Below are 72089 nucleotides of genomic sequence, written 5' to 3' on the forward strand. Positions count from 1 at the left end.
CAAACAACTTATTGATAAAAAACAGGAAAGGGAAGGGAATGAAGAAAGGAAAGGAGAAGGGATATTTAATAAAACTTGATGGTCATATAAGTCGTATTTTGTGCAATTCATCTGATACTTAAGCAGTAAATAATTTTTCAACGATCAAATTTCAGGTTTTTTTCCAAGGAGACTTCAAACAATTTTTTTTCTGGGGAGGGAAAAATCTAGTTTTAATGATTCAGTCTCTTGTGCTTCAGAGTATGCTAGCTTCTGGGTTTCATACTTAATGGTTATTGCCTGCATAGCCTCATTTGAGAGCATCAATAAAATCTTCAGTGGCAAACTTTTGCAACTAATTACCTTAATCATTAGAAATTTTTAGCTTTCCCAGCAATAACAATTTGGATGCATAGCCTTACTTAGCATCATCTAATTAGATTTCTATTAAGGCTTTATTAATATTGGACATAAAGCAAAATAAGTTCTAATATATATTCAGTTTGGTTTTGTTTTTTGGTTTTTTTTTTCCCTAAACAATGACATCCTGGTCTTGTTCCATATCTATTTATTCACTAATTCATGTTTGTTTATTTATTCAACCTGTAACAAGATTTTGAGGCTGTTGCTTCAGAGAAGGAACTTTACTGTCTGTCCTGCATGACATCCTTGTCTCTAAATTGGAGAGACATAAATTTGATGGATGGACCACTCGGTGGATAAAGAACTGGCTGAATGGCTGCATGCAAAGAGTTGTGGTCAATGGGTCAATGTCCAGCTGGAGACCAGTAATGAGTGGTGTCCCTCAGGGATCGGTGTTGGGACCGGTCTTGTTCAACATCTTTCTCGCTGACATGGACAGTGGGATTGAGTGCGCCCTCAGCAAGTTTACCAATGACACAAAGCTGTGTGGTTTGGTTGATACACTGGAGGGAAGGAATGCCATCCAGAGGGACCTTGACATGCTTGTGAGGTGGGCTGATGCCAACCTCATAAAGTTTCACCAAGCCAAGTGCAAGGTCCTACACCTGGGCCGAAGCAATCCCAGGCACAGCTACAGGTTGGGCAGAGAAGAGATTCAGAGTCACACTGCAGAGAAGGACTTGGGGGTGTTGGTTGATGAGAAAATGAACATGAGCTGGCATTTTGTACTCGCAGGCCAGAAACCAGCCGTATCCTGGGCTGCAACAAAAGGAGCGTGGCCAATAGGTCGAAGGAGGTGATCCTGCCCCTCTACTCTGTTCTTGTGAGACCTCACTTGGAGTATTGTGTGCAGTTCTGGTGTCCTCAACATAAAAAGAACATGGAACTGTTGGAACAGGCCCAGAGGAGGGCCACAAGGATGATCAAGGGGCTGAAGCACCTCCCATATGAAGAGAGGCTGAGAAAGTTGGGGCTGTTCAGCCTGGAGAAGAGAAGGCTGCGTGGAGACCTCATAGCAGCCTTCCAGTATCTGAAGGGGGCCTATAGGGATGCTGGGGAGCGACTCTTCATTAGGGACTGTAGTGGCAGGACAAGGGGTAATGGGTTAAAACTTAAGCAGGGGAAGTTTAGATTGGATGTAAGGTAGAAGTTCTTTCCTGTTAGGTTGGTGAGGGACTGGAATGGGTTGCCTAGGGAAGTTGTGAATGCTTCATTCCTGGCAGTGTTCAAGGCCAGATTGGACAAAGTCTTGGGTGACATGGTTTAGTGTGATGTGTCCCTGCCCATGGTAGGTGGGTTGGAATTAGATGGCCTTAAGGTCCTTTCCAACCCTAACTATTCTATAATTCTATGATTCTATGATTATGACACCCTGATGAGAAAATTTACTGGTTTTATTAAATATTCTTGTAAAAGAAAAAAAAACAAAACATGAAAGTTGGAGGGAAAAAGAGGTAGAAAATATTGACAAAAGCAGAAGGGAAAAAAGTGCAAAATATTGAGGAAAGGTATCTGAATGGCTGTTCAGTTCACAAATTTGGTCACGTAGTTAAATCCTTGGCAATGACTTACATAGAAGGTGGAAAGCAATTTGTCCATGCACAATGCTATGCCATGGCTTGGTTTTTATAGTTTATTCAAAGAAAAATACTATCAGTACAATATTTTTACTTGTCAGATACAAATTTTGATGTTAAATTTTAGGTGCATATGCCTGTATTTCTTCCCTGTTGTAGAATAAACAAGTAAAATTTTTTTTTTTTCCCTCTGGTTTTCAGTTCTTCCACATACAAACACACAGAAGAAGAAACCGAAGCCTCCTTAATCTCAATAACAAAATATGTTACTGAACAAAGATGAGATTCATCATCTTTTTTTTTTTTTTTCTTGTTGTTGTTTAAGCCATTTTAGTGGCCAGGCTTGTAGCAATTCTCCAAAGCAAAAGTACAGCTATGCTATTCATAGGCAGGTGAGTGATGACATATGTAAGAGCAGATGCAGGAAAATAAAGTAAATCAGTTTCACCAACAGAAAAAAGTACTTATGGAATCATAGGCTGGCTTTGTGGAAATATGTCATCACATTGTGTGTTCAGTTATGCCTTGGAGTAATCCAAACATAATACTTCCAGAATAATTCCTACTCAGCATAAGCAAGACTGAAGGCAACAAGCAACAGCTGTTCTATATTGTAGCTTTTTTCTAAAGTTACTGTATTTTTTAGGCATCATAAGTGAACAGTTTTTATCAGAGTTGTATAACATACATTAGCAGTACTACTACCCTAAGCAAAGCTTAGCAAATTGATGAAGCTTGAAGGAAATAATATTCACATAATTGACCACTAATAATATTCTGACCTGGCTGTTCTCCACATGTGTACAGAATGCACTGAGCAACTGACTTAAACATTTAGAAAATTTAATTTTCAATTATCACTGAAGAGAAAACTCTTAAACCATTTAGGCATAAAGTGTGACTCTGGTCATAGTCAATGTAGAAAGAACTTAATACTTTATGTGGTTAAAAGTCAGATTTCATTTAAACTGCCTGGAATACAGGGAATGTTTTCATTTTAATATTTATGCAAAATTCACAGTGCAATGAATTCTTTTTTTTCATTTAAACAGTTCAGTAATAATTAACAGGACATTTTAGTATCTCCTGTAACTGAAATGTCATAGCAAATTTAGTAAGAGAGAGATTATATTGTATTGGGAAGCTGAGGAGGACTCCAAAAGTGAAAAAAAGTGTTAAAAAGCTGGGAAGAAATATGTAAGACTGCTCAACTGCAAAATCATATTTTCTTTACTGTACATTTGTAAAGGTTGATTCTGACTTGGGGTCTAACCAGGTATTCTTTGACATTTCCAGATGTTTGCCAGTTGTCTCTCAGGCGGTTTATGACTGATTACCTGTTTATCACGCAAGCTGAACTAATCTCTAGACTATGCTGTGAACAGTAGCTGGAATATTTCTTACATGACATTATTGTATCAAGAAGAGAACAAAATTTGTAAAGACTTGTTGTAATCACGTGTTTGAGTGGATCAATACAACAGCAAATGAATTGCTTTGGACAACAGGATATTGAAATATTTGCAATATATTGTTTGAAGATTGCTGGTCTTTATGACATAAAATATATCTGGTTTATATTAGCATATTTTAAGAGGGGAGGACAGCTCTTGAACATAAAACTCTGAAGATTCCTCAGCACCTGTAATAGAATATTACTTGCACACTCAGCATATTCTATACCAAACAAAACATGGGTAAGGGGAGAATCTTATTTTGGCCTAAACAAATTTGAAACAGCTGAAATTCAAATTGCACATTCACAAGCAGTTTGGATTCACACACTGAGGGAGGTTACACATCATTAACCGTAGACTTCTATAGTACAGAATATGCAAATGAGAAAGTCATTTCACATCACAGAATTGATGGTGGAAATAGGCATTTAAAAAAAAAATCGATGTGTGTTACATATTTTACGCATTTACCTTACAAAAAAATCGAGTCCTTAATCCTGTTCATTAGCTACATGAAAAGCCTATATCTATGTAAGTACTTATATAGGAAGATGTGCCAGATAAGCCTGACTCAGAGATGTGTTTAAGATGAATTCTGTGTGTTAGGTTGTTCTCCAAGAACTCAGAAACACTCCCTGCTTCTCCAGTAGCCTATACAAAACTTAGGTCTTCTTCAGTTCTCAGCTCCAATCCCCATATAATAAATAGATGTCAGCAGGAATAAAATGAGTGAAGCATTTATCCTGAATGGAAAAACAAAATAGTGTAAAGACCATGAGAAAGATATTAAAAAAAAAACTTTGGACTGAAATAAAATCTAAATATCAGTTACATCATAGGGTGTCATAAGCATCACCATAAAATGAAAGAACAGCTAGAGCCAGCTGCTGTCTGCCACAGTTTACTGCAGTTCATTGCAGTAACATCCGGTTTACTGCAGAGAGAGCTAACCTCAGCAGTGTTGGCATGAGCAAGACCTTGATATTTCATCTATGAAAAAATTAATTACTTCAGGAGTTTTTTTTACTGAGTAGCAGAGACTCCCACACAGGTATTTTCTAGGATGGAGCTGATATTATGCTTATGGATTTTATCCTGTCCATGAAAACTAAAATTAAAAAAAAAAAAATAAAAAATCCATCAGTAAATCAACCTGAAGTAGGAAAGTGTCCAGTATGCAGAATGCAAAGCTTGATTTCACATGAGAAAAAGAAATAAAAAGGGAGGAGGGGAAGGGAAGGGCAGAAGGGAGGAAGAGAAGGAAATGACACTACACATACATTTTTACACATTGGATGAAAAAATAAGATAGAATATTTGGCATATGTAAAGAACATTTCGGGTTGCATAATAGTTCAACAGCACTGAAACTGTAACAGTACAAAAGATGCAGACACAGGAAGATAGCTAGCTACTTAGAGGGTTTCTTAAGTGACAGTGGACACAACTTCGGAATAAAATGTATAGTTACACAACAAAGCTCCTGGGGGTTGTCATCTCCAGACATCTTCAGGACCCAGGTGAATCCTCCTGTCCCAGTCTGGTGGAAAGGAGGCTGCTGCCAGTTCCCCACCCCTTCATGCAGGCATTAAGACAGCTTATTCCCATGGGCTGGTCGTTATCCTTGGATGCCCCAGGGAGCTGCCAACTCAGTGTCCTAAGTTCACTGGACAAGTCTCATCCTGGCCAGGTCTTCGTTTTATGCAATTAGCCTTTACCAGATAAATTGACAAAGACTATGGAACATTTATTCACCATAAATTGAGTCATTGTTAGGAGCAATTGTGCAAACCAAGGTTGGTTATTAACCCCAGCAGGGTCGATCATAAACTATTAACAAGACATACACAAATAGATTGCAGAGCTGATAGCCTTGAGTTTTCCTGCTGCAGGCAAGAAGAGGGGAAACGAGATGGCAGGTAGGAAGAAAAGGATGAGGAGATAGAAAATACCGATACAAACAGAAAATACACTGAAAATTGAACATCAGTAATCATGTATGGTGGAGCTATATTGAGTTACGGAACATAACAAGCTATGATTTATATTCAAAAAGACGCTAAGGATCAAAACAAACATGTAGAATTTAAAGATTTTGGGTACATTATAGGGCTGAAATATTCTAATGACTACAAGGTTTATACTTTTAGGAGAGTTTATGTCTCCCTGTAGCAGAAGGTAAAGAGGTGCTAAGTAATTTAATATTCCAGTGAATCATTTAATGAGCAGGTATATTTTCTGATTAATGAGGAGGAAGGGAGAGAGAAGCACAATTTTTTCTTACATAAATTTTCAGAAGAACTAAACAAATAGATAAATATTTCATAACGTTTACATATGACAAATCTGACAGAAATTCTTTAAAATTTGTTATACTGTACTGTCTTTGTTTCCTCTATTTCCTCCCCTTGCATGATGGACTTCTTCCCTCACAGGCACTTAGGTTATTTTGCTGATGATAACAGTAAAAAACAAAATGAAATTGATGTTCTCAGACTCTCAGAATACGCTGAAAAAGAAGTGGTGCCTGTGGATATAAACAACTTATATTATTATCTTTGATTTTTTATTTAGTGTCTTCCTTTATTTTTGTTTTATCATGCAAACAACATACTTTTAAGTGAAGCAAAGAGAACTGGGAATAAAGAATATGACTAAGAATCTATGTAACCATGTTAGGGTTTATGACTTTTACAGAGGAAATTCCAGCAAACTTAATTTACAGTCTCCGTAGGAGACGAATGGAGTATATATGAAATGTCAAAAATATTTTAATACAGAAAGAAGTTGTAGTTAAGGGTGTGTTAATGTTAATTCAAAAACATCATTCCTGTATTTTCCAGATTTTGATGTGTAGGACAGGCAAGCAATAAATCAATCTGCTTAGAAAAAAGATTTTTGTAATGAGCCATGCAAAATTATTTAAAATAAGAAGTATGTCTGCATCATCAAATTTCTAGTAAACATTATATTACATGAAATAAAAGAAAAGGAAAAAGCATTTTCTTGTAGGAGTTCTACCACTTAGAATTAAATGTCAAAGATCACCTATTTCAAAACTCTGGCACAATAAAGAGCGTAGGCAAGATTAGTTGTGTTTATTTGCTGAATCTCTTGGTTACTAATAAAAGTTAATGCTCAACAACATGTTAAGCAAAAAACTGAAATTATGCACAGGCATTATTTTCTATTGTAGGTACAGGAAATTACTCTAATGACTGGTAATTGAAGTGTTTTCAGAGTAATGCCTTATATATCCTATTGTAACTTTCTGTAGGGAAGTTACTAAAATCACAAGTATTAAATTGTATATAATTTTGTAAATAAAAAAATTAAAATAATGCAACACATCAAATACCTTGTTTTAATGTGGCAAGTCAAATACTGAGACAAATGACGTATTTTCTTACTCATAATTGCACTGTGGGTGCCTTAATTTTCAGGTGTTGGCAGGTAAAAACATTGCTATGTCAGGAAACTCATAAATCTGATGCATCACTCAAAGCCACGATAATTTGACCCTAAATCCTTGATTTTTGTTTGGCCAGCTAGAGAAGTTAGAAGGCTAATGATAGACTGAATCATAAAATAACATTGGAAAGATACATTAAAATCACACTGTAGAAAAAACAGGTTCCCTTTTTTTTACATTATCATAACAAATGCATTGTGGTATTTTTACAGTGACATTCCTATTCATCAGATTTCAACATCACAGATGTTTTGAAAACTCACAAAAAGCTGAACATGATTGTTGTTCTGAAGTACTGAAAACACAGTCAAATAAACATGGATCACTTGGACCACTGCATCATACCTACAGCCTAGTAGTACTGAATGTACTGGGACATAATGGTGGATCATCTAGTCTAGGTCATGCTTGCCTAGAAAGGTTGTACTAGATGATCCTTGAGGTTCCAACATGGCATTTTATGAGTCTGTGATTCTATGATTCCATGATTCTGTGATTCTGTGAATGAGCAACTTCACAGAAGTCAAAGTATCACCCCAATGGTTCTCCATGAATAGTTAGTGAAGTCAGGTAAAGATACTCAGTGGCAGCCCAGACCTAGAAACAGTAAAACTATATCACAAGAATGAGACAGGAGGTAAACTTTTTTCTGCCTTAATCATAGCCTAAACATGGATAGCCAACAAATAGATGTTTATAGATTTGATATTATCTAGTCAAATTCAGGTATAATAGTTATTCGGGGGGGGGGGGGGGGGGGGGAATAACAAAAAAAGCTTTCATCTTCTCATACCCACCTTCTTTCATTAATAGTATCAGCCTTGATTCCATATATCAGGGTGAAATCATGCGTCTGTCTTGAAAATCAAACAGAAGTCATACATCTGCAAATTCCATCCCAGCATGTATTCTTGAGTAACATTGCTGTCCTTCATTTTCTCATCTTATTTTTGCTTTTTTCTCTGTTTGCTCAGGAAATCCACAGAGGAACTCTTATATCTTCATTATTTTGAGTAATTTCACATTTGCTGTCATCTTTCTCCATTCAGTTGAAAAATCTATCAATTTGTGCAAAATGAAGAATGTACTATGGATTATTTTACTACCTCTATCTTGAGTCCTTTCAATTTCAGTTTGATATTCTCAATTTTGCTTTTTAATTTCCCATGCTTCTTTTCTTTCTATCTTGTTAATTTTTCTGTAATATCAATCTCCATTCGCATAACCTTTTCCTGGTTTTGACAGCACTCTTAAATCCAGTGGGGTTTTTTTTCCTTTCTTTCTCTTTTTTTCTCTTTTGCATTTTTCAATGTGAAAATGTTTAAAATTATTATTATGTATTTCTGCAATCAACTGTATTCTTATTCTTTTTATCTCATATTTGTAGCTGTGTTTCTGGACATTGTCTTCATTATTTAGAAATCTATTTTGCTCTTAAGCTAAAAGAACATTCAAATATTGACTTCACTGTGAAAATCATGTATTTTTTTCTGCATAATATCTTTATATTCCTGTCTTATCCTTAAGGTTATTTTCTATATGCTGTGGACAGGTAAAGATTATTTCAATATTCCTCAAAGAACATGGTTCCATAGGACTCAACAAAGATATTTCTGAGACAAAGAGGCTTCAGTAACTGTACAGATCTGGAGAGACTTGTCAGCTGTGGGAACCATGAGATCTTCACAGGAGAAAAACTTGTGTGAGCCCTCCCCACTTTAAAAACATGATTTAAACTAGTGGTTTTTGTTTTCATACTTTCAGAGTGAAATACTGCATGGTCCCAGTAAGAATCTGGTTTTATAGCTGTAAAGAAAAAAATACTGGTTTAGATTCAGAGACAGTAGGATACACTTAAAATGTGCTAAAGAAAGAAAAAGGGAAAATGAAGGAAAAATGTAAAATAGAGAATGAACGAAAGGGAAGGGAAAGGTAAGGAAGAGAAGGGGAAAAGAGAAAACCGTAAGCTGATGAGTTTCTTGGCTCTCGTGTCTTACCCTCTTCATAGTTGTCACTAATCAAGTTCACCACATCATCATCTCTCCTTTTCTTTCTCTCCTGGCACACTAATTATCATCTGTTACAAATGTAAATTAAGATTATAACACTGAAGTATACTTAACACATTCCATATACATGAATTGCCATATTTTATCAAGGACACTCCTAAAAATAATCTCTATGTAGCATTTTAAACCTGCTTTTGGCATTTTAAGGACTATTCTTCCATACGTTCTGCAGAACCCAGTGAGGAAATGGAACTATGAGGGAAAAAAGTAAACCCCTCCCCTCACTTTTTTTCATGAGCCTGTACAGTATACTTCTTAGCAAGGTGCCATGCTGACAGCTGGAAGAGAGAGCTGCTTATAACAACGTTACAGTTCTTCCCAGGAAGCCTAAAAAACCCTGTTTGCTTTCTCAGGCCCTTAACAAAAGAGCAGTTAGCTAGATTCTTCAGTCACAAGCACAAAGCTTTCCGTATCATGGATTCAACAGAATTCTCTCAGATCAGTATATTTCAGGGGCTGTAAAATACATCCCTTGACATTACTACAGCAGTTCTGCCACCTTGCTCAAAGTTAGCAGGATCAAATTTTTAAAACAGTCAGGTGTGTTTAGTTAGGATCCAGTTGCTATTTTACTGTTCAGAATGTTATGTAATTGTTTCTTGAAAAATGTCAAGTGTCCTTGAGAATACTAATTAATGAAAACCTTTGAGAAGTGTGAAACTATGTTATACTACTCTGTAACACATTCTTTATGTTCTTGTATTAGTGACATATTAGTGGCTTGGTTTTTAACAGTGGTTTCCTATGATTTACTGAGACATCCTTCTTTTACAGTCCAACATCTTTGAAATGTGTGTGTTCAAATGATGACAAGATCTCACCATTTTTACATACAGAGAGTATAATGCACTTATGGGGATTCGTTTCTGCCTAAAAAAAAAAAGAAAAATGTTCTTAAGATCTGGTATTTTTAGCATGATCTGTCCCAGATTTCCCTTCTGGTCTTGAACAAATATTTGTGACCTCTATGGTACTGCCAGTTAGGGTGATAAATCCACTCAACTCAGTACAGCTCACATTCACTGCCTCAGCCACTGAAGAAAAGTCTTGTCTTTGCTAAACCCAAGTTAATAACTGTTATTTCAAAGAAAGTTTTCATTTCCCAGGAGAGTCCTCTCACGATTAAACAGGCCAAACTGTGGTTTTTTTTTTTTCACTTTATCTAGCCACTCACACTGTTGTAGGTGAAGTCTGCATTAGGTATACATACCCACAGTGCAGACATGACTATAGTGTCTATGATCAAAATTCAGAGGAATATAAAACTTTTTATAGTTCTGAATGAAAGGTTATCTAATCCGTTAGTGGATCCACTGCTTGGCTAGGAATTTTTGAAACAGGGTCTTCGCATGGCCTTTTGTCTGAGTTCCTGACTACCTGGAACTTCATTATGCCATGCGCTTCTCACTCTTGTGAACTGCTGCCATGAAGTGAAAGCTCACTTACAAATCAGGGAACCTGGGAAATCAACCTTTATTAGCAGGGTGGTTTCAAAGCCACAGGACTGACTTTTGACAGAGCACCATAATCAAATGTCTAAAGGGGCATTCAGACCAGTTCCCCCATTGAGGTGCCCATGTACAAGACTCAGTTGGCCAAACATAGGTTTTTTTCTGCATAAACTGGAAAGGGAAACGTGATGGAGGTTTTAGGTGCCTCCTCCCAGGACTAATTATGCATTTTGCCCATGTGCTTTATAAGGTGAAATGTGCTAGCAGCATATAAAGCAGAAAAGAAGAATAAGAGAAACTTTGTGCTCTTTGAAGAGATATTTAGCATTGAAAGGGGAAATAAAGAAAAAAAAAAACAACAAAACTTCTTTACATAATTCATTACTGGCAAACTTTCATTTCATTAAGACTCGGGTTTTGGTTTTTTTTTTGAGGATAGGGTCATGGTTGCTGGCAAGCTGTTCCTCAAGTACTCACTACATATAATGTGGGTGTGAGTCTTGAAGAGAATAGTCAAATCTATTAATTAAAATTCAGTACTGCCGATATGCTTAATTTAAAATCCCTTAGAAAATTATGCACAGTTGGTTCATGTCCGCAGATTTCTAAGAACATCTTTGTTACACAGCTGCTACAATTTTTATTTCAATTCATTGATTTTGTTCATAATAAACTCCAGCTTTTAAGGCAGTTTGGTAAAACTGTAAAATGTAAAAGGACTGTAGCTCTCATAAAAATGCAGCAATAATAAAGAAAATTACTGTGAGTGATGTTCTGTCATGTAGGTGGTAAAAGGGAATTAAAACCAAGTGCTTCATTGGTTGCTTGGTTGCTAATATTATCCCAGAATCACCACTATGCACTCTGGAAAGTAAGCAGCTGACACTCTAATTAAATCAGTACCATTATACAATTAGTATTTTTCATGTCTTTAAATGTGAAGTAAATTACTAGACACAACTCTAATTTAAGGCACTGAGAAGTAAAAGCCAAAGGGTGTGGAAGGGTCCTAGAGAAAAACTTGATAATCTATCTGGTTTTGCAGAGATTTTCCTTCTGGCAGAATAACTACCCAGACCATGTCTGTATTGACAGTCCTTCCAGTTTCTAAGTCTTGACAGGTGCTTAGTCTTGATTTTTTATCAGTGTGACATCCAGGAATGCAGCAGCCTTGCCTCCCAGGTCTGGTGCCACAGGAAGGGAATCAAGATGAGCAGGTCACATCAACCTGATGTTGTCCTACAGTCAGGGCTCACGATTAGGTAAAGCACTCCAGCAAGTTCAGAATTGCAGCTGCAGTGGATTTTCTTGTTGGTCAGCAGCTTCCTTGCCTCCTGGCTTATTTTCCCATCAGAGCAGTATAAGCTTTCACAGGGAAGTCGTGAAACACCTTACTGAGAGAAAACTTTTGAACATCATTCAAATCTGGACTAGCAAAATTACTGGAAAACATCCTGCAACATAATAATCCTGCACTTGAAAAAGGTTGTTTAGATGTTATAACAATTCTTTCCTATCTCTTATCTCTAAGATCCTGAGAAATGAGATTAAAATTGGTAGCATTTTCCTTCCTAAACTGTAAGAATAGCTGAATTCTCCCATGTTCTTTACTAAAGGTGTACCTCAGTAACGGTAAATAACATCACCTAGAGGGCATATTTTAAATAACATTAACATTTGACTTTTTTCATGAGGAGACATACTCAATTTTCTGTGTCTAGTAAGAATTATGCAAGACTTCCTTCAGGATATCTATGGTAATTTACTCAGTATTATTACTAAGGGTACTATTTCTTAGAGAGACATTGATTTCAGATTTAAAGAATCTGCAAATGTGACATTTAAAAAAATTGAGCAGAGCTTTCTTAATACATTTTATTTTTTTTTACATCTTATTACATATTCTTAATATAAGTGATCATTGACGTAATCACTCAGTTTTGACTGTCATTTGTCTCCTATCAAATAAATTGACATCAACAAAACAGAGTTCATTACACTGAGATGAAACCAACATACACTGCTTTTTTAGCTATTGAAGAATGTATCTTACTGACAAGGCATATGGAATGTAAGTCAGAATCTCTCTAGCTATGCATTCATCAAAATTAATGCTTTATATGCTGCTTCTTTTATAAAATAAGGGGATTTTTCCATAGTATGATTAATTTTTCCAGTTTCTCAAATTAGAATTATGGCAAAATCTAATTCCCTCTCCCTCTTAATTTGCCTTGCAAATAACATAGCGAAGCATAAAGACTTACATCAGGTGAAGATAATGGTCATTATTGGTATTAATTTATGCAATAACCATAACATTGCATGTTTCTTAAATATGTGATGTGCCTCTGGAGTGGCCATATTAGAAGACAGCAAGCTAAAAGGTTAACCTTTTTAAAGGAAATGGATTAGTAATACCTTGTCAAACCTGTAGCACTTCTGTTTTTGTTACAATACTACAAGCCTGGAAAGTATATTGCAGAATAAATGTTTGAAACTTTACTTCAGACCTTGTACATTGACTTGTTGACAAGAAAGTGAGAACACAGTGAAGACTGATAATCTTAAAATAACACTGTTTTTATTTTGAAAAAAAAAATTTCAAATAGGTCAAACAGCTTTACAGCACATAACTTTTAAATGTAATGGGAATTACTTATGGCATGCCACTTACTGCCTTAGAATCACCCCTAAAAAAAACCATGATAACTGGATAATAAGTAGCAAAAAAAAGCTAAGCTTTGAATTGACATTAAAAAGATAAGAGAATGCTTACAATAAAATCCTATCATATTTATAGACATGGCATGAATTCAACATGAAAAGTTCTCTATTGAAATAATTTTAAAGAGAATCTGGAATGTTAATTGAATTTTGCCTCTACGAAACAAACCAAGCCTTAAAACCAAAGTCTGCTGTGTCCTTCTATTAAGAAAAACAGTTGAGTAGGAGCTAGGAAAAACAACAAACTTCCTTCCTTCTTATCCCTGATTTTTCAGGTTTTGTTGATATATACTGGTTATACAGAAAATATTTCATCCCTCTTTCAATAGACAGCTGCGCAATTTGACAAGAGAAAGTAAGCCCCTTTCTTTCTTCTGTGAATTCTTGGTTAGAAATATAGTATTGACCTCAAATGTCTCTAAGTCAAAGGTTATTCTCAAAAAAAGTCAGCAAGTATACTTTGAAAACTGGAGGTTGAGTCCTTCTTCATGTTTGTTGGAGAAGTTTTATTATGATTGTCATTTATTTCAAACTCAATTTAGGATGTATATTGATGAAAACTTATTAACTCTTCATGATCTTTTAAGGTCTCTGTGACAGCAGATAAAAGTAAGAACCCATTTTCAATGTCAAGATATTCACAGACTAGTAATCACTAACTGAACACTTGTTGACAGTTTGAACAAACACGTTGGCTTGCCACCATCCATGTCTTTATCCGAGACCAGAAAACCAGACGCAAGTAATGTTAATTGTGTAAAGACACCAATATGCCTATATTTTTATAGTTTTGCTACAAGCAAATGGTATAAGGTAGTGAAAAATGTGGAAGGCATATTCCAGAGACACTAAAATTTACTTTACATTCACAATCATTGAAGAATGCCATTTACTCTTCACTTTATTCCTGGCACAATATAATTATTTCTGTGGGAGTTTTATGACAGCTCAAGCACTCTTTGTGTAATAATCTTTTTTAGGGACTCTTTGCCATACCTCAGTGAGGAAGTTAAGCCTCTACGAGGGCATTAGATACTGTCAGAAGGAGAAGTCTAACTCTCACTTCCAATCCTTAAGTCCAAACCTGAAATAATTAGCGTGTAGCCTAATGAATGGGGATAAGTTTTGCGTTTGGGTGTGTGTGTGAGTTGGTTGTTTTATTGTAGGGTTGTTTTTGGGTGACTATTACAGTTCTTTCTGAGTTATTTGTCTGTGTGAATAACTGAGTACTCACAGTGTTAAACACTTATGTTTGAAGTCTGAAAATTTAATTAAAGGTCCTTGTACACATACGTACTGCAAATTCCTTACTAGTAAAACATTTACATTTTCATTAAAACTATGATACTATTAAGGTAAGAAAGTAAGACGTACTTCTTATCAACACTAAACTAGAAGATAGGACATTGCTGATCTAGTCAGTCTTTGTCACATTTATTTCTCATTATGGAAAACTATGTTATGGAAGATTGCATCATATTAAAGATTTTGTGGTTACGAGCAGTGTGTATATGTCTACTTTTTACTCTTTCTGCCTAGAGCACCTGTTAACAGGAACGCTATCAATTCCAGGTGCCTAAAGGGAGATTATAAGGAATGCATTTGCAAAATGATCTGGTGCATAAAACGTGTAGACTTTTCTAAGCTGTATCAAATCATATTTTTTCAGTTTCATTTTAAATTCAATTATGAATCACTATAGATAATGCAACAGTCTGAGGGCATGACTTATGTAGAATGCAAGGCAATGAATGATGTTTGGAGTAGAAATTTAGTAACTTTTTTTCCCAAAACATTTCCATCCTGTAATCAAGAGGATTACATAAAAAAGCTTTGGTTAATTTTCATGAAGATGACACTAAATATGTCTGGTGATGGAACCAGTTAATACACAAGAGGTCATCCACAGGCTGTCATGCAGAGAGACCTAAAGAGACTGAAGAAATGGGCTCAGAGAAACCTCATGAAACTCAACTTCACAAAATGCAAAGTCCTGCCCCAAGTAAGGAAGACCCCTGGCAGCTCTACAGATGAGGCACTGACAGACTAGGGGTCAGCTCTGGCAAAAAGGCCCTGGGGTCCAGTGAACTGAACATGAGCCAACAGTGTGCCTAGCCTGTCGCGAATAACCATGCCTGGTTACTCGGGACTGATTATACCACGTCTAATTACTGTGTAGTGTGCAGAAAAGACATTAATAAACCATTAGAATGGTCAGGACTGAACCACTTGGTTTACGAGATGAGGCTGAGGGAGCAACCTCTACTTTTTCCAACATAATATATAAAAAACCATAATAAACAGAATAAATCTAAATGGCTTATATGCTAACTATTAGTATTAGCAGCTTGATAAAATTAACCCTGAATTTCAGTATTAACTGAGACAGTGATGGAAACAGCGTAATCAATAATCTAGGTAGGTCATTTAAACCAGATGGCATAGGTGATCTGATCAATGTGATATAATAAAACAAGGCATCTTCTATGTTGCATTAGTAAGAGAGCAGTATAGAATAAATTGCTTTCCTCTCCTTGACAGGAGCACAGCTCTGCATGTTCAAAATCTTCTAGAAAAGAAAACCAGAAAGCCTTAATGCAAAAAGAAGTCTGGAACAACTGTCATATACCACTTTCAGATTCATTCAAGGAGAAAGTTATTCAAAACATCTGCCTTGCATGCCCTGTCTCTTTTCACAATTAATCAGCTACAATAAATGGCTTAGATAAGATGCACATACTGAATTAGTTGTCATCTAGACACTGAGAATGGCTGTCCATCCACTGACCAAAACTCTTTGAGTAATGCCTTATCCACTGAGTGGTCCACCTATCAAATCCATACCTCTCCAGTTACGATACAATGATGTTGTGTGGGACAGTGTCAAATGCTTTGCAAAAGTCCAGATAAATGACATCAGTCACTCTTCCCAGCACTGTAACTCCATCACAGATGGGTCACCAAATTTGTCAGGAATGATTTGCCCAGAATCAGCCCATCATTTTCTGTCATCTTTGTTCTTCATTTTTCAGTGAGCAAACTTTGCTTATGTAGCAAGATGAAGTTACTTGGGGATATTATTTGAGTGGTTCTGCATCAATGTTTTCCAATTATAAAATCACTTTTCTCCCCCACAAATTACAAATAAAATTATTACTGCAGAGTTTGTTTTTTTTTTTCTCACAGAAGTGTAAATTTATTATGTTAATTATCAGGTCTAATCTTCAACTTTGAAGCTTTGATATTAGACCACAGACAAAAAATTTTGGAGCTGCTTTTTTTTTTTTTTTTTTTTATATATATATATATATTTTAATATATTTTGAAGATAGAACCAGCACATTATTTTAGATGTCAGGGAACAGTGAGTTTGGTCTGGAAGCTGGGAACTGAGGGTAAGGGAATCAGCAGAGCAGTAGGTTGCTGAGAGGCACAGTAACACAGTATCTGACTACTTTACATAGCAAATAAAAAACAAACTAGGGACAACCTAGGCCCCCTCAGGAAGCTCTCGGGAGAACTAACTACACAGGGTTTGGAGAAGGCTGAGGTTCTTAATGACTTCTTTGCCTCGGTCTTTGCCTCTGGCAAAGGCTCTGACCACATCACCCAAGTCTTGGAAGGTAGACAGGAACTGTGGGAATGAAGACCTTAGGCCCACTGTAGGGGAGGATCTGGTTCAAAACCATCTTAAAAACCTGAACGTACACAAGTCCATGGGACCTGGTGGAATACATCCTTGGGTCCTGAAGGAGCTGGCGGATGAAGTTGCTAAGCTACTCTCCATCATATTTGAAAAATCATGGCAGTCAGGTGAAGTTCCCAGTGACTGGAAAAAGGGAAATATAACCCCCATTTTCAAAAGGGGAAAATGGATGACCCAGGGAACAACAGACCAGTCAGTCTTACCTCTGTGCCTGGCAAAATCTTGGAGCAGATTCTCCTGGAAGGCATGCTAAAGCACATGAAAAACAACAAGGTGCTTGGTGACAGCCAGCATGGCTTCACTAAGGAGAAATCTCGCCTGACCAATTTGGTGGCCTTCTATTGATGCAAAGGGTTAACAAATGTACAGGGGGGGTAGGGTTGAGCCACTTGGTTAACAATGTTACTGCTTGCTCATATTTATCGTACATGGTATTTGCAGTGTACAAGGGGATAGGTCAAACTGCTTACTTAACAATGTTACTGCTTGCTCATGCTTATCATACTTGCAATGTACAAGGGGATAGATCAGGACGCTTGCTTAACAATATCATTGCTCACTCACGATTATGCTAGGACAAGATATAAGGACATAGCTATTGTCAAGAAATAGGGACCGTGTCTTGATTCCTGTCCTTTGGACGCCCCCGTGTATGCTAGAACTAGATATAAGGACATAGCTATTGTTAAGAAGTAGGGACCGTGACTTCATTCCAGTCCTTTGGACACCTACGCCAGCTGAAATTGGCTCTGCATTTTGGAAAAAGACCAAGCTTCCATGGAGCATGCGTAATGACCAGAGGTGAAAAGTTCAGGCTTGAGGAAGACTCATTTACTTCATCTCGAGACCCTCGCTCACGACCACTAGGAGACACTGCGCAGGCGCAAAGGACTTCTTAGCTCATTATAATACGAAGCGGGAATAGGACATGAATGTGTATAGGTGTGTTGTGCAACCTCATGCATATATATAACTTTAGAGGATAAATGTAAAGGGGAAACTACGCTGAGGTGTGAATGTTTTTGGAGAAGTTATCCCCCATGCGCCTCAGCACTGAATAAAAAGCATACCTACTTTACAACTTTAACAAGTTGTGGAGTCTATCCGCACATCACTATGATGGGGCTACAGAACTACTGGACAGGGATAGAGCAGTTGATGTCATCTACCTGGACTTGTGAAAAGCATTCAACACTGTCCCCCACGACATCCTTGTCTCTAAATTGGAGAGACATCAATTTGATGGATGGAACACTCAGTGGACAAAGAACTGGCTGGATGGCTGGACACAGAGTTGTGGTCAATGGGTCAATGTCCAGCTGGAGACCAGTAACGAGTGGTGTCCCTCAGGGATCGGTGTTGGGACCGGTCTTGTTTAACATCTTTGCCGGTGACATGGACAGTGGGATTGAGTGCGCCCTCAGCAAGTTTGCCAATGACACCAAGCTGTGTGGTTCGGTTGATACACTGGAGGGAAGGAATGCCATCCAGAGGGACCTTGACATGCTTGTGAGGTGGGCTGATGCCAACCGCATGAGGTTTAACCAAGCCAAGTGCAAGGTCCTGCACCTGGGCCGAAGCAATCCCAGGCACAGCTACAGGTTGGGCAGAGAAGAGATCCAGAGCAGCCCCAGGGAAAAGAACTTGGGGGTGTTGGTCGATGAGAAACTGAATATGAGCTGGCATTGTGTACTTGCAGGCCATAAAGCCAACCATATCCTGGGCTGCATCAAAAGGAGCATGACCAGCAGTTCAAAGGAGGTGATCCTGCCCCTTTACTCTGTTCTCATGAGACCTCACTTGGAGTATTGCGTGCAGTTCTGGTGTCCTCAACATGAAAAAGACATGAACTGTTGGAGCAAGTGCAGAGGAGGGCCATGAGGATGATCGGGGACTAAAGCACCTCCTATATAGAGAGAGGCTGAGAAAGTTGGGGCTATTCAGCCTGGAGAAGAGAAGGCTGCGTGGAGACCTCATAGCAGCCTTCCAGTATCTGAAGGGGGCCTATAGGGATACTGGGGAGGAACTCTTCATTAGGGACTGTAGTGACAGGACAAGGGGTAATGGGTTAAAACTTAAACAGAGGAAGTTTAGATTGGATATAAGGAAGAAGTTCTTTCCTGTTAGGGTGGTGTGGCACTGGAATGACAAGGTGTTATCTTCCTGCCAAAATACGTTCAACAAAAAGCTGTTTACAACTCGGGAAAGGTTCTATCAATTAATACACTCAAACTTAAGCTATCATGGGAGCCTTATTGGTATACAAATGTCTTGCACCTGTTCTTTTAACAGATACAGATGAGAACAGTGGGATGCTGGCTCTTTAATGCTGAGCAGAAGGTATTTACCTTACCCTGTGCAAACAGCAATCTACAGGATTTAAGATTTTATGTACAATTTAAACAAACAAGCAAAAATCTTTACTGCACCATATCATATTTCCTTAAGTACATTTGGTTTCAGCCAGCAAATGCTCTTTGATTTTCTCCGTCTTCCTAAAAACATAATAAACCACTTGTCACATCATGATATTAGGGAGTCTTATACTGAAACACATTTCTCGCTAAAGGGAACACAGTGAACAGCAATGTATACAAATGAGAAAAAAAAGAAACTACATACACAACAGCAGCAAACCATACAACAGCAGTAAAGATGGGCACAAAAGGGTTGTTTTCCTGATTGTATTATTCTATAATTTATAGTTGTATTTAAGTATTTGTGTTATCCTCCTTTCATTTTTTGCCATCTCATTCATTTGTCATTGCATAGAGTCATTCTTCATGACATCTCCATTTCAGATATTAAGCCAGTCTTCATGACCACTTGGTTTCTCTTTCTACAGTTTTACAGAAGTCACTGACATGTCTTTCACCTTTGTTTGAAAATTAGACATATTTTTATTTGAAATGAAACATTTGAAACACCACTCAACTATAACTCTCAGGAAAATTATATATTAAGAATAATGAATAGATATTTTGAGAATTTTCTTCAGTCCTTTGAAGCTCTATCTGTTTAAGGCCCTTGGTTGTTCACGCAAGTAGAAGCCCTGAGCAACTGGTCTGCGTTCAGTGTCAACCACGATTTGAATAGGAGGTTCAACTCCTGACAGATCCCTTCAAATTTGAATAACTCTATGATTTATGTATCAAAATCTGTTTTTCATCACCACTGTGTTTTATTTGGAGTCCAGTGAATTAATCTATTGTGTGACAGTTTGAAGATTACCAAAATAATGAAGTTTTCTCTAAAATGGTTGGGTTTTATTCTAAAAGGAGAAAAGGGTAAAGAAGGATGTAGTTACCAAGTTGTTTGATTTGTCTATTGTGGCGTTTTTCATGCTGTTCTGAAACTTCTGAGAGCTCGCTCACAGATATGTTTGCATCTGTGATTTATTTTTTTTTTTAATCCACTATAATTATTTTAAAATGTACACAGAAATATACTGGAAATTAAAAGATAGATTTTCTGTACGAGACAAAGTGGTATTCTAAATATTTTTTTGTTGTTGTTTATTTAAACCTATAATTTGGATCTGATTACTGTTCTTGAAATCAGTATCCTTAGGGATTACAGCTGAAAAAAAAATTGTTACATTCAATCTGATTATTTAATTTGTTTCTGTTTCTGTTGGCAGAATCTGTTACGAATATCTTGCTTTCAAATGTTTGTCTTTACCTGACAAGGGTTTTATGTGAAAGAACAAAACAAAACACAAAACAAGCACCCTATGTCTTGCTAGTTAACTATTCTTCTTAAGTGTTCTATATTCAAGAGCTGATATTCCAGCTATGTAATTTAATACATTTTTTTCCACCTGAAATGCATATATATAATTAAATAATTCCCAGCTACGTGTTTCTCATTTGCCTGAACACTCAGACTAAGTATTCTCCTTCACAAATACTTGCAACTGAAAATCAGAAGAGGTTGCAAGCCAGTCAAAATGAGCCATATTGAAGACTGGAAAAGTCACAGTACAGTGGAAGATATGTCTTTGTGTGGGGTTCCCCAAACCTAAAGATGAGATTATTTTTTAGAACAGTAACATACTTAGGCTCTGATGATGCATACATATCTAGTAGAGGCCAACAGGTTACAGTGGAACAAGGCTGGGAAATTTAGTAAGCTGTTTGAGGCAGAACAAGCAGAGAGTGTGGTACTTTGCTACCATGGGGTCATGCATATCTGGAAGCACCACTGAGGCAAATGAGGCTGGGAGTACAACTGCCCAGCTTAAAGTTACTAAATTAATCCAGCATCAGCTTGCAAACAGAGAAGCATGAGTAAACTTTGTTATGTAACTGTTGTCAGCTTCACAGCCTTGTTGCAGATTTGGAGGCAGAGACAAGAGAGTCTGAGAGTGACAGGAGTCCCTAACCCTCCTAAGAGAGTGATATGAGTCCCAGTAACAACCATTAATTGGTCTGAGATAAAGAATTTGTCCTGGGAGTTATTAACTTCCAAGGCTTGCTTCAGTAATTGTCATGGTTTAAAACCAGTCAGACAGCTCATTCACTCACTCCCCCCCTTTATGGCCTCCCCCTGCTCCTGGAGGGATGGGAAGGAGAATCTAAAGAATGCAACTCCCAGGGGTTGAGATAAGAACAGTTTAGTAAGTAAGGTATAACACAAATCACTACTGCTACCACCAATGATAATAATGACAAAGGAAATAACAAGGGAACAGAATACAACACCTCACCACCAGCTGACCGATAGCTCGCCCCCCCAGCCTGACCAAGCACCGACTGATACCACCTCCAACCCCGCAGTCCCCTAGCCCTTCCGGGTAGCTCCCAGTTACATCCTGGGCATGATGTGCTGTGGTATGGAATACCTCTTTGGTCATTTTGGGTCAGGTGTCCTGTCTCTGCTTCCTCCTGGCTTCCCCTCTTCCCTGGTAGAGCATGAACCTCACAAAGTCCTTAGCCAAACCAAAACATCATTGTTATCAGCGCCATTCCCAGGTCAAAAGTCAAAACACAGCACTGCACTGGCTACCAGGAAAGAGAAAAATGACTGCTACTGCTGAACCCAGGATATTATCCACCCCTTATTCCATACCATTCACGTCATGCTCAGATCCCACATTTTCAATATACCATCACTCTTATCTCAGTGCACTCTTATCTTAATGCATGGACCAGTCCCTAAAAAGCTGCTGAGTCCATCTGGTCCATGATGTCAGGCTCCATCTCTTGTAACAGTCTTTCAGAGCAGGAGAGGCTGTGCGCAGTGTTCACACTTGTGAATAATCTGGGCAATGGTGCCCATTGCTATGTCCACCCCTCGATCATGAGTCCATCTCTATGTTGCATCTCTGCTCTGATGGCCTGAAGTGCCATGGGCCCACCAGGCTCAAAATAATTCACTGTCCCCTTCAGCAGTTTCTGCAGCTTGTTGCTGGGGACTCCATACAGCTGCCTTCCATCTCCAATGCTTCCAGAGCAGTGGAGGAGCCCAGTGGACTAGATACTTGCCCATACTGTCCCACACACCCTGCCACTCATGACTCTCCAGCCTTGGGGAAAACCTCTTGGTCCTCCTATATCATCGTCTAACCCCAGACAAGACCCAAACCCGACTCTGCTTAACTTTCAGGATCAGACAAAATGGTGGGGGGTAAAACTCTGTGTGTGTGCCAACATGCTGATCCCCATCACAATCAGCAGGCAGGTCCCAAGGAGGACCATAATCTAAGTCAGAAGCCAATAAGTAGTGTATACAATCCCCCTTTGCTGTGAAAACTCCATACTTGGACTTTTCACTCCACACTGAAGATGAAGCCCAAGGTGGAAAACCATGTGTGAGACTGGGACCTGCTCGCACTCACTTGTCAGAGCAAGTGTCTGGTTTCCCTGGGTCCATAGTGCAGGTCCAACCCCAATGGGAGGAGCTGGGGAGACAACTGGGGAGGTGATGGGGAAAGAGGGGATGAAAGAGAGAGAGACTGTGTATAAGATGGAATGGAAATTTAAAATCAGAAATAATTCTCCTCTCACTACCCACCTTGCTTAGTAAATAAATGTTAGATTAAATATCACAGTTCTTGCAGGCACTACACCCACAATTTCCCTGTGACATTAGGAAGGCATTTTAGTGACTGTTAAGGTCCAGAACTTCCAGGTGATGTACAGTACATAATAAAATTGGATGCTGTGTCCTAGCAGTGGAGAAGCATGACAAGAGGAAAATATCCCGTTGAACTTTTTCCCTTTTTCCTTTACTTTACCTTGTAAATATTACAGAGACAGGACCTCTTGACCAGGTAGTTTATTACAGCCATCTACAGAATTAAAGAAAAGAAACATTCAAGGGGGGTGAGGGGAACCAAACCACAAAACCTGTGTATTTAAAGGCACAGGCACAAACTGAAGAAGAGAATAAATGAAAGAAGATAAGAAAGAGTCTGATTAAATCAAAATACTATGTACAGCATTGGGAACTGCAATATCAATCACATGTAAATAATTTTAGAAGAAGGAAGGTAACAACAGCACAATTAGTTCTAATTTGGGAAGAGAATTTAAGTTCTGTCCAAAAAAAAAAAAAGTCCAACAACAACAACAACAAAAAAAAGACCCACAAAATTTAATTAGTGCTTCCTGGTGCCTTATAAAGAATGTCTAAATGCTCATTAGCATTATATGTGGAAATTTAAGATTTTGCATCATTTTCTCAATAAAGTGAAAGTAAAAGTAAGAGATTGTGTTACAAATTTCATTTTGTTTAGTATGATCGTGAGAGAAACCGGTGATAAATTAATCCAGCCAGAGATATGGGGACACCCTGGAAATAGGAATAATTTGTAGCAAGTAGATTTCTAAATAGAAAGCAGTATTTTGAAGGTACACATCTTTAAGTAGTTACCAATTGGATTTTTGTTCTGTCTGTTGGGGTTTTTTGTTGATTTTTTTTTTTTTTTTTTGGTGAAAACCAACATTCAGTTGATGGTTTTATTGGCTATTATGTGATTTTTCTCTCTTGATATTTTAATAACACTTTTCTATTGACATAAAAAAAGATTTTATGTGTGACAAATGCAGTCTATCTCTTTCAGAATCTGTCCTGAAGTTTCTCTTTAAGGTAGGTATGTGACATGTACAAGACAGTATTATAAGAAACACAACATTTTGTTTTGAAACTCCCTAAGCAAACTAATTTGAATCCAATTTGATTTTAAATGATTATGCATATCATTCTTCATTGAGGCTGGAAGCAGGTAAGTAACTAACTCTTATTACAAACCTGTTGCAAAATAAAATGTTCTTTCATGATGGTGATGCACAAGCCACGTTGAGAACTTTGACACGGGCCTGTTCTGGCAGAAGGCTTCTCAGCAGGGAAATATGAGTGTATTGGAAGAGGAAAGTCTGCTCCAGCTGGTCAGGATCCAGATTTGTGTCATTCTAGTCTAACAAGGATTGTCCCTGGCTCCCCCGAGGTATAGACCAATTACAGCTGGTCATTTCTTCAGCTGCATACATGATGCCTTGGTAAACATAGCTAATTAATAGGCTGACTCAGTAAATTGAGATTACAGACAAAACATTTTCCTTTTGCTTAATAAAAATTAAATCACGTCTTTGAGGTTTGTTCTGATACCATTTTCACAGTAGCTCTTGACAGAGGAACCATTTAATTGATACTCCAATGGTGTTCCAACCTTTTTAAACAGACAGCTTAAAGTTAACTAGATACCACATATTCAACCTTTTTTTTTTTTTTTTGACCAAATATGTAAGAATCCTTTTTAAACTATAAAATGAGACTACAGAAACTTTCTTTGGCTTGTTTCTTGTGAGGTCTTAGGTTTGGTGGGGTTTTGTGTTTTTTTTGTTGCAGCTCCAAATCAGTAATTTCAAGGTCATTGTGTTACTCAACTCCCAATTTGTGTCAGTTAACTTCTGTAATCACTTAAACAGAATGTATTTATGATGTTACTAATTTTAAAGTTTATGGGGTTACCGGTGTAAGTAGTTTCAGACCAGTGCTATCAGTGCTTAAGAGAGTACCAAACTGCTTTTCATACTGAAAACTGAGAAGTTATATACTTTAAATACACACAAGTATATAGAATCATAGAATAGTTAGGGTTGAAAAGGACCTTAAGGTCATCAAGTTCCAACACCCCTGCCACGGGCAGGGACACCTCACACTAAACCATATCACCCAAGGCCTCTTCCAACCTGGTCTTGAACACTGCCAGGGATGGAGCATTCACAACCTGCCTGGGCAACCACCCTAACAGGAACAAATTTCCTCCTTACATCCGATCTAATATATAAATAATAACTATACATATAACTATATATACATATATACAACAAACTTTAGTTATGTTTACATATACACGTGTATTTAACTACATAAATAGTTACATACCACTACAAATATCCTCATATTAGGTTATTTGAAATAGATACTAAAAGGCTAAATTTAGGTCTAAACGCCCTGGTGAGAGAAAACTTGCCAGTATGATTAGGCATATACAGGATTCAGTACCAACAGGGAGAAATACCTGTAATAAGTGCTAGAACATACCACTTACACCATTATTTATGAAGAAAACATTAAAGCAAACAAATCAAAACCCAACGAATAAACCTTTTCCCCACTTACCAGGAGATCTTAAATGTTTTAAAGTTGTCATAAAGACAGTGTGATTGCTTTGGTTTGTTGTCACCTGTGAATGTACATTATCAAGAAGCTTCTTTGTCTCTTGCTGCCTACTGTATTTGAAGTTTAGCCATATGCATACATTATCTCTTTCTGCCCTATTTTATCAATGTCTTCTTACCTGTCCCCAAAATGTCCCCAAGGTGAGTTCTAGGATTTAGAATGATTAATTACTGTATGACAAGACACTTAACTTTGCAGTGACTAAAGTATCTATTGGAAGGTGGATGCAAGCCTAATTCTTATGAGTTAATGTATTATTTGAATCTTTTTGTTTAACTTTGACTTGTGGCTACTTTTAATTTACCTTAGTGATACTAATTTCTTTTTGGTGTAATTTTATATCAAAGTGTTTTTACAAGCATAATGCTATAATTTAATTAAAAATGCAAATGGAGTATTGAAATATCAGTGATCAATTAAGAAAATGCATAGCCAGACAAATGTATTTCAAGGCACATATTTACTAAAATTTTTTAAATATAATTTTATATTTTTTTAAATAAATTTAAAGGGTAAATATTTTGACATTATTGCTGACAAATTATGAAAACACCGTGTAAGGCCCAGGGTATACCCTTTCAAAGGCTGTGCTTAGAAGAGGTGTAATGGTCTTTGGAAAATACTTTGAGTAAGTTTTTAATTAAAAAAATTGTGTGAACTTACTCTAGATATCACCTTCCAAATGCAATATATCAAACCTTCCATGATCAAAAAGATCTGTTTTACTCATCTTTGCTCATGACATGTTAATTGAAGAGCAGGTTCATAGAAGAATCCCTGGTTATCTTATGTATAGTCACATCAAAGGGGTAAAACTGCTTTTATGGTTCCATGTTACTGCAAAGTATTTGGATGTCCCTAACAGAAGACACCTAAAGCTGCTCAAAATTGCATTTCAGTGAGTCTTATCCCAGGTCTACAATCTTACTATATAAGGTAGCACTATATAAAATAGCACTTTTTTTTTTTTCTCTTCGCCAGAAGCTTGGCTGCCAAGGTAGCTCAAGAAGCAAACTCTGCAGGTTTAAGTAAAATATCAAAATGACTGATGTCAACCGTTTAACTGATAATATTGCTGCAAGACTTGTTTTATCATATTCAGATTTCCTTTCAGGAGTATTACCCTAGGGAATACTCTAGTAGATAAAGGAACATGCATTTTTTACTTTGTCATGACTTACTGGTCTCCTACTTTTCAAGACTATCTTACCCCGTATATATTACAAATTTGTTTTTATTCCCCCCACTATTTCAGAAAACTAATGGACCAGTTAATTAGCAAACATAGGTTTAATCATCTCACCTAGAAATAAGACTTAAGTAAAGCCCAGCTTAGATTTTAAGTTTTCCTTTAAAATATTTTTGTGTAATCATGAATAATTCTAAAATCATGCATACCAAAGGATGATTGCTTGACATATGATGTTTCTGCAACCAGTTCTTCCCTTATTCACAACAGCCAGTGTTAAGAAGAATAATTTGAAGTTAGTAGAAGGGTGGTTGTGTAACATCAGTTTAAAAAGACATCTTTATTACCAGAAAACATAAAATCATTCAAAGTAACATTCAGGCACATTTTTCATTGGCACTTACATTCTGTATTTCTTTCTTAGAAAAGATAAAATTTAATTTTTAATAAAATTCTTTATGCTTATTTGATGCTTTTGTAAAGGTATTGCTGAACTATTTTGTTCAATTTCATTGGAAAAAAATATTTCTCATATTTAATACTTTATTAATTATCACTTCAAAGTACCTTTTCATTAACCAAAATAAAAGAGCTTATGGGTGAAAAGAACATAAGCATGAGATGAAGGAGTTTTACCATGTCGTGGTTTAAACCCAGTCAGGTAACTCGTTCACTCACTCTCCCCCTTCTTTCACTCACCCTACTCCTGGAGGGACAGAGAGGAGAATTGAAAAGAATGCAACTCCCACGGGTTGAGATGAGAACAGTTTAGTAACTAAGGTATAACACAGATCACTACTGCTACCACCAATAATAACAATGATAAAGGAAATAACAAGGGAAGAGAATACAACACCTCACCACCAACCGACCGATAACTCGCCCCCCTCAGCCCGACCAAGCACCGACTGATACCACCTCCAACCCTGCAGACACCCAGCCCTTCCGGGTAACTCCCAGTTACATCCTGGGCATGACGTGCTGTGGTATGGAATACCTCTTTGGTCATTTTGGGTCAGGTGTCCTGTCTCTGCTTCCTCCTGCCTTCCCCTCCTCCCTGGCAGAGCATGAGGCTCACAAGGTCCTTGGCCAAACCAAAACATCTCTATCAGCTCTGTTCCCAGGCCAAAAGTCAAAACACTGCACCGCACCAGCTACCAAGAAGGAGAAACATGACTGCTACTGCTGAACCCAGGACACTGCTGTGTAATGTATCAAAGCCAAAAAGTTTGTGTCTACTTTCTAATGAAATACCCCAGATTATATAAAAATGTTTCTCATCAAAACCTATTGAATAAAAGTTATTTTTTGGTTTTATTACTATGATGTTTATTTTTTTTTAATTTTAATAAATTCTATATGCATACAGATATTTTCTGTTAAATTGCAGATGTCAGCATCCAGAAGTTTTAGTGGCAATCGTAACAGTGCCATTTCTTTGTCAAACTGAAGGTCTTTTCCCTATTTGGAGGAACATTTTTCAAGACACCATTTTGATTATGCTGATTAAACTGGGAAATGTTCTAGATATTGATGCTTGAGTTGTCTGTTCATGAAAAATATATTGTGAATGCATTAAGGCACATTATTCAAAGACAGTCTTAAAATTTACAGTTGCTATGGTCTTTGCCTTTTGTGAAAATAAGTGTCTGACTCACTTGAAGACTCTCAGTTTGCAAATAATACTACTATAAAGTCTGGAGTATCAGACACTATGCATGTGCAGTACTGAATTTCCATTAATGTATTCAGTAGCATAATTGATGGAATTTATTCAGTTAAATACACATAAGTAGACCTTTCTAGGTTTTTTTGTTTCCTTATTTGTTAACTTCCTGAGGTCTTCTGGATAATTTTCTTGCCTTCTAGTGTTGCAGAATGGCTCTAAGAGCAAGGCCATGGAGCCCTGGAGGCCTGTGTGAGCAAGGCAAGGGGTCGCCCCCACAGGTAACCGGAAACCGGACGTGGGAGGAGAATGTGGAGGAAGCTCTGTGGGTCTAACCAATACTGTTGTGCCAAGGAGGAGTGGCTGAATACCACTCCTATATATATGTGAACTGTGTCACAAATAAAGTAGAAGTTTGCTTATCACCCACATTGGGTTGGCCTGTCTGCTTCTCCTTGCCACTTACATTCTAGCGTCATTCATTTAATAGCAGCTTCAAATTTAAGGTACAATGTATTTGTTCTGCTTTGGACCCGTGAAAATTTTGACAGGCTTAACGAAGTAATATTCTTAAAGTGTGCATGCACAGACCCTACAAAGGGGCTAAATCACTGGAGTAGTAAGAGTCACTGAACCTTACACCTCACACCTCTATTTATTTTAGCATGTATACTAAATGGTAATTTAAATTGATGTTAATTCATGACCAAACAAAAAAAAAACAAACAAACCTATATGTAAAAATTCTCTAATTGCTCTTCTTTTCTTTTTCTAATTGTTTCTTTTTTTTCAAAAACTTCCTTAAGACTACGAAATTACACCCAATGAGGAGATAAACTCAAAGGAACTGAAAAAGCATGACTGAAATGCATAATTTGTTGCTAACTTGTATATCTACTTCTGTTTATAAATATATTAAAAATGAATAAAATTAAATACACTGAATGTATAAAAAAATATATTTTGTAACTTTTATGTGGGTTTATTGGGATCTATTAATTAACTTTTTTTTTCAAGATAAATTAATGCCTTATACTACATTTGAATGAATCTATGTCTAATTTTCTTTTGCCCAACTCTTCAAGGTATTAAAGATAAAAAAATAGATAAAACCACAGCAGTAAATTATAGTTTCTTTTTTCCTGCATGATGCAATACCATGTCTTTTAAATATCTTCAGATGTTCAAATACTGAAACTTGTTATAAATACACATTATTTTTATTTTTATTTTAATGTATTATTTTTAATTTACAGAAATTAGGAAATCTGGAGTAAAAGCTCACAACATTTTTGTCACTCAGACAAAAGTACACTATTATGAGATAATCATGCAAAGAAACATACCAAAAAATGGGGATGTTTTGGGGTGCATTGGAAGACTGCATATAGTATCTATTACACTTGGGTTTAATGCATTTTCTTTTCCCCTAGCTTAAAATATAATGACTTCTGGGACATAAAGGTGTGTTATAATTGCTTAGTCTTCAACAAGAAAAGGATGAAAAATCGGGGGTTTCTCTATAACATCACTGATGACCACTCTAAATCCTATCTTTGTTGGGAGAAAAATCCTCCAGTAACAGTTACTTTGTATAAAAATGCCCATATTCTGATATAAACTCACATTTTCCTTTGGGATACCTTCTGCTGCATGGGCATATAATCCAACTGCTAGACCAGCACAAATTCCACGGAGAAATTCACAAGCTATGGGGCAAAACTGCCAGGAGGGTCCCACCCATGGGCAATGAACAGAATTCTTGAAAATAGCTCAATGACTTAGTAGAAAAGATAATTTTCCCTTAGATCTTTCAGTCTATAATTTTGTATTATGCATGCTATGAAACCATAATTAACAAAACATGGGAAGAGCCCTTATTCTGTGACTATGATTAGGCTAAGGGATCTTTGTAATTTCAATTGCACACAAAGAAAGGAAACATCCTTCCTGAGTAGTAAGGAAGTGACTGGGAATACAATTCTATCTGGCTATGAGTGATTATACTATTTTTCTTTTGAAATTGATATGTACAGTGTTTATTATAGAGCTTTCTTGATTATGAAGGGCTTACATGTAAAAATGTTGAAACACTAATAACTTTTTCTTTTAGGCTATATTTAGAGTAGTTTAAAACTTGTTTTTATGTTCTTTCTTTTATTTACATATAATTTCTGAATATAGTTCTCCCCTCTCCCTCTACATATAAATACTCTATTAGTTTGTACATTTTCAAAAATTAATTCCATGCATGTTTATTGCATCTTTTTAAATTTTAATGTGATTTTAACATAGAAAGTTGATTTGAACATTTAATCTTGCTCAGGGAGAACTCATCATGTTCTTCTATGGGTAAATCTTTATTTAGAAATATATGGATTACAAAAAAAATCTTTATCCGTTTTTCCAGATTTACAGAGCTTATTTTAACCAGCTTGGTGGGTGAGATTTACCAATTACCTCTACTGCTGTGCACAAATAACTAGTAATGGAAACCAGAATAATTTTTCTGAAGTGCTCTACTTCTTTCACGATTGCTCACAATGACTTCTCAGTGGTTTATCCCTTATTGATAGTGTCACATAGGAAGTCACTTTACCATGATATTTTTCTAATTCATCTGTTACATTCCACATCTGTGGCACATAATGAAGATCATAGAATAGTTAGGGTTGGAAAGGACCTTAAGATCATCTAGTTCCAACACTCCACCCTCATATGAGAGGGAGAGGGAGAGGGAGAGAGAGAATATGTTTTGGAAAAATAAATATAAAAATTGACTGCTTTTGGTTGTTTTTTTTTTTTTGTGGTAAAAATGTTAGAAAGCAAATAGGTAAGGGAATGACACAGTTCTTTTTAAAATAAATTCTCCAGATACTGTAGATGTATAACAGGAATTATTTTGATTTTTTTATAAATATTTTTAAAGTATGTAACTGTCAGAATCTACCTACTGAAGAATAAAATCACAGCAATTTGACCTTGACATCAAACTTAATAGAGTATATTAAATGGCATTCTTGAACTTTGCAAGGGACTGTTAGACCTGTACAAGATAGAGAATTTTTATTTGAGAAATACAAGAAGTAATTCACCCTTCTAACATCAAGACAATGCTGGATAAAAGAGTATTACAGTACAAACAAAAAGGTCAGAAAAAATGTTAATGCAGTTTAGTATAGTGGTTCTCACACTGTGCTTCACGGTCACTGGAGACATTGCTGATCAGATTTGCTAACTTGCCTCCTTGCTTTTTCTAGATTGCTTTAATTGCTAAAAATATGTTTTACCAGTAAGCAGTGCCTGTAATTAATCCAGTGATGTCATATTATAGTGAATCACATAAATGTCATTTCAGCACATCTGAATGGCAGAGGGCCATCTGGTGCAAGTTTGATAGCTCCAGGACCAAAAGCTTTCAGGGTTTTTTGATTCTCATGAAATTAATAATAGAGTACTGATTAGGTAGGTATGTTCCTATTTACAGGAAATTACTTATTTTTTTACAAGTCGCTAGGATAAGAAACCCACTGAGGATTTTCTTTCTTGTAATGGAAGGTAAATTTTCAAATTTTCTGTATTTTATGCACATTTTGTCATTATATGGTATGTATCTTTAAATATCTTTCTTAGCTACATTAAAGGTATTCCTTCTGAAGTTTATTTATCATCCATTATTAAAGTAATATATATTGCTATATTTTAGTCTGTGATATATAACACAGATGACAATCTAGTTCAGGAGACTGGCCATACATTATAGACCTAATAAGACGAGCCGTTTTCCTACTCAAATACATTTCTTGTTGGGCTTAAAAGAGTCCTTTGATATGTAACCTCACAGTATTTTTCTTCCTTTGGGAAATTTCACATATATTCAATCTGTTTCAAGAAAAGATATGTCTACTCCACATCTTTTACTAACATCTCTGAAAAGAGGCTAGTGTGTCTGGTCTTGATCCTGACACCGGCACAAGAAGAGCTGTAATGTAAATGAATCCTACAGAAGTACATGGTGACTTGAACTACCTGGGAAGTCAGCTAGCTATTACAGCAAGCCCTCTCCATCCCTGCTGTTCTCAGGCACTTCCAAATACAAAAATGTCTCCATCCGGCATGTTCTCAACGGAAAAAGTACTTCAAAATACAGGACAGATATTCTTCCAACCATAATTTCACCTGTTTCTAATAGCAAAAATTAGAGAAGCCATGCAGACATTTAGATACTCTAGGATGTTGTGGTTTAACCCCAACCAGCAACTAGAGCACCATGCAGCCACTTGCTCACTCCCCACCATCCCCTGTGGGATGGGGAGCAGAAGTGAAACAAAAGGTAAAAACCCATGGATTGAGATAAGAACAGTTTAATAATTGAAATGAGGTAAAACATAATAGCAATGACAATAATAGCAATAATAACAACAACAATAATAGGAAATAAAGCCACAGGAATAAAAAGACAATTGATGCACAATAAAATTGCTCACCACCCACTAAACAATGCCCAGCCTGTGCCCAAGCAGTGATCAGCCCTTTCCTGCTAACTCCCCTCAGTTTATATACTGGGCATGATGTGCCATGGTATGGAATATCCCGTTGGCTAGCTTGGGTCAGGTGTCCTGTGTCTGCTCCTTCCTGGCTTCTTCTGCTCTTCCTTACTGACAGATCATCAGAGGCTGAAGTCATTAATTTAAGTAAGCACTACTTAATAAAAACTAACACTGATGTGTTGTCAGCACTATTCTCATACTAATGCCAAAACACAACGCTGTACCAGTTACTAGGAAGAAAATTATGGAAATATAAACCAGGACATATGAGTACCTTGACAGGTTCAGAATCAACCATCAATGTCTATATAAAATCATCAATATATAAAATAATTTAGATTGGAAGGCACTTCTGGAGGTCCCATGCTATAGTTCCTCACCCAAAGCAAGCGCAAACTTCAGAAATATTTCAGATGGCCTAGACTCGTTCTCAGTTAAGCTTTGACTATCTTATTGTCTGTTATGTGTGTCACCTCCTAATTACTTTGGTGACTGTCCTCTGGACTTGCACCAGTATGTCAGCATCTTTATGATACTATTGGACCAAAAGCTGATCCATGGGTTCTCATAGGTACCAAAAAATCATTCCCTTGACCTGCTGAGGACCTTATTGCTTGTGCAGTCCTTTACAGGATTAGCCTTCATTGCTGCTGTATCTAAATCACTTTATTTCTTTGAATTATTTCTTCTAATGATTTCTTCAGTAAATGGACTGATACATAGGGGTTAAAAATGTTCTGTGAAAGAGGTATTTCTGGAATTTATTTGTCAATAAATGGTATTTTAAAGCTCACCGTTTCTTTATGTTTTCATTTCTTTTCAGATAAACAAATTCAGTTGTACAATTCAGTAATAGATGTTATTTGGTATGCCCTAGATCTGAGACCTGTCTCCATCTATCAGATGAACGTGTGTCTCTCATAGGTCTATGATGTTTTATGGCCCTGTGTAGATGGCCTGGATAACTTAAGGATGAGTTCTTGTCTAATAAATGACAAAAAAGGTCATTGTATTCGGCCATATTTACCAGTCTAAAATGAAAGTATTTGAAGCTAGATGTCTGAGGAATTAAAATAATTAAATTCCCCAAAAGGATGTTTTGTATCTCAGCCTACATCAGGTTGGTTAGATCATTCCTTCCTTAACAGTATAATCTCATTATACTGCCAATAGGGAAGGCTTCAACAACTAGATACCTAATTCCTAGATGGCTGGGGCAGGTAAAATAAATCCCATCTTGAGTGACCTACATGTGTCTGTAGCATTAGCTTAAGTCCTATCCATGGCTTTGAAAAATCTTCCTGACAATTGACACTGGAATATCAGATTCAGTTTGTGTTATCAATATATTTATGTTGATATCCTTGTCTGTATTTTAATAGGTGAACAAGCTTTATTTACATATTTATTGATTGATTGACTGTAGATAAATAACATAAATTCTGTGACATGCTTTGGGATTTTTTTGTTATTATTATGTAAGTCCAATAATATTTCTCAGCAACATCTTACAGAAGATTTTATTTACAAACATGAATACCTTATCTCAGACTGCATGCATATATATGATTTTTATTTAATAAGAGATAACAAGTTATTTCTGCTTTAATTTTTGGTTTCAGGTTTTGCTGTTCTTGCCCCCTTTCCTTATATGCTCATATGTATTTAAAAGGCATCACTAACATCTTGGATACACCATTTTGACTGAGTGGGCTACTTTCAAGCATTTTAAGCATTCAATAATATCATTTTCATAATGCAAGGAATAAAGGTGTACTCTGGAATCTATTAGAAACACTGTATCATAGTTCAAGAGCTCCCTCTTCTGACTACCAAAGCCCATTAGTTTTCTTAAAGAAAATCTGCTCCTATCCAAAAAGGTAGTATGCTAGTCCTGTTCCTCTAAATGTTTGCATCACTTTGCTAAGATTTTTGCATATCCAGATCAAACCTAACAAGCAGGTTTGTAACTTAAAGAACCCACATACATCCCACCCCACCCCTTTTTAGTTAAGAGGTTTAGTTTAATTAGTTTGTAGGAGCACATCCATCATGTTTCAGAATGACATCCAGGACCCAGCAGGACACTCTGGGGAAAGCTACCAACAGCCAGCATTCTTGTTGAGATGCCATCCAAAGCTAGCAACTGGGAAAGACTGGATAGATGGCAGAAATTTTTCTTCAAATCTCCACTCACAATTCATTTAGAGGTGCTCCATTTGATATCTGGTGACCAGAAAAAAATATATTAGCTCTAATTTAAAGAAAAGTGTCTTCTCCCACTAGCATCCAACAGGGCCAGAAATTATATTTTTCTCTTGTTACCACCTTTTATGTTTGGTTTTGGTTTTTTGCCTTTTTTTTTTTTTTTAATAGTTGAACTGCTTCTTCAGTACGTCAGAGAGCAAGGGTCCATTCTTTCCTTCAGTACTTCCTGAAGCGGGGGAAAGCGACGAGCAGATACACTGAAGTATTTCTCAAGCCTATGTCAAGGCAATTCATATGACCAGAATAAAGGATTCTTTAAAAGCTTGGCAACAGAGTGGACCCAGAGTATGTCTAAACCAGTATATCTGGAAACACTCCTAGTCTCCCTGTGTTAGTCAGAGCAACTGTATGCTATAACCAGAATTGACCAAAATCTGGGAGGATGTGTGCTCTGTATACTTGCCTTCACATTGGCTTCTGCCAAAGTCATCCAAGTCCTGGAGCTGAACAGGAACTTCAGGGATCTCTAGCCAGAAATTTTTATGCATACAACAGGCTACACTACAGGCTAAAAAGCATATCCAAGTGCTGGTAATGGAGATCATAATTTATATTGAACAAGTCAAATAATTAAACTTATACAAAAAGTGTCTTTTTGCTGTTGAAAAGAAACTTACATTAAAAAAATAAATAAATAAAAAGAAGAGCATGGAAGAGTAAAGTCATTAAAATTATAAAGAAGAAAAAAAGTAAAAAAAAAAAAAGTAGTTTTACCAGCAACTGATCAGATGAATACACAGGATATAGTATACTTGACCTGTTAGGCAAACTCAGACTATAGAATTTACCAGATTTTCTGACACCCTAATCTCTCCCAATTGTAACATCAGACATAAAAATATGATAGCACCAGACTTGACCAGAACAGAAAAGCCCTCTTTGTGAATCTATCAGAAAAGAAGTATTCAAAGGCTGGAGTAAAAAACCAAACCAAACCAAACCAAACCAAACCAAACCAAACCAAACCAAAACAAAACAAAACAAAACAAAACAAAACAAAATAAAGAAATCTCTAAATGTAAGTATAGTAGGAGATCTCTGTTCTTTAAATGTTTGGCTTATTTTTGGGTATAAATGCTACAAAGAAGCAGGAGAGGCAACTAGAGTGCAAAATCTTCCTATTGAGATACTAATTCAAAAAGGACTAAAAGATTACTACTACGCCTAATTCTTCACTAACTGTAGTGTGAGGATTTGGCATACATTGATATGCATGTGCATGCATTAGCATATTATTTTCATGGACATAAAAAGCAAAAATGTACACACATCAATTTGGTAAAATGAGACCATATTGTAGTAAGGAGTTTTGTCATAAAAGTGCTGTAATTTAACTAATATTAAAATTCTACCAGAATTCTCTATTGCATATTTTCAGAAGTCCATCTTTGGAGCATTTAGTATTATTTGACACATGGAAAATGAAAATCTATAAATAAATCTCTTCTTATAGTTCTATTCAGGACTACTAATTAAGAGAAGAAGGAAAAAAAATTAAAACAGTGAAAAAAGTAGAAGACCAAATGTATGGTCAACTTAGCCTTACAACATAAAACAGAAAAGGGACATTGTATTCAGGTTTTTCTTTCTAGCTATCTTGAGAAGCCAACTTCCTGTAGTTTTATCAGAGTGCTATAAAAATATTAACAAGAACAGCGTATTTTCTTTCTGGTAGAAACTTTGCTATTGACCTTACATATGCCTGGCATTTTCATCCATCTGCCTTTGGCAGTAGTAATAACACATTGGTGAGTCATAAAAATGTTCTGAAGCAGCCCACCTGCCAATCTGGTAGGTAAGAATATGTGGGATTTCACTTTTCACCATTTTTTTTTCTACTTTATCTCATTTTTGAAAAACAATTTTTTTTCCTTGGGACCACTTCCCCTATTAACATATAGCTTACAGTATACCACAGGGTGCTGTGTAGCCTAGATTCTCTATTCAAATAGTCCTTCAAGTTGTATTCTGAAAACATACTTGAATGATATTAATAAAGATAGTGTCAGCATAGATTATCTGAGGTGGATTTTTTCAAGAAAATAAAATTATTATAATCTACAATTTACAATCTTGTTAAAGGATTTTTTTTTTAACTCTCTATTTAAAACTTCCTTTTTAAAATATCATTTAAAAATAGGAGTGACTATATACTTGTCAAAAGAAGTTACAAACAGTATCTTTGTTCCATAAAAACTTGCAGCACCTCACTGTGATAAGGAAATACAGTTTTAAAATGGCTTCTGGAAGAGATGATTTTATTTACCACCAATACAAAAAAATTAAAATCAAGACCTTTATTTTTGTTGTGTATTCCTTGCATATACTGCGTCACCAATTATTTCAGTTTTTAGTGCTACCTGAATTTCTGTCTTTTGGAGAAGTAAATGCAGGATTCTTACAATAACAAACAGACTGGCAGATTTTTCAATAACTGTTCCTTAAGCTTTCAAATAAATGGCAAGAGAAGTTAAATAATCTTGAAAAACTGTCAGGAAGTACCATACGAGGTGGACAGTGGTTGTCAGTTTTATTTTATAACTGATTTGCCAGTTGCATAGCAGTAGTTTTTTGATACTAAGCAAAATGAGTTTTGTATTACAAATTGACTCCAACTACCCAGTTTCCTGAGTGAGCCATGGCCTAGTGCAGTTTAAAGGTTTATGTGACCCTAGAATGTCAACAGCTTCTAATTTTAGGGATTTTTTTTTTCTTGATGTGATTGGCAAATTGTAGTTATTTGGTGTTTTGTTACTGCCCAAATTCAAGCAAATGTATCATTATAGATGATGAAATATGCCTGCTGATTAGTATTAGCCACCTTCATTTTATTACAAGCACTGACATTCATTTCAACTCTGGATACATAAACCCACTGTAAAATATCACTTCCAATCTGTTTACCTGTCTGTTGTAGCTAAGACACAGCATGACACGCCAATAGGGATGGTGAAAAATAAATTCTTGCAATATGCAAACTATAGTGTGAACATTTATGTACCTATTTCCTGAGCCTCGGTAGTCCAGGGTAAATAAGTCCCTCTGCTTTGTGAGTTAGACACCTCAGTTAAGAACCTCAGGTTGCCTGCTATTAATCATGCTTAAATATATACACTTACAGGGCACTTACATGCTCATATCCTAACACATGCACTACTAACATCACAAGGTGAAATAGAAAATAACAGCTTTCTTCTGCTGAGGAGCACATAGAGTTTTCTAAGTACAGGTATACAAAAAGCCAGCAAATATGCCCTTTTAGTTACACACTGAGGGAGATGTCTTCTAATCCTTATCGTATAATTCATTGTATTGTGCATCACTGGTTTTTGAGGTTATTTTCTTTTAGTTTTATAGCTTTCTATTTGTTATTCCCATTTCCATTTTCATTATTATTATTATTATTATTGTTGTTATTATATTGTACTTTATTTTTTTTATTAGTAAACTGTTCTTATCTCAACCCACAGGTTTTACTTTTTTTTCCCAGTTCTCTTCCCCATCCCACAGAGTGTGCATGGGGGTTGGATGTTAGTTGCCAGCTGGGGTTAAACCACGACACGTGTGTTAGATAGTTCTTCTCAACTCCAATACCATTTTCTGAAATCAGAAAAGGCTAAAACCAAAAATTTGCACCTAGAGATCAGAAAATTAATTGTTGATATTTTCATCTGACTTGTCTACCATAGAATTCCTTCATCAGCTTCTATCTGTAAAGCAACCAAAACATGTGGACATCTACATTGTAGAAATCTGGAATAGGTTAGATCAATGTACTAAGGATGTCCTTGCCAGAAATATTTTTCAAATTACAAAGAAAATAAATATATCAACATATGTTTACAAATATTATTTAAATCATTAGTATAAGAAGACACTAAGTAGAATAAAAAAGGTGGGCAATAGAAGAGAGGGGTAAGAGACAAAAGGCTATCATGAATGTAAAGCCAGAGTATAGGCTTTTTATTTGGGGAGAAAATGAAAGGTGCAGGCAACAATACAAAGTGGTGGAACATTCTGTTAGAAACGGAAAAGAGAAAATGGAAGTATAAAAGGTAGGGAAGAAATGATGAAACAAAGACCTGAGGTGGCAGGAAAATGATAATAGGCTTGCTGAGCACCAGTCAAATCAAAGAAGAAAAGGTGATAGGACAGGAGAAAATAAGTTAGATATAAATAATAAAAAATCATGATCACAATAGTAACATAAATGAATATCTGACAAGCTGAAAAAAAAGGAGAAAAAAGGAGGAAAAAGGACGAAAAGAAGAAAGCACACTGCTTAGTATAAAGAAAAAAATATATTCAGGAGCTTCTTGTTTAGATCTGATCAGTTAGGAGCTAAAGAGTTCAAATGTGTTACTTCAAAAGGATAAAGAAAAAATTATACACCTCTTTTAATATATTTAGAAAAAATGTGTGATCACTAATGATGAGTTTTTATTTAAATACATAGAGGAAATCAATAGTCATATGTAAGCGGCGAGGAGAAGCAAGACACGCCAACCCAATATGGGTGATAAGCAAACTTCTACTTTATTTGTGGCGCACTTCGCTTATATCCGCGTGGTGTTTAGCCACGCCTACTAGTCACAACAGTATTGGTTAGTTCTACACAGCTTCCTTCACGTTCTCCTCCCACATCCGGTATCTGGTTACCTGTGAGGCCTACACCTTGCTTTGCTCGCACAAGGCCTCTAAGGATCCATGGCCTTGCTCTTAGAGCCATTCTGCAACAATTCCCCCCTTTTTCTTTTGTGCGAGCAAAACATTGTGGGTCATTCTGTTCACTTGTTTTTATCACGCAACTATAAGCAAGTCCAACACTTACAATGATTGAAATAACAATGATACATAAGCACAGTCCTTCAAATAGCAGTGTTTTAAGTCAACCTGTAATGCCCCATGAGGACAACCATTTAGTTATCCCTAGGTCATTGCTCACTTGCAATTGCTGGGTAAGCTGAGCCAGGGTTTTCAGCTGTGCATGTATCGAATTAGAATGATCAGAAAGATTCATACAACACATTCCATCAAACTCTTCACATCCATGTCCCTGTTCCAACAACAAAAGGTTCTGCAGTGTTGCATGTCTTACAGAGTCAACATTAAACAACAAATCAGAAATTGCCTTCGATGTAGTATTTGTCTGCTTAGCAACTCAGCAACTCAGTCTGTTTAGTTGAGCCAAGGCCCTGGCTGAAGCACTTATAGTGATTTGGCATATTATGATTAGATACATGCCTTGAAGACCCTTAGTGACTAGCATATAATTGGTTAAACACAGGTGTGAGAACTCAACCTTGAAAGCTTGCCAACAGTCCACAGTTCTCATTAACTTGGTGAATTCCAGCCTCTTATCTTGCTTGCTTAAGCTTCTTCCGGCCTCTCATGGCCTTGCTGTATCTTTCAGGACTATTCAAAGTTTATGTACCAATTATGCATTCTTCCGTGAGAACACTGTCTCCACATCTCCCCCCTTTTGTTTTATCCAGTAACAAGTCGCTACTACAGCAAGGCACACACACATTTACATTAGCAGAGTAACTATTACAGGGTGCAGTAGCATGTTGAAGATGATGATGGTAGCGAGGGACTAGCCAAAGTAATTTCTTACTAGTTCAATTCTCCCACCCTCTTAATTTGTTCCATTACCTGCTTTATAACACTACCATTGTATTAAAATCTTTCTAGCTTTTGCCTTAGCATTTTTCTAGCAGCTACTGCAAATTTCCATACTCTAACATCTCTTTTACAAGTGACAAATCTATACAATACAAGGTGTAGTTTCTTATTAGCAACTAGCTAGTAAATACAGGTGGTTTTATACACAAAATCACAACCTCTAATAATAGCTATTTTACAAGCACACATATTCAGGATGTTACTTTTCAGTTGCCCCCAAGTGATGTTTTGCAGTTATTTGTTCTTTCTCTTCCTCTGTCTCATTCTGCCTGGGGTATTCACGGTCAGCTCCTGTAGCTGAGGCATCAGGTTTTTCCATTCGCCTGTCCAGCTCACGGCAAGGCTTGACAAACTTTGCAGGCAGTCGCCATGGACCTGTAGGCAGCGGGACACAAATATAGCCCCTCCCCCAGGTTATCAGTTCTTGAGAAGTAGACAGGTTAAACAGGTTAAATGCAGCATTACTCTCTCTCTCCCCCCCCCCCCCCCCCCCCCCGTTGTTTTTTTTGTTGCTTTTTTTTTTATCCCTGCAAAAGCCAGCCTGCTGGGCAGCAGCTATAGCGGCCGGCCTGCTTCAGCAGCAAGCATAAATACCTGCCGGCAGCCGCACTTTTACATTAACCCTGTCATGCCCAAAATGTTAAACAGCTACCCGTTAAAAGCTTTTACATGAACCCAATCAGAAAAATACACAGAACACCGTCTGCCCTCAGCACACACACACACACACACACACACGTATGGGATCCCATAAGCACACACCACACAACTACAATATTTGAAGCACAAAATCCAGACAATCACTACTCCCACTACAGTTCCACGTACAGAACGTGGCACAAGGACCCTGTGGAGACTAATAGCAAACCAGCTCCGAGAAGCATCATTGCAGTGCGAGGTGGCAGGCTCGACCTTAGCGGGCGTCCCCGCAGAGGCTCTGCCTCCCCCACATCATATGAGGCTTGGGCTTTTATACTGACCAAAATGCACATTCATTCCGACACAGGTGGCCAGCCTGTGCTGGAAGAAGTGGCCAGCAGTATCTACAAAGGTCTCCAAAGGTTGGTAGAAACCTGGAATTAGAATGATCAGAAAGATTCATAGTACATGAGTATCGCAGAGAAACTGTATGGGCTCCCCCTGTCTATTGCAAGAAAAATCATAACATATACAGCTTGAGTATAAGAGGATTTTAACCCACACGTGGTCACTGCTTGTCAGGCCTCCTTAACTATTTTGAGATCAAGAGCTTCCCACTCTTTAGCCCCCTGCTGTGTAGTAAACACAGGATATGCAGATATGCCCATTGCAGAAAATTCACCAGTAATGATTGCATCTTTGGTTAACCATTGTTGCAGCTGAGCGTCTCCAGGGCCAGTGAGTCTGAGCAGACCGACCCGGGAGACGAAGAGTCAGAGTCTGGAAGCAGAGGATAGAAATCTGGCTTGGATTCAGGGGATTCGGGGGCTGATCCTGGGCCAAACTCAGGGTCTCCGTTGCTCGCAGCTATGTCTTTCTTGTCAGATGTCTCTCGGTATGTTCGGTATGTGGCCATCTGCAGACCTGGCTCCTCCGTAACTGAGTTAAAAATTTCCACTCTAGGGCATAATGGGTTGGAAAGGCTCGCAGTTCCTTTAAATCTCCCGCTAGCGCATAATCTCTATTTTCTACTGCGTGCTTCAAAATGGCTCCCCAATCAATCTGGCGCCGAGGCACCGCCCTCTTCCTTTCAGCTTCCTCGACATTCATCATGCATATCCCTTCTAATATACTTTCTCTGTCCTTTTCAAAGTCCCTACATTCAGAACTGGGGTGGTGGGGGAGCAGGGGGTTACACCTCCTCCGCTGCACCTTCTGATGAAGGAGGGGGAGAAAAGGGGGGGGGGGAACCCTGTGCTCCCACGAGTTGGGGGAAACGAGTTGTAATCTTCCCCTGGCTTCAACCGACCAGGGACGTCTGTTCCTAGTTTCTCCGTTGCTACCGCAGCAGTTTTGTTTTCTGCCTTGTATCTTTTTATACAGTTTATTACTTCTCTGCGTGGTTTACCGAGTTTCTTTGCCTTTTTATAATCATTAAGCATTGAGTCAAATAGTTCATCACCAAACTTTCGCCACTCACTTTCCTCAAAAACTGTATTAGGATCTACAAAAAATCCCTTAGCCTCCCCTACAGCCACTAGACCTGCTAGCTGCATTAGAGTCTCAGGCTCAATTCCCCGCTTTTATAAAAAGCACTGTAAAAAGTTCAGGGCTCAGTTCCCCGCTTTTATAAAAAGCACTGTAATAAGTCCAGGGCTACCTCTCGGTCCATTTTCATGGCCAGCCTTTTCCGAATCGTCTTCTTCTGGATTGTCCTGTAACCTCGGTCTCCGGATCGGCCTCCCGACGCAGCAGTGTCTGGTTCGCCCCAGTGGTGGACTCCTTTCGGTTAGTCCAAGCATCCGGGTCCGTCACGCCACCGCAGCAGCATTGCCCGTGCTCCCCGGCCGCTGCTGCTGGTGCCGCTCACTCACCGTTCCGGGTCCCTGATACTCAGGGCCCTGTATTCCGGGTCCCTGTTAACTGGGGCCCTGTAGTCCATGGTCCCTGTTCAGGCGCCATTTGTAAGCGGCGAGGAGAAGCAGACAGGCCAACCCAATATGGGTGATAAGCAAACTTCTACTTTATTTGTGGCGCACTTCGCTTATATCCGCGTGGTGTTTAGCCACGCCTACTAGTCACAACAATATTGGTTAGTTCTACACAGCTTCCTTCACATTCTCCTCCCACATCCGGTATCCGGTTACCTGTGAGGCTGACACCTTGCTTTGCTCGCACAAGGCCTCTAAGGATCCATGGCCTTGCTCTTGGAGCCGTTCTGCAACAGTCATACTGTCATACAAACATGAAAGTGCTATTTAAAATGTATGCTTTTCGTAGTTTATACAGAAGTATAAGTGTCAAAAAGAGTAAAAAGAGAATTTAAAAAAAAAACCACTAAACACTTTCAAAATGATATAAGTTCTGAAGGCCAAAAAATCATATACAGCAAGTACCTGTTGATAAAATCGAGTTGTGGAATAAAATAATACTTTTTTTTTTTCTTGTTTTTCCTCCATCTCTTATTAGCTTTGCCATACAACTAAAAAAGCACAAACAATATCATATATAACATTACCACTGAAATTCTCTTACAATGATTTCCCTTTCTTACAGTAGTAACAAAGTCTTACATGACATCTCAAATATAATCAAAATATCAGAAATGTCATGCTGTATAGGCAGTATCAGACACTATCAGAATAGTTTTCTATTGATTGATGTTTGGAGAACATGACTATGTACTGCCTTAATGCCACAGAAAAGCACTATTGTACAGTTCTGTTTGGTTTTGTACCTGTGACCTGGTGCTGGACTTATTTTTGAAACATAAATAAAAAGTTAAGTTCATGCAGACTGACCTCATGGATTTATCTTAATGACTTAGATCAATTTAAAATTAAACTTTGAATTTTATAGATGTCTCCTTTTATGTGCTCTCTTTTTTTTTTTTTCACAGTCATTATTTTTCAGAAAAAAACAATCCATGTATAGAGAATGGGACAATGCTATTTTGTTATTCATGTAGTGTGATGTCACAGTGCTTTACCAATTATATCATTACTGTATCATTAAAATGAAGGAACTTCCAATCATGTTATATGCTTGATATAAAAACATTGAAAAAAATAATAGTGAATAAAGTATACTTAAACATAATCCAGTAGCGAAGCAAAGACAGATACATTTCTCATATGCTGGGGTTATTTCTTTGGCAAATCTAATCTTGATGTCCATACAGGCTGCAGAGGGGGAGCAATCAAACAAAAAGTAAAGGGTCTGATATATTTTCGGAGAAGCAACAAGACAAATAGATGGAATTAGCTTGTCTGCTGTTAGCGGAAGGTGGGTGAGTCAAGCCTGGAAGTGTGTCATTCATCCAGCTCTTGTCTACTCGTTACCTGATGCCAGCATGCAGTTATGTATTCAAGCCTAAATCTTTTTAGAGAAGGATCCAGGTTTACCTTACACAGGTTAGCCTCACATGGGTTTGCCTCACATAGGTTTACCTCCCACACTCCAAGCTGGAAAGAAACATTGGACTGCACCAGAGCAGTAGATGTTACAGAAAACAAGTAGATGTTCTGAAACAACAGTAAAATATAACAAAATGGCAATGAAACTGAAGCCAGTGTCTGAGATCCTACCCCGTGTCCACAGAATAAATATCTTATTTTCACTACATGGTTGCGCTAGCTCCTTTGCTGACGAATTCTTATTCTTGTCCCTTAAAACTAAAGGAGATGGGACTTCATGCTTTACAAAAGTTCTGTTAATGTGTTAACATTTCTCATACTATGATTTTGCTACACCGAACTATTTTCAACAACATTAAAAAAAAATACCCAATTTGCACAAACAAAAGGATAGTGAGACTTTCAAGTGGGACGTAATTTGTCAGATTTCCAAAGCAAGAGGTTCAGATAAGCTGCGACCAAGCAACCAAAGTTTGGATAAATATCTGAACTTGTTTTATAATAAGGATAAACTCAACATAATTCAGACAATCGGCAGAATGAGGACTCAGGAGCAAAAAAAATAAGTCTCTGCATGTCTTATTCCTTCGAAGACAGCTAGATACTTTATAGTTAAGAAAATATCTCAACATTTATCAGAATTGTATTGAAACTTGTTTTTCTCCTCAGTGGTTATCAGAATTGTGCTAAAACTTGTTTTTCTCTTCAGTGGTTCCGATATACCGTCCTAGTTTTTTATTTCAATGCTACAATACACAGTTGGCCAATACTGGGTATAAAAATTTAAAGTGTTTTAAAATAGTCTATTTTGTCCATGCATCACTGAACTAGAAATTAATATAACAGCAAACAGTGTTGATAATTATATAGGTGCAGGTAAGACAAAAACAAACCCCAAAACCACAAACCCCAAATAAAGAAAGAAAGAAACAAACAAACAAACAAAAAAACAACAAAACAAACAAACAAATTTAGGTTATTAAGGAAAAGAAATAATTACTTTTATTACCTTTTCAGCTTTAAGTATAAAACTAGGAAATCTCCAGAGGAACTGGAAAGTTACATTGCAGTTGAATTTCCAAAGCAAAGTAATCTAGGTGCTACAACAGAAGATGTTACATTCCTTCTAGGAAGCAATGTTTTTATATTTGATTCTTAAGTAGGATACTCAAAGTATTTGAGGAAATTTTAATGGAAGAAAAGGCTAGATTTTAAGGAGAAAAAAACTTTTTCAGACATGATATTGCAAGTAAGGTTATTTTTGAAAAGCAACAAACAGAAAAAGACGATCATAAATTCCACAGATTTTAAGAAAGCATTTCTTTCATCTCAATTGTAGTCATAATATTATATCACACACACACACACACACACACACACACACCCCCGTAATAATTAGTGGGGTAATGCTTTTATTTTTTTTTTTTTATTTAACTTTGAGACAATGATTCACTATGCTGAACAATACGGCATTAATCTGGTGTTCCCTAACACTGAATTTTTTATTTAGCTTGACATAAATTGTAATAAGAGGAAACATTCAGTCACTTAAGAAAGCAGTATGTTGCGTACAGTTTAAAAGCAGTATATTAGAAGATTGAGGGTTTTTTAAGCAACACAGGTTTGGGTTTTTTTTCATTTTTTTTCAGGTTAGCTAACTCAAAGGCAAAGGCAAAGAAAAGTATGGGTGTAGATAAATCAGAAATGAGAAGTAATGGGAATAGATATCTGTATGGAAAAAATAACACCAATGTATTTTTTAAGCCTGAGATTTCATCATTGAATACTTAAACCAGATAGGTTCATACTATGATATATTCAATTTAAATTACTTGAGACAAAGAGACAGTTTCTCATTTTGCTGAGAAAAAAAAAAAAAAAAAAAAAATGTAATAATCTCTCAGAATGTATGTCTGGGGTGTACCTGCACAGAAGATCTGGCCAAAGTAAATTAAAATCTTTTGTTTTCAAGGACAGCAAAATCCCTCGTTATAATTTGGAAGTTTAAAACAATCTGTTAAAATAAACAAATAACTCAGTTCCAAAATTACCATTCTCCCACTCAGAGGCTGTACCATGACACACTTGCCATCCTCATTTCCCTAAAACTTAGTTTTCCCAGCTGGCTTTCCAGTAGTAATTGTAATAATATATCTATATCTTCCTTCTTGTCTAGCTTTTCATTGTCAGCTGTTGCTCCCTGACAAAAAGAAAAGGACTGCATCGAGGAAAAGACTGCAGCAACAGACAGGCAGTGATAAAATCAGGAGACAGGAAGATCATCTTTATTGCTAAACTCATACATAGTCACACATGTGCTCCATGTACAGCATTACCACAAAGGAAGCAACATCACACAGAAGCATTCAGCATTGTGGCTATGGGAACAATGCCCCCAAACCTGAGAAAAGGTGCTGATACCTGTTCCTGCAAGGAGAGAGATTTACTGAGTAGGTCACTGTTTAGGTTCCCATTTACAGCATTCAAAATCTGCTGTTTTGCATTTCTTGTGAAACATATGTGAACAGTGTGTCAGGAAAGTCAATGGATGTTGAGCAGCTAAAGGCACAGAAAACTAAAAGCGTCCCTGGCAGAATTCACCCAAATCTCAGACATACATTAAATAAAAAAATGTCATGTCAAGATGCCAAGTAACCCATAGAATTCTGGGGGGGAAGAATGTAAACCATAATTTTTTAGTACCATTATGACATGGTAATACTGGATAGAATCCGTTACAGAGAGACTAGATTCTTACAATCTGAAACACACTCTGAATCTTTCAGTGTATTTCACATGTAAAAAAGGCATTCTGTTCTGTTTTGGGGTTTGTATTTTTTTTTACCTTCCAGTCAAATTTGGTATCGTGCTGTACAATCCTGGTAACAAGTGATGCCATGGAAAAGAAACTGGAATCCTGAAGTCTGCATTAGGTTGTATTTCTAGTCATGGATCTTCCTATCTTAAAACAGACGATTGCAATACACAGTGCTCCATTTAGCCCATATCTATCATTTCTGTCATTTCTGTCATTACAATTGAAAACTTCGTTTTTTTTTTCCACAATAATATAAAGAGTAAAGGATTAGAAAATACATACCATTCTAAGTTACCGACTGAGGTAATTCTTTTTAAGGGTCAAAGCTATTTGGTATAGCCGCGATTTATAGTAAGTGATCTGTCCTCATATTGGTGGACATGTGACTGTATCTAACAGTTGATAACAGAAGCAGACAATTCTAGTTCATCTTGGATTAAATGTTCTAAAAACATAAACTATTGCTCTAAATGCTCTAAATGCTCTAAAAACATAAACTATTTTTAAAGATTTTTTTTCCAGATCTTTTCCCTGTGATTAGATGTTTAATTCAATCCCAAAATATTTTACTGATAGTACCTTTCCCCTGATTTTTAAAATTATATTCATTTGTAACAATTACTGGGTAAATGCAGTCTCCCTATTGGTGTGCCAGTTGTTAGCATATGTTTTAGCTTTTTTAAAATAACATCATGTAGGTTTCAGAAGTAACACAGTGAAAAGTAGTTAAAGAACAAAGGTTTATCAAGCTATCTACAGTCTAATATCCTGAACGGTACAGGAAAGAAAAAAATCCCATATAGCTAATTTAGTTGTTCTGTGGTAAATTAGTTGAGATCTTACCTCAACTTGGCTACTTCATGAGAGTTTCTGTGTTTTATATATACTGTTTACTTTTACAATGTCAATGTTTCTTTGCTCCGTTATGTGCTGGGTTCTGTGTTCTCCTGCCACTTTCTTTAGCGAGCAAGGCTATTATTACTTTTTATACCGTAATAGCTGACTGCTGCCCAGCAACCCCTAACCACATCAATTCCCTCTGCTTCTCAAGGCGTAGGATTGGAAACTGACATTGCTGCAACTTTCACAAGCTCAGTGAACCCAAAAGGCTTGTTAAATACCTCAGAAGCAGACAAAGAAATGTATATATATATATATATATATATATATATAAAAGAAATTGATCAGAAATGTAGCATAAAATTCACGATCAACTAATGTGCTAAACCAGCAATTAAACCAGGACTGTGAAAGAAAAATGACAGTAACACAGTGCAAGAGGTAGTACAATGTTTTTATGCATGAAAATATAGACTCAAAGAATTATATAAGGGTAACAGGAATCCAAAAGCTGTGAAAGGAAAAAAAAAACAAAAAAAACCCACGCTATCTTAAAACTGTCATGTATGTATCACCCTTAGATTACATAATTCCTTAATTTGGGGAAGGAGATTGTAAAAATAATTACAGACATAATTTATTAGTCCAATTACAGAAAAATAAAATAATCTTAACCTGTTGATATATTAAGATTTTATTTCCTTCTTGTAGCTACATTTTTAGCAAAATAGCAACAGATACTTTTCTAGCAGTTTTCTATCAGTTTGTGGAAGTGAAGTACAAATCCAGGACATACGTAGTTTTGTGCATATTTGTCTAGCTTCTGTCCCAGGAAACCTACTGGAGTGGTTCTGGCTTTATCTGGGGATCCAGATTGAAATGTCTGAACTCAAGACTCTATATGTAAGTCTCCACAGTGCACTACAGATTGAAAGTCCCTTTATAGATAATAAAGGACAAATGACAGTTTCCCTAAAAAAAAACCAACCCCCCCAAATCCCATTTCAACTATGATTCATTAAAGGTTCACAAATGTTTGGATTTGTTCCAGGAAGCTCAAGTTATGTGTCCAAATTTCCAAGGACAACTGCCATATTAGTAGTTATATAATATGTCACAACTTAGAATAAAGTGCACACTAATTTGAAGACTTTTTGCCAAGTATCAAGCTTCCAGATCTACAGATATTTCCATCAGACTAATTAGAAGAAAAAGTTACAGTAGTTCTGTAATGCTCTACGCTATTTTTTCACATGAGAAATCAAAGGCATGCTTTCTTACACAAACTGGTAAAGGACCTTACTATGAATCTTCTAGTGCACCTGCATAATAAACAACATTTGTACTAGTAGTAACCACTGATGCTAATACTAATAATTGCATATGCTGTGTGCACAGCTTCTAACAGATCTACTTGTTTAGCAAATTCCCCCAACTTTTGGTTGCCAGTAAAAACCTCAAGGTTGTTATACAAAGATTATAGAAAGTGATGAGTATTTCCTTACTGTATCATCCTTCAGAATAGCCCAGATTCCAATGCTAGGCAGGGGTCTTTCAAAACTCTTCAGGGAATATAAAACTCCAGTCTATTACAACTTATTTTCTTCAATATTAACAAGAAAATATATTATTCTGATCCCTTGAGATGTCCAGTTTATTCAACATTTAAACAATTACTTAAAAAAATCAGAGAAAAACATTCTATTTAAAGGAATAGGAAATTGCATATAATCTCTTATGATATGTCTGTTATATAGCCACAGTACTGGGCTTATTTTAATTCCAAGATTCATTTTTAAGCTGTAAATTCTGAAGAAATCTGTTTTAAAAGATCATTACTTTTCTTTTGCTAAATTATTTTTTTAATGTGAATATGTTTCTGGTTCAACATTTTCTGATAGTTAAACATTCTGGGATATCATGGATACATGGAATATAATTTTGCCTTCTTACATTATTACACATATTATACCATGTGATATTAACTTTGCTACCTGTATGAAGAAAAATTCTACTGGAAAGAAATGCTGGCGCTAGACATGGACTTACTGTTTGTCACAAATCAGCCTGAGATTTAACAAGAACAACAAACAACGAAATTATCCAATATGTATGAGAATCTTTTAAGAAATTTAATCTTACCTCAGTTCATGATGGTTACATACAAGTCTGCTGTGTTGATTTTCATTTTTTTTAATTAACAAGTTTGATTAAGATTAATTGGAAAAGTAATGGTGTGCTTTGCTTTATTTTTCACAGTTCTAATTTCCTTACTGAAAAAACAAGTACACATCCTTAGACTATTTACATTTTAGCATATTTTCTACACTTACTTGATTACATATTTAAATATATTTATAACAGTTATATATTTTTTAATTTTCATTAGCCTTACTAATTATGTCAACTTTGTTCCACTATCATCATTTTTGTAGTTTATCTATTTGGTCAAATTAATCTCCCAGCTTCTTTCTGCAAAAATATAGACAGTTTTTATAAGAATTTAAAACTGTGGCCTAATCTTTCTCCATCCTACTTCAAAGATCTTGGTCCTTTCAGCATATCTGTGACATTTTGTATTAGTGTTAGCCATTACAGCATATGTCATAACACATGGCACAAGCTATCTGTTTTTTTAATCATATAAAATCATAAAGAAAATACATTCTTACTTCCAACTGTTGGGTTTTTTTTTCAGGAACTCTTAATACCCTGAACTCTTCTGAAAAAAAAAAAAAAAAAATAGAAGGATTTGGCTCAAGATGTGTATTCATATATCTACATTTGAACAAGGTGTCCATTATAATCAGTAAAACGCTTGTGTGTGATTCAATTGCTCCCACATGGCTTTCTGATGAAATTTCATATGCCTCATGATATACTCTGACCTCAAGGTGCAAGACCACTGGAGCACAGGTCTACAGTATAGCCCATGTTGCATCTGTAATCCATGTGCATGTGTCTTGGAGACCTCAGATATACACAAATGGCTACATACATTTAAACAACTAAGCTGAACTTACAATTAATACAAGTAACAGAATCTAAAAAGAAATCAAAAGTTAATAAAAGCTGGATATCTACTGTAAGATGAGCTGAATACTGAGAATTTTGACTGGATTTCAGTTAGCTGTTTGCTTACAACTAGTTCTGTGAGAGAGTGAATGGACTGGTCCTTACCTCCTGGTTAATTAGTCTTACAGTTTGTGTCCACACTGCTCAGTTTAAGGACTGACAGGGTTAATTAGCTGGTTCTACAAATCACAGCATTTTGCAGTAAGACTTGAACTTGCTTATTTGTTGAGGACCGTGATGGGAAAACTTTTACAGTTCTTTTTAGAGGAACTATTTAGCACTGTACTCAGAAGATTCAGTTTAAAGCCGCTTCCTCACATTTTATGCTACAGGGGGAAAAAAGTATTTCTTATCCATTTCCTATCCATCTTTGTTCAAGGGGTAGTAGTCTTTTAACATAATGCATTCAAATGTCTTCTTAATATTTTAATAATCTGCACTTTCATTTCTACATGCCTTAAATATCTGTATTAATTAATTCTCTGATCATGCGCTCTTAAACTGAATGTACAATGTCACAGCAGGTCACATTGAGGTTGGTTGAAATCTTGATAAACCTTAAGCTATAGCAGGTTTGTGTATGTTTTTTTTTTAGAATTTATTTTTAATCCTCAAGCAAGTCTCTTTCAAAATCAGTTTCTTTCTTACCTAAGTCAAATTAACATCCCTGATTTCAGGCACCAATAAAAAGCACAGGGGACAATAAAATAATGAAGGTGGTGCCACAAGAAGAAAAGAAAATTTAATTTGCTTCTAATATGACATTAACAGTATATAGTTGGAAATGAAAATTTCATTTCTAAAGTAATAAGAATTCAAAAAGTTTTTGATAAATATGTGTATTCAATATATTTGCATGAAGCAGATCTTGTTGAACATAGCTGAGCTGACTTTTGTTCTGATACACAGAATATATCTATGCATTATGCAGTTCTCCTTTTTTGCTTCATAGACAGACCTTCTATAAAGAAAAAAAGGACAAAGGAAAAAAAAAACACAACAATTCTACTGAAAAATTTTGCACTCAGAATCACACTTACGATTTTTTCCTACTAGGTATTCTGAAGTGTACTTTGGTTCAGGGAAACTTAGAGGGCAGAAGGAGGGAACAAGACAGTGGTGCTCCATGAGACTTGCATGGATCAAAGGGGAAAATTCAGAAGTTTTGTGGTGTATCACCTGAAACATACCACTGACCTTTTAAAAATCTGAAATCTGTAGAATACATTTTAAAGGAACAGTAAGGATAGATGTGATAAAAAATGCGATGGGAAGATGGTGGAAAGGGAAATAGGAAGAGATTAATGGATATATTCATTTGCAGCTGAACACAAGGGCTACCAACACTGACAGGCAAGGTGCCACCACTCATCTGCTCTAGGTACCATAGTAACACCCAGATCTTGCTGGTTTTCTGAAAGCAATATGGAAAGGGGTGCTCAGATTGCAGCAAGCTATTGTGATCACAGTATTGGCAGATGTTTAGCACAACTGGTGTCAGCAGATCTCTGATAACAAACTATCAAACACATTCAAAAACCCCCAATATTGTTCAGAACACTATTTTTAATTAAAAAATTACCTGTTCAAAATAATAATAGAATGAATCAGCAGAGAGATCTTCAATGTAAAAAAAGTGTTATTTCTATTGAAATATCAATTTAAATTTGTGATTACAAAATGTCTCTACATTTTTCTTGTATAGTTTTTTTACTATGTGCAAAACCTGTTATACTGTTCTGATAATTAATTACAAATTGATTACACTCCAAAAAAAAAAAAAAATCAACAAAGGAAATGTACTTGTGTGTGTGGTTTATGTTACTCTTTCTTTATGTAGACATAGGTTACTTCTGGTAATAGGTAGAGAGGAGTGAAAATTACTTGTGAAAACCACTCAGAAAGGACCAAAGAGCACTGCTTGAAGCATAATTATTCAGATATAACCAAATTTTTGATGAAAATTCAGGTTAATTTAGTAGGGATATTCCCCATGATTTCTACACTTCCTGATTGGACTAAACTCAGCAAAAAGCTACATTTGTAGTATGATATATAGATTTTTCCACCCAAATTGTATTATAGATAACAGGGTTCATGCCATTAATCTATGCACCCCACTATTTTTTTCAATGATACTATTTTAAGAATATCATGAGCTTTGTGTTAGAAGATTCTGTTAGTTGAAATTCTTAAAAAATAAAATCAGTAGGGACAAGAAGTGTTTATTTGAAAATTATCTTTCTGAACCTTTTTACTAACTACCATTTTATAGTGTTGATATACCTTTACAGTGGTAACATCATGTTTTCAGTCAATTGCAACTTCCCAGATTCAACTGCTCAAACTAATAACTGCCTCAGAACATGTCTGCATTTTGATTTAGCTTTTAAAGGTTACCTGTTCAACTTTCAGCCAAAACTACACAGAGAATTTTAACAGGAAACTCCTGTAGTGAGGAAATGAGGAAACATCATTATTTAGTCTTCACTTAAATGATCACATGCTCTTTTTTGGCAAGGGTCTTCTGACACTTGAACCATCAAGATAACAAAAAGCAATACTGGGTCATTTTCCTCCCTGTGAACTGATAAAAGGGAGATAAGACATAAAATAAGACAGTGACTGGCATTTTTTAATCAGCAATTTTGAATGCTTGATCTTTTGGAAATCAAAAAAAGAAGAAGCAACCCTTTTCTGAAACCATTTTTGGTTTCAACTGTAAATATTATATGGGGTAATTTTGCAATTTAATTTCACAATATATGCAAAATAGCATTTCAGTAAGTCTGAAGTGTCTGTTTCCCTCAGGATATGAATAAATGAAATCTGAGCATCAACATGCTAGAGTTGAATAGTTCAGGCTTTCTTCAAAAGAAACTGCAGTCTTCATGATCAGGATCCACAGCCTCTCTCCTTTCCTCTGTGAGAGAAGCACACCCTACACAGGCCTGAGGAAAAGGGATGGACAGAGGCTTCTGTTAATGCTTTGTACTGAAAATATTGCAGGCTGACCAGGTCCTCAGGAGAAGAATGCATGTGTTTTTTCCCCCTGTTGAGGATGCCGCTTCATAACATAGGGTGCCATTTCATAATCTCATCCAAAAATCTGCCAGGGCAGGAGGACCCGGAGCTACTCAGAACCAGGCTGATAGTAATTTTAGGAGGAACATTTCCCTGGCTCCCAGACCAGCCTAGGCAAATTAAAGAGGTATGGGATTTACTTTCTGGAATCTTTTCCAAAGAACTCAAACAACTGAGGTATAAATTAGTGTGAGACTTTTTCTTATTATTTTGAATTAGCAGATGACCACTTATGTGTTCCTTGAGAGTCCCTTTTCTCAGATTGAAGGGAATTACTCTTCCATAGCTCCTATGGGATCTAATGTCAGTAGTTTATAAGGTCTACTAGCAGTGACTCCTTAAAAATAAATCCACATTCCTTATTTGAATAATAGAATAAAGGACCCAAAGTATGGTAGTAGTTTACTCCTGGCTCTGTTTATGAGAAATTTTGTCTAATTTTAGTCTTCAATTTACCCATAGAATCATAGAATAGTTAGGGTTGTAAAGGACCTTAAGATCATCTAGTTCCAACCCCCCTGCCATGGGCAGGGACACCTCACTCTAAACTGTATCACCCAAGGCCTCGTCCAACCTGGTCTTGAACACTGCCAGGGATGGAAATTATCTGTAATTTGAATACAGAAAGAATTGTCCCCGCTCTTAATGAGGACTACAGAAAAATTTCTGTTCTTCTATAAATTATATATTAATTTACAACCTTTGACTTCAATTTTTGCTACTCATTCTTTAGCAGCATTTGTAGTTATTTTGACTTGTAACATTATTGTATATAACTGCCTATAATTGAATAGTAAAATATTAATAAATTTAGATTAAAATGTCAGGTGTATAGTCAGCAGTTCTATTGATTATTCTGTTTTATTTATTTAAGATTATGAATTTTTAGCACTTACTTTGGCTTATACTTAATGGTCTTATTAAAGTAAAACTGCAGGTAGCCAGCAGCTGGTACATTCAGTTTACAGGATACCAGATTTTTCCAAAACAAATGATTCAATACTAATGCAATACTCATGTTGCTAACATTGAAATTATAACATGCCTGTAACCAAAAATTACACTTAAAATAAACCCCATTTGAAATTACTTAAAATTGTAAGTCTCTTGTTAAAAACCTCTTTTTTAAACTGCACCTTAATTTAACAAGTAACACTGCTTCCATCAGCCAAATAGTTTGGGCATTGTTAAGAGGTTTTCTTTGCCCAAGGTAATTGTTATTTGGTTAATGATCTATTTGGAAGCTATTGTAAGTTGAGCAGAAAGTAATTGGCACAATGAAGAAAATCATTTTCTTGCAAATCAGACATCACAAATGGTAGCCTAGGGCCTTAGACCTGAAAACTCTCATTTATGTATGAGCTTAATTTACACATGAGTAATCCAGCTCCAAAGGCAAGGCTATCTGTTTGCTTTTGTTTGTTTTGTTTTTTCTGCTACTCATTACTTGCATCTTACATGCAATAAATACTAGTGAATTCCATGTCCATAGTGGGTTTTAAAGCTGCATCCAACAGAAGGAATGATTTACGGAACAGAACTTCATAACTCACAAAGAGTATAAAGCAGGTATGCCTATTGCGGTGGCAGGTGCGAGAGGGATCGCTCCTCCTTACTCGCACACCGAGAGCTCTTTTCACCCTTGGCAGTTTCGCCAGCTGGCAACCTCAAGTCTTTTAGAGACTAGTTGAAATGAGTCCCTGTCAGACATTCATCTTCTTGAGGGAAAAGGGTCCCTGATTTTAAACAGTGTGTTTTGGTTACCTATTCTATTCTGGGTTATAGTTTAACTACAAGACTAGCAAGAACAAGAACATACCTGTTCCCTATATTAAGACAATCAATACACAGTTTGAAGAAAACTCTTAACTTCTTCCTTAGTCTGTTACTATTCCTCTCATCAAAAATATGAGAGTGTACTCTGCTTCCTAAAAATGTTTGCTTACTCCAGTCCGGGTGAGATTCCATACTGTGGGGAGGACACAAGTCCCCCACTCTCCAACCCTCGGGAGCTGTGGGTTGGGCTGTAGTCACAGAAGATTCCTTCAAACAAAGGACAGTGCAATTTTTTTTTTCTTTTTTTTTAACATTTATAAAGAGAATATTTGGGGGAAATCTGTGACTGTTGCGCTTGACAGAGTGGAACAGCTTTTTTGAAGTAGGAAGCTTATATTGTTTCCCAAAGATAGTCAAAGCCTACTCTACTTCAATCTCAATTATTTCTGCAGCTTGAAATTCAGGATAATTCCTCCCATTGCTCTTTTTGCACTATGCAATCTTAATATGTATACTTTATACACATGCATATTCCACACAGATGCACAGGCCCAAACACATGCAAGGTAGCAGATATCCAATAATTATATGTCTATGTGAATAAAAACATATTGATTGTAGAATAATATCAGAAATTAAATACTCTTACCAAGATTTGCAAAGATAAAGTGCAATGAATCTAATTTTCAAGGTGAACACTGATTACACAAAAAGAAAAAAAAAAGGACTAGAGTGTTTCCTAAAAATCAATATAATTGATTAAATTGTATGTCTTTCTGTCTTGAGTTTAAAGCCATGTGTGAATACTTATACCAGCCAATAAGTTACATATTTTTAAAACAAAAAAAAATTTTAGAGGATGTTATTCCTGACTACAATCAGAAAACTTTTTTTCTGTCTGCATGATTTCACTTTTCTGAAATCAGTTATTTTTGCTAGAAGCTATGTGAACAGAGCTGCTCTTAAGGCTTGGATATATTCTCTGTAACATATATTTTTGTAGAGAAAAAAACTTATTCAGTTTTCTTAAAGACATTAAGCATAGAAAAAATATTTGTTAGGAATTGGAAAACATAAACACTTCCAGTTTAAAAAATTAGCTATACTAAGTATTGGAAGAAATAAAGAGATAAGAAAAGCCAAATAACTTCACAGATTTTTAAAGAATACAATGAGAACATTAGATGAACAATTTACACCTTTGCCTATGTAGTTTTGAAAAGTTGTCTAGGTAGCTGTCTAACAGAATTGATTCCACACTAAATAGCCTAAAAACTCTCTTTTGGCTTCAGAAAGATTTAAAAGAAGTAAATTATTAGGGTTTCTCCCTGGCAGAATGCGCTCTTTGGAATCAAACACCAGATTTCTGCATAAAATTTTGTGACTGATTTAGGTTTTTGTTTTTTTTTTTCAAGGAAATTAGATAAGTGACTACATGAAAAGAGAAAATTCTCTTATCTACTCGCAGTTTACTTGTATGATTTCAAACTCCCTTTTTAACAGTATTTTTTAATTACTTCTCTTTCAGAATAATGTGGCATCATATCAGTTTTCTATGTTAGTTTATTAAAAAGGGTTTAATCTCTAATTCCATATTACACAGGATCTCTACAGAATAACTTGGTCCCCTTTTTCCCCCTCTTTTCTGAAAGAAAAAAAAAAATTCAGAAGTTATTTGAAACCCTCTCATATGCAATCTTTTGCATGATTATTACATTTTCAAAATGAAGAATAACATAGTATTAGACTGAGTAAACTTGATACACTAGAGTGGCAATACACTAAAAATAGAAACCAAAGATGAGATCCTTTATGAAGCTGTCTGAAAAGTTATTTAATAACATATTTGGACAATAAAGAATTTCTATCAGACTGCTTTTCAAATATTCAGTTGTGTACTGGAACTGACAAGTAACAAGTTTTATGGGTTATTTTCTTGGTAAAAGGTAAATACTAATCTTAAACAGGGATTGATTTTTGTTATGTATTAGGTTTAAGCTTATGGTTTAAGCATAGATTTAAATAGTTTTCTGTAATTAAGTCTATTGTTTAAGGAGTTATAGAGTATGGAGATTGTAAATGTTAATCAACCACATAGAAATTGACAGTCAATATCATAACAAAAGACAGTAATCCCAGCTTTTTTTTTTATGTCTGTTTTTAGAAGTTATAGAAATGTGATCTTTCTACACAGTACAATGAAAAGCTTTTTAAGACCGTTGTCCTGTCTTCGTCCTTTATACTATAGGTACCTAGATTACTTAGCTTAGTCATGTGCGGTATTTATTGAGTCCACAGAAGGAGGTTGTCGTGTTTCCATTCAGGCATAGCCAGATCATGTTAATTGAGATTTTAATCATTCTCTGGAAATGTTCACTTTCTCTTCTTGAACAGGAATCCTAGATCTGGGATTCAGCAAGGTACCTTAACATAAGTCAGTTTAATATAAATAATGACTGGCTATGTAAGAGGTCAAGGAGGCTTTGTCCATGTTAGTCCAGAAAGAACTTTGAGGGTTTTCTTGTTTATCTCTACATGGAACAGGGATTAATTGCAAGAATAGTCATACCTCATTGAAGCAAATAATTTTCACAGCTAAGGCTTTAAATTCAGTATCTCATCCTTTTCTACTGCCCTCAAAACCACTACAGTCTTGAGAATTGAAACGGCAGAGTCTAACTGAAAGGATAATGTTACGTATGGGAACAACCAGATGATAATTCATAGTCCATGATATACTGAAGCCTGTATTTTACTGAAAAAAAAAGTAAATAAAAAAAAGTAAATAAAAATACATAAATAATTGGATCGAACTTTGACATTAGCCCTCCTTTTAGTCACCTGAAGAGGACAGATGCCCACATTGCTCCCTTCTGATGACAGTGGAACCTCCAATTCAATTTCTCATTTGTTTGTTTCTATATATGCATGGGTTCAGCTAGCAGTTAAACTGAATAAATGGAGAACAGAAAATAAGTTGAGGCTATATCCTAGAGGAGAGGGACTCATGGCTGTGAAATCTAAGGGAGAGAACTAATTTCATTCTTCAGGGCTCTAATGTCCAGTTATACAGAAAATGGAGTTAGACTTTTCACAGTGGTGCACAGCAAAAGAACAAGAGGCAGCAGTCCCAAGTCGAAGCAAGGAAAATTCTGCAGCTCATAACAGAAGAAACTCTTCGCTATGCAGGTAATATTAAAAGCTCCTCACAGGGGCTGAGGATTTTCCATCTCTGGAGTTATTCTGGGCTCAAGTAAAGGATAGGCCTGGATAGGATTTGGATAGGCCCTGAGGAGTCTGACCTGACACTGATGTTGGTCTTGCTTCCAGTGAGAGTTTCCACCAGATGATCTTCCAACAGCTCTACAGGAGGTATTCTAGAGTGTGAGATAATGTTGCTGAATTTATTGTTTTATCCTTTAATTCTCTGATTTTGCTGCCACATGTGAAATGAATATAAAAAGAAAGCTTATTTTTTTTCTCTTATCATCATAATCTCTTGTTGATCATTCATTTTGTAATGAAGCCATTTTTGCAGTCCAAAACTAAATGAACATGTGAATAAAAAAAGGATTTGAACACCAAAATACTTTAATCAGAGATGTATGCAATTTTAGGAATTACATGACTTTCCTGTTCAATGGGAGAGATGGCCCAGTCTGGGAAGGAAGTTAGTCATATGGGTCAGAGTAGCAGTTATTTAGACAGTTTTCCTGTGCCATGGGAGAAAACAGGCAGTCCAAATGTGAGTTGAGTGGTTAATACAGGGGTCCCAATATGTCTGGTCGTTCTCCTTAAAAATAATGATAAAAATATACACTAGCTATATTTCTATTAGAAACTTATACAGAAACAGGCAAAGTTCCCAGGCACTGGAACTCAATCAAGTATCCTGTTCAATTGCTGGATGGATCCCCAACACAGTCTAGCCTGTGCTAGCTGGTTTTCTCAGAAAATTCCAAATCCTCATCTGAGTATTAGCATTGACCAGAGACAATTCATGTCATACATTTTCATGCTTTAGAAAGTAAGAGAATTCAACCATAGGAACAATATTTTTTTTCTACTGTTTTGGAGGTTTTGTGAATAATTTTGTGTCTGTTTACCTCATGACCCAAACAGAAATAAATTATTAAGTTATAATCCATGAGGACCTGGCCCATTAAAAAATGTAGCAGGGCAGTAACTGTCCAACTTATATTATAGAGTGAAAGGCTGTACCTATGAGGTTAGCATGCCCTGCAGTACATCCTTCAATTCTGGCATGAAGTGTATTTTGTGTCTGTCTCAGCTCCATGTTATGGGGAATTGTATTAGCTCACCACACCACTGCACATGCAGATTTCCTTCCAGAGGGAGGAAACAAAAAATATGTTCTAGCAGGTCTCATCATGGAGATAATTGAGCACATTTTCTTTGCAAATGAAATGAGGCCAATGAGTCCAATCTGCTTAGAGCAAGATGTACTGAAATGTTGATCCAGCCGCAGGGTGTGATGGAGATTTTTGGATGTTACGCTGTGAAAAAAACTGAAGAATTTTTATGATGTGTATAAAAGCCCTAAAGGACCCATACTTTGCCACCAAGATCTATATAATGAAAAATTAAAGAAAAATACTTAAATTAGGTAGCAGAAAGGAAGATGTGGAAAATACAGGAATTTATATGTATAAATCATCCAGACCCAAGGAAAATGTAATGAACAGCATTCAACTAGCTCTGTTTGCTTGCTGATAAAGAAAGGGTCAAAAAACCACAGGAACACTGTGTCATTACCTCAGAATTCCTGGGTCAAACCCTTCAATAATTTAAAGTTAGATGATATTTCCTTACTATCTGAAATAGCTATTTGAATCTGTTCACAAACATGCCACTCATTAATTGGCTGAGATACAAGTGCTGAATAGCAAGGGTCTTGCAGATCAGAAATGAAATGAAGTGGCAAAGCTGTATGTGAAAAATGTACCAATGTATCCCACACAGTGGTTAAGTCATGCCAATGCTGTTAATCTCATACTTCCAAAAACATTTAGATTTGTTCTCAGCTATTATGTTTTCAATTACATTCCAGTTTAATGGCTGTTTGGAAAGCACAAAATTTTGCATAATTAATAAAGTAGAAAGTATATGCACTGAGACATTCATTATCCTTACGAAGTGTTAAAAGCTTGTTCAAGTTAGCTATTTTAAGAGGGGTTTTTCTTTTCCTTTGAGATCACAGGCTGTTTCATATTTCTCTCAAGGTCTCCTTATAATTACCACATTAAACATTCCCTGTACTTGAATGTAAGTCATAATTTCATTACAGCTGAACTACATTAACCACCTTAACACCAAAATATTGTGACAGTATATATAAATGTGTTTGGATTCTTTCTTATATTAGAAAAAACCCTTTTGTAAGTGTATCAGCGTTTATATGCATAATATGGCATTAAATGTTGCAAACAGTATATTTTAACATAGCATTTATATGATCTCTTCAATAAAGACAGTTTATTAGCTACTCACCCACATGTGCATCTGCATTTCCCTGGGCTTGGAGACTAAGCAGAACAGAACTAATCCAGTTTTACTATGCAAAAGAACAGAATTTCAGTGTATTGTTTATGAGAAGCACTCATTTTGTTCTTGTGTAGCATATGTTGTAGAACATATTTTCTTCTGACAAGAGAGTAAAACAAGACTATTTGTAGGTTCATTTGTTTCTCAGCTTATCTATGCATTTCTATACAGATTCATTTAAAACAATAAGTGTGATTATACGATTTAACCATTCAATATTTCTAAAAGGAAAGGCTTTGTCTTTCTGTCCTTTGGTAGTTTTCTCAGAGCATTATTTTTTAACATGAATCACTGGGAAAGCAAGGAATGTAAATATTATGTTGGTTCACTTTTACTCCAGTGCTGCTTAAAGTCATCACTGCCCAGAGCAGTAAAAACCTGACAGTAAAATTTCTTCACCACTTACTATGGCTATTAATATAAAAATAAACCATGCTCCAGAATTCTTTCACAGTTTTAGCACATGAATAAAATCAAACAAAACAGTGGTAGAACAATATTAAGCATTATTGTGATATTAAGTCATATCGTAGGTCATTGATTGAAATTTTGGTCACCTCAAACCCCAGTTTAAAAAATAGATGCATTCTGTATTTGAGTAAAAAGTAAAAATCTTCAAAATTTACAAATATATAAAACAAGAGAACTAATCTCAGAAGTTTCTTGAAAAAAATTATATTCTGGAAATAGAAAATAATTCTATTTTTAAATTGCATAAAACTATGCATAACATATTATAAGAATAAAGAAAACTGTAACAGAGTTCTGCTACTGGAATAGAATGTACGTTAGTGAACAGTGACAATTATCATAATTTCAGTGTTATGGTAAGTCATGTTAGCATTAAAAGAACACAGATAAAATCAGCATTACTTTAGTGAGACATTGGCTGTTTTGTTTTTTTTACAACTCTTTCAAATGAGAAGAAAATGTTTTGCTAATAAATTATGTCCAACTGTGGTTGATTATTTTCATATTATAGTTCTGAATGATTTAAACACCTTTTCAAATTTTAATGGTCCAAAAATAAAACATGGAGATTCTGAAAGGTTACTAAGAGCATCTGAAATGTAGTTACACTAACTTTCTGTATGTTTTTTCCACTACTGATACTATCATACTGCATTAAAATCAACTTTTAGCCAGTAATTCCTGTGACACCATACTCATTTAAAAAAGCAGAAAAGTCATTATGCTAAGCGAGTAATCACACAATAAGAGAGAAAACTATCAAGGGTAGTTAATGCTGCAGGGCAAATATGTTGCAAAAATTATGCTGGGAAAGAAAACCATACGCAGAAGCCAAATACATGATGTGCATTCAACTAAATACTAAAATGGGAGACATGAGAAATGGATACATTTGCCCTGAAGAAAATATTCTGCTAGCCCTTGGATTGATGGAGATTTCTCTTCCTCTCTTTTGAATGCACTGAAATGGTTGTTTCTGACTCAAATCCAATCAAATGTTTCTGGAAACTCTGTTCATAAAATGTAGTGTGCCAGTTATACATCTGCACATCTGTGTGGTCCTATTGTGATCTCACAATCTGCCTACTATTTATTCCTTTTTATAACACTACATTTTAGGGAGTAGTCCAATCTAAACCTACCCTTTTTCAGTTCAAAACCATTGTCCCTTGTCCTGCTACTATAGGCCCTGGAAAATGTCTCTCAAACTTTCTTAAAAGCCCTTCAAAGGATTGACAGCTCATGGCATTTGTAGTATGATGAAGAGTGGCTTGGCAATTGCATCGGCTAATTTTCTCAGGACCCTGGGATACACCTCACTGGGTTCCATGGGCTTGTATATGTTCAAGCTCTTCAGGTGGTCTTGAAGCTGATTTTCTCTTAGAGTGGGAGGGATTTCACTGCCTAGGTGCCTTGAGGTTCATAAGTTTCAGAGATGTGGAGATCACGGGTCAAAACTGAAGCAAAAAAATTGATTAGTACCTCAGCCTTCTCCATGACGGTTGTCACTAGTTCTCCTGTCTTATTTGTCAGGATGGTACTTGTTTTTAACAAAAGCTTTGTTTTCTGTCCAACACACCTGCAGAAGCCTTTGTTATTATTCTTTGCATCCCCTGCCAAATTCAACTCCACCTGCACTTTAGCTTTCATGATCCCATCCACACATATTCAGGAAACATTCCTGCGTTCTCCTGAGGATACATGTTCCAAGTTCCACTGCCTGTGCACTTCCCTTCTTTCATCCATGTATTATTCTTGTAAGCATTCATCTATACTCCCCTTCTGGAGATGCAAAAACAAGAATCATACCCAAATTACTCAGCATACTTCGAACGCAGGCACACAAATCATAGTGGTGTATTTTCATTTAATGACAAAGTAACAACATGGGATATCTTACTGATCCATTCTGCTTGCTGAATTCTGAAGATAGGTGCCTTGTTGCAACATAAGGTGCAATAGATATTTGCAGGTATCTAGGTAGTCTGCTTAAGTTTTCAGTCATGGGAAGCTGAAACATGTTTTTACAGAATATTGTAAATATGTATGTTCTGAAATTGGTTCTACCAAGCTTCCAAAGCTGCATTTCTTTCATGACCAGTAATAAAACATCTCTGTACCTTGGGGCCTTTGATATCAACCACTGCATTTACCTTCAAGGCTTTCACTACCATATTTTGCTTATATTCTCAGGGGTACCTGCTACAGAAAGCAATAAAAAAGATGATACCGGTATTTAAAACATTCCTTTCTATAAACCTTTCAAACAGAAATGGTAAAACAAACTTTGATCCCTGTTCTGGTCATTCTTAGGTATACATCCGAGATCCCATGTCTGAATTTCCTCTGTTTCTTTTGCCAGGTGACTAATCCAGCCACCAACATCACATGACCAGAGATGCGGTGGGGCCAAAGTACCAATTCAAATATTTTTCCTGATGACCACCAGTATGAAAGAACTCTATTTGAGGTAACTCTGAAGAGAAATTTTAAATAAAAGAAAAAATACTGGCTTACAAAATCACTTTCATCCTAATAAACTTCTCTGCAAACAGACTTCAAGATACCATTCTTGGTTTGATCTCATTGTCCGTCAGCTCAGTGTGGTTAATGTTAAAATGGACAAACTTTAAGGTCTGTCCTGAATTTTGGTGCATTGTGCCTTTTTTTTTTTTTCCTCTGGGGACTTGCATTTTGCTCAAAAATGCATCCTGTTTTTTCCAGATAGCCTTTATTTCACACATTTCTTAAGATAAGGAACTCCAGGTTTTACTGCCAAGCTTATCAGAAAAAAATACAGAAAGCTCCCTTTCTAGTCTTGCATTATTAATGACAGACTTCAGCTACAGAGCTAATGTACTCAGCAACAATTCCCTAAACATACTTCTGCTTTCAAAGAACTCCTTTTCTACTCAGGATTTATTTAGACTAGAAAGGAAAGTAAATAGGATAATGTCATTGCTTATCTTGTCAGTCTACCCAGTCTTGATCTAAGTAGAATATGCATAGGGAAACAAGATTTAAGGACTGCACAACAGAAAGTACATGCCCTATAGCAAACACAGCCCCTTTCATATCCTGTTCTACAACTTTACAAAGAACGGCCATGACGTGATTAGCCTAGTATGCAACATAGCGTTCATATCTTAATTTGAAACTCCAATTCTACATAAAAATTACAAGGTATTTATAATATAAAATGCCATTTACAAAACTAGCTGGTAATCGAATAGTAAAAAAAAGTATGCACATTTTTACCTTTAATTTTTTTCATTATAAGGACTTCAGCTTAAAGCTCTAACAGCATTTTAGAAACAACCTACCACTGGTAGTGTTTGAATGAATTTGTTTACATGAAGCATGGTGTAGCTGTTTCTGCTAGCTTTTTTTCCTAATTCTCTTGAATTTATGCTAGAGAATAAAGCTATTGTCAATAAGTGTGCATGAGATAAACATTGATTCTCTTACGAACTTGTAAAGTTCCATGACTGTTACTTGACAGTTTACACTCACCTAGTTTGTTAGACTGGATATCAACTGAATTTTTTAATAAGTAATAATGTAATAATAAGTTAGAACAACAATCCAATAGGTTTCCTAAAAAAAAACATGATTGCAAAAAATGCAAAATCAGCTTGTTAATACTGCACTTAAAAGAGGAGTACTGACTGGCTATCAGCTGAGGAAGCATATTTTTTTCATTAATTTTTTTTTAAGAAATTACAGTACATAAATGGTAGTGAGTCCATAAAATGTGACATGTTTACATATTATTTCATAAATAGTATTCCAGTAGTATTTTTTTAGGGTTGCTTTTTTATTTTTTTGAAATCTAAGGAATTATAAGTTGAGAAGTTTGATAACTGAATGCTGTTCTTTACCAGCTAAAGTCAAGATTTCTGGAGATCTGTCTGTAAGATCCTGGACTAAATTGTATCAATGTATGGGTGTGCATCAGCGGAAAATTTCTGTCCATAAATTTAGGGTCTTTTCTTTTTTTTTCTGATCTTATATATGTATTGCATATTTGCATGTAGTATAAGCTAGAACAAATGCAAATACAAGAAGTATAAACAACACTTCAGAGTCAAACCACTACAAAATATTTCAACTATTACCTACTTACAGAATCATAGAATGGGTTAGGTTGGAAGAGACCTTAAGGATCATCTAGTCCAACTCCCCTAGTCTAGTCCATCTAGTCCAACACAGACTATACCAGGTTGCTCAAAGCCTTGTCCAACTTGGCCTGTAACTTCCAGAGATGGGACATCCACAACTTCTCTGGGCATTGTGTTCTGTTTTAGAGACAAGGATGTTGTGCAGGACAGTATCAAGTGCTTTACTTCTAGTTCCTTTGCTTTATAAAAAAATTCTCCAATCTCTTTATTATTTAGTTGTACTTAATGACACAAACATGACCTAAGAAAAGCAAATGTGTTCACCTTAAGCTTAATGGTCCTTCTTGTGATCTATGAAATAGCTTTTATCTGAAGGAAAAAATCTTCCTATAAAATAAGGGCTTTTTATTCCTTTACATTGATTTTAGAGGAAATTCCTCTGAAACTATGCTTTCATCCTGAAACTTTTTCTTATAAATGGAATTTTAATGCAACAGCAATAGAAGAACAATGACAAAAAAATAGACTATCAGGGTGGGCAAAATGTATCATCAGGAAAACCATTGTTCCTAATGCTTTTTTTTTCTTTTTTAATTATAAGAAAGATGGTAGCAGAATTGTTTGGTGATTAATAAACCACTCCCTCAAGTCTTCAGTGAAACAAGAAGTGAAAGTAATTTGATGTCCTCTGCGGACAGCACTGGCAGCTAAAAATCTGGGAACAGTAATTAAAAGTACACACAACCAGTATACTTCTTCATATTTTAGAAGGATATGAAGAAATCTGAAAGTATTGATTTACCATTGAGTGAAATGATGCCTGAATTTTGATTTTAACATTATAATTACTTTTACAATAAAATTGTAGATGGGATTGTAGATACAGTTTAAATGAAGCTTCATCCATAAGTCATTACTAAACTTCTCTAATCTTTTAATTAATTAAGTTACTCTCAAGTCCCAAGTATAGCGGCACAGAGTTGGAATTTCTAAGTCTTATGCAAACTGAAATCAACTCACTACTTGAAATTCATATTGATAGTTCAAAACAAATCATGTGTTTAATGCAAATTCCTGACATTCTGTATGAAGTCATGTTGTTTTTTTGGTCAGAACATGTCACATTGTGTTATGTCACAAACTGTCCTGAATGGTATTACTGTAACAAGTCATGACAGACCAATGAGACATACTAAAAGAAATGAAGTATTTTTAAGACTATTTCGCAATCACTGGAATCACAATATCCAGTTTAAATATTATGCATCAAATAGAGGACTGCAATTTTAGCTATATTTGTGCCTACCTGTCAAGTTAAATCTCCTTTCTTTAAACAGAATTGTAGTTCATGTATATGCAGGTATAAGCATATAAATATACATGTGCGTATATATTTTGATATGTGGAACTTGCTATACATACTGTTTTGTAGTGAATCTAAGAGTGACGGAAGGGTGTCCCGAATCTGTCAGTGCATGTGCTAAAAACTACAGTTACTGAATTAATGCTAACAGGTACAGTAATATCCATAGCAGACCTCCTACATGAAGGTTTATCTAACCCCATGCTTCATGTATATTCCAATGGTCTTCCTATCCCATTCTTTTCTTTTTTGGGACAAGGACAGAAACACTTATTTAAAAGCTTCATTTTGACCACAAGAAAGTGACAGTTCCAATACTGTACTTTTAAAAGAATGACTGTCAGAATAACATATTTAAAAAGACTGGTCAAGATGCCTGATCAGAATATAACTAGCATTTCTATGTTTTTAAGCAGAATTGGCATAATAAATTAATTTTTTAAGATAAACTTTCATGGTCACCAAGGAAATATTGCTTCAGAAAAAAAAAAAAGATTACGAAGCACACTAAAAAATGTAATTTCTCTGGAGAGCATTACATCACAAGTGGGAGGTTTTGATCTGTGTCTTCTCAAATGATGCACTTTTAAATCCTAAGCAGAAGCAAACATTTTCTTATAGCATGGTAAGAAGCAAGCACGTTAGCTATGTCCATTAATTTCTCTCCTAGACAAATCAGTTTTAGAAGGAAGTATATCTGGAAGCTTTTTAGACATGAAAAAATTGATCTTTACACCTCCAGGCCACTGATGATCTTTGACTTTTGTGTATTTAATATAATAGAAATACTCAGTGGACTGTCATGGTTATTTTCAATTGGTTACCATATAATTATTTTCCAAATGCAAATCTGCTATCATCTGGGATCTCTGTAGTTGACATTTTTCACAGATGAGAGCAGAATTTCTAAATGCTGTATACTAATATTTATACAAATGGCAGTAAATATTGTGGCTGAGTCCACCCTAAGCAAGTTTGCAGATGACACAAAGCTGAGTCATGTGGTTCATACTCTGAAGGGAAGGTGTGCCATCCAGAGGGACCTTGACAGGATTGAGAGGTGGGCTATGCAAACCTCATAATGTTCAACAAGGCTAAGTGTAAAGTTCTGAGCTTGGTTCATGGCAATCCAAAACATAGATGCAGGCTGAGTGTTGAGTAGATAAAGAGCACCCCCGAGGGGAAGGACTTGAGGGCATGGGTGGATGAAAAACTGAGCATGATCCAGCAATGTGAGCTAGCAGCCCAGAAAGCCAATTGTATCCTGGGCTGCATCAACAGCAGCATGTTCAAAGGTCATTTTAGCTAAACTTAAAATATATCTCCAGAAAAATAAGTTTGGACTATACATGATATAACTGTTCTGACAAGAAGGGGAATGGTAAAAATACTCGATCAAAGCAGGTCTTTGGACTCACCTGGGAAACAATGAGATTCAGACCACTAATCTCAGGAATTGATCTCATATGTCTATTTTATGCAATGGTGCATACCTTTAAAATAAATCATTTAATACCCGTGGAATCAATGGAAACATTTTGAGCCTAGTTTGATTATTTATTCTTAAGGGAAATTTTGCAACTTCTTTCCAAAGGCAAGTTGTTCATCCACTAGCAATGTAAAATCAGGTGCAAGCTAGATGCCTAAATTGGTATATCCAGCTGTACATTATAAACCTTAGCTATATTCAATCATAATACAAGCAACTGTTTTTTTTTTATTGCACATGAAGAAGAAAAATCTCTGAAAGATAGCTAGCAGAGTAATATAACTTCTCTGTGTGCAATGATTATGCTACTGATACATCACTGAGAAAGGAAACTATGAATCATCCATTCTTTGCTCTCAGATGGGCTTCAGCTTTCAATATTTACTCCAGAACCTCAGAAGATTTTATATTATATATAAAAGTATTTGAGGACTAAAGGTTGAACACTGAAAATATGTAACTTCTTTATTAGTGCAGTCTTCTGAGGAATAAAGTGGCCTCACATAGTCAGGGTATCTATAATATATTATGAAGCTGGAAAGGTCGGTGAAAGCAATAATTTATAATCCAGAAATTCTATAAATACTAAAAGTATTTTAAAGGTATTAAATACGATTTGTTGTATCAATCCTTTTAAAGTTTGGGGTTTAAATATTTTAAACATGCTTCCACTGATGTCACTAAAACTATCCTATCTTCTCATTTTCTTTGTATTTCTTGGTGCATATTGCTGATATGCCCTTCTACTTTTTCCAGTATGAGTTTTTCTTTTTGAAATTTCTGTGGCTCTAAAAAGATCAGAGTCCTTGAATTAATACTGGCAGAGCAGTTTGATACAGATTCAAACCTAGAAATCTGCTTTCCGATTAGAAGTGTTAAATTTATGCTCTTGCTTTCAAGTGTTACTACATAAGCTTTATTTGTCAATGTCCACCATCACAAGATCTACTACCTCCTCTCCTCTCCTCTCCTCTCCTCTCCTCTCCTCTCCTCTCCTCTCCTCTCCTCTCCTCTCCTCTCCCCTCCTCTCCTCTCTCCTTGCCTCTCCTCGCCAATGTGTAGTTTTTTTTGCTACACATGCGTATTATTTCATGCAATTTTGAATTTGATTCTGTATAATCTTCCATAAAACTATAATCTGAACTCTTAGTAGAGTTACAGATAGGCCAATAACACAGTATTATGATTTCTTTCCTGTTCACACAGTTTCTGACAGAGCGACATGCACTGAGGATCTTAAAAATTAAATGCAGAGAGAAACTTTTGAGGGGGTAAATTTCAAAGGGTTTATTCACACAGATTATTGACAAAGACCTCACTCCAGCAATATTTTATACTCTGCTAGAATGCAATAAATTGATATAGCAGAAAAAATGTGTGAAATACGTATTTCCTTTAGACATATGTGTATGATTATCTAACTAGGCCGCTGGCTACTATTAAAAGTATATTAGATATGCCAGTCTCCAGTTATATTCAGTAGTATGCCAGAATGTGATCTTTTCCATTTCATCGGTATCTGCAGTTTATGAGTGTTGCAGATTTGAGTATTAAAGAATTCATAAATTGTTCTATTCAGAAAAATGTGACTGTGTAAAAAATGTAATTCTTCATTCAATATTTCTGCTGTCTAAGATGTTTAAAAAGTATACTAGCTTTAAATATATATATAGCTACTTGATCCTGTTAACACTGTAGAGAAAAGAAAGTTGAGATTGAAGTTCTTACTTATAATTAAGTATATTATAGAGTAAATTCCAATCACTGAGAACATAATCCCCCACCCCCTTTTGAACGCAGTGGTATTTCAGTGATTAGAAGTAGGTTCACAGGTTAAGATATGTTTATTTCTTAATTTGCTGTCTAAGCCAGTAGTCTAAGCATCATAATCAGTAAAGTCTTAAATGCTCTTCAGCTGATCCTGTTTAGGTATATGCTCTTAAAGGTTGCTCAGATGGGCAGAATTCTGTTGACTAACAATAGGTGTTTTGTGTCACAGAAGATGCCCTGGCATATTCTTCTTTATATATAGCAGCCCTAAGGACAAGGACTTGGGGGTGCTGGTTGATGAAAAGCTACACATAACCCAGCGATGTGCTGTTGCAGCCCAGAAAGCCAACTGTATGCTGCATTGCATCAAAAGAAATATGACCAGCTGGTCAAGGGAAGTGATTCTTGCCCTTTCCTGCACTCTCCTAAGACCCCACCTGGAGTGCTGTGACCAGCTCTGGGGGCCACAACACACGAAGGACGTGGACCTTCTCAAGCAAGTCCAGAGCAGGGCCACAAAGATGATTAGAGGGCTGGCGCTCTCCTATGAGAACAGGCTAAGAGTTGAGTTTGTTCAGCCTGGAGAAGAGAAGGCTCCAGGGGTATCTTTCCAATGCCTAATGGGGGTCTACAAGAAAGCTAGAGAAGGACTTTTTACAAGGGCATGTTGTAACAGGACAAGGGAGAATGGTTTTAAACTGAAAGAGGTTATATTTAGATTAGATATAAGGAAAAGTTCTTTACTGTGAGAATAGTGA

This window comes from Pezoporus flaviventris, unplaced genomic scaffold (assembly GCF_033815535.1).
Source record: "Pezoporus flaviventris isolate CSIRO_AGI_PZ_B2104156 unplaced genomic scaffold, CSIRO_AGI_Pfla_v1 ptg000003l, whole genome shotgun sequence".
In the NCBI taxonomy this organism is placed as follows: domain Eukaryota; kingdom Metazoa; phylum Chordata; class Aves; order Psittaciformes; family Psittacidae; genus Pezoporus; species Pezoporus flaviventris.